Below are 72,089 nucleotides of genomic sequence, written 5' to 3' on the forward strand. Positions count from 1 at the left end.
ACTGCAGCCTACCAGGCTCCTCCGTCCATGGGATTTTCCAGGCAAGAGTACTGGAGTGGGGTGCCATTGCCTTCTCCAAACAATCAAAAGAAAACTGAAATAGTTGTATTAATTTCAAACAAAGCAGGCTACAGAACAAGAAAACATACCAGAAATAAAGAGGAGTTTGACATAAGGATCAATTTTCCAAGAAGACATCATAATCTTACAAATGTATAGACTTAACAACAGAACATCAAAATAAAGGAAAAATTGATAAAGCTGTGAGGAGAAATAGATAAATTCACTAGCATACTGGTTAAAGGGTACAAACTTCCAGCTGTAAGATGAATAAGTTCTGGGTATCAAATGCAGAGCATATTGACTATTAATATACTTAACAGTACTGTATTGTATACTTGAAAGCCATTAAAAGAGTAAATCTTAAATGTTATCACCACACACAAATGGGCCTTATAGGAGAAGACAGAAGTGTTAGCTAATTTTATTGTACTCATTTTGCAATAAGTGCTAAGTCGCTTTGCTGCTGCTGCTGCTGCTAAGTCACTTCAGTCGTGTCCAACTCTGTGCAGCCCCATAGATGGCAGCCCACCAGGCTCCCCCATCCCTGGGATTCTCCAGGCAAGAACACTGGAGTGGGTTGCCATTTCCTTCTCTAATGCATGAAAGTGAAAAGTGAAAGTGAAGTTGCTCAGTCGTGTCTGACTCTTCGCGACCCCATGGACTGCAGCCTACCAGGCTCCTCCGTCCATGGGATTTTCCAGGCAAGAGTACTGCCATGTCCAACTCTTTGCAACCTTATGAACCTATGGACTATAGCCTGCCAGGCTTCTCTGTCCAGGCATAAACACTAGAGTGGGTTGCCATATCCTCCTTCATTTTGCAATATATACCTTGTCAAATCAAATCATTACATTGTACACCTTAAACTTACATATGTCATATTTTTATGTCAGTTAAACTAGGAAAAATGCAAAGAGAGAGCTCAGACTCATTACCCCACCCGGTTTCCTTTGTGCCCATAATATTTTACACCCTGGGCTTCCCTGGTGGCCCAGATGGTAAAGAATGCAGTAGACCTGGGTTCTATCCTTGGGTTGGGAAGATTCCCTGGAGGAGGGGATAAAATCCACTCCAGTATTCTTGCCTAAAGAATCCCCATGGACAGCGGAGCCTGGTGGGCTACAGTCCATGGGGTTGCAAAGAGTCGGACATGACTGAGCAACTAAGCACATATATTTTCTTTACGTCTGCATCCATATAACCAAAGTACCAAGTAACATATATTTTATATACTAGATTGAAAAGAACCACAGCCCCCCCATCAAGAGGGATATAAAGTGGGGAAAATGGAAATCTAAAGCACTCTAAGATAATAATTTGGAACCATAAAGGGAACAAAAGGAAAGCTATTATATAAATACAAAGGGACTTAAATTTGAAATAAAGGGTGTTAGATATACAATTTAGATATAAAAAAAAAGGAGAGGGATCTGATTTTAAAGTATTTTGCCCATTAAGATGATTCCTTAATTCTGTCTGAATATTAGCCTTCATCTGTTAGGGCCTAATGGTGTGATAACTGACTTTACCCAATCTATACCCCTGAGTTCAGTATCAACATTGAAAAGCTCAGGGGCCAGACAGACAGAAATCAACATATCAGCCTTATTACTGACAAAGCCGATTGCAAGATGTGGCTCAGATGTGTTTTCTAATATTTGTCCTTCTAATCTGCTGAGGGAGAGTGTGGCCATAAAAGATGATGTATTCTATGTATCTGAATCAGTGCTAAAGAGGTGGATGAACCTAGAGCCTATCATACAGAGTGAAATAAGTCAGAAAGATAAAAACAAATATCATATATTAATGCATATATTTTGCATGTATATATATATATATATATCAAGGCATGCAATAATGCATTACTTTGCCAACAAAGGTCTGTCTAGTCAAAGCTATGGTTTTTCCAATAGTCATGTATGGATGTGAGAGTTGAACTATAAAGAAAGCTGAGCGGCGAAGAATTGATGCTTTGAACTGTGGTGTTGGAGAAGACTCTTGAGGGTCCCTTGGACTGCAAGGAGATCCAATCAGTCCATCCTAAGGGAAGTGAAGTCACTCAGTCATGTCCGACTCTTTGCGACCCCATGGACTATAGCCTACCAGGCTTTTCTGTCCATGGGATTTTCCAGGCAATAGTCCTGGAGTGGATTGCCACTTCCTTCTCCAGGGGATCTTCCCAAGCCAGGGATCGAACCCGGGTCTCCCACATTGTAGACAGACGCTTTACTATCTGAGCCACCAGGGAAGTCAAATCAATCCTAAATATTCATTGGAAGGACTGCTGCTGAAGTTGAAATTCCAATACTTTGGCTACCTGATGCGACGAACTGATTCATTTGAAAAGACCCTGATGCTGGGAAAGATTGAAGCCAGGAGGAGAAAGGGACGACAGAGGATGAGATGGTTGGATGGCATCACCAACTCAATGGACATGAGTTTGAGTAAGCTTGGGGAGTTAGTGATGGACAGGGAGGCCTGGTGTGCTGCAGTCCATGGGGTTGCAAAGACTGAGCGACTGAACTGAACTGAACTGAATGCATATATATGAAATCTAGAAATATGGTATTGATGAACCTATTTTCAGGGCAGCAGTGGAGACGCAGACAAAGAGAACAGACTTATGGGCATAAGGGGTGGGTAGGAAGGAGAGGATGGGACAGATGGAGAGAGTAGCATGGAAACATGTACACTAATATATTTAAAATTCTCCTGCATCGACAGCTGGGTTCTTTACCACCAGCACCACCTGGGAAGCCCATTCCCTTCTCCAGGTGATCTTCCTGAACCAGGGATCAAACTCTGGTCTCCTGCATTGCAGATTTTTTACTCAGAGCCACTAGGGAGAAAGCCAAACCTGCAGCCCTAATCAGTCCCTTGGATGCTCTACTTCTTGATTTGCTCACAGCTTCCCTAGGCCAACAGCCTCGAGTCAGGGCACACCTGAAGTCTTCTCTTATTTCTACTTCACACCTCTGCCAAAACACCAACTGATGGGGGCTGACTTCCTTTCTGTGGCAAGTTGTGAATAAGTAGCCTTTATTATTCTCATTTAGTCAGTCTTTGTTTATTTCCACAGGAGAGAGAAAAGGAGAAAGGTCATAGGATCTCTCTGTCAAGGGCAGCCTAGACCCTGACTTGGCCTTGGTGCAGAGAAGTTAGGAGCAAAGTTAGATGCAAAGTCTCCCAATAGTCAGCTCTGAAAAAGAGAATCGTTTCTGCTGGGCTGCTCAATCCTGCTTCCCAGTTTTACTAATTGAATGCACCCCTTCCAATACCTTGGAAGTGAATAGTGAGTCAGGAGTGGAGAAGAAGAGGTGGAGGTGACATTTTTTCCCCTGTAGGATGTGTGAACAGTAGGAAATAAGTCTAATCTTAATGTCTAGTATTCGGTCCCTGCAACTTTAATTCTTTCATGTCTCAACACGATGTATGATGGTATTATCAACATCATCACCATCATCATGATCAAAGGGAATATACTGGAATCAAATAAAAGCCAAGAAACTAGTAGTTCTGACAAGCTGTTCTGTGTTATCCCAGAGTTATTCTACCCAGAATTTTCCCCCTGCTTAAAATCTACATAATCAGGAAATGATTACTAAGTTCAATTGGACTTCAAACCCCTCTAAAAGTCAATACTGGGGCCCATACATAAAGTTACTTTTTCTTAATGCTCCCTGATTTGTGGAGACAGAAAAGAACAGAGCAAGTATCCATTACCCCATTGGGTGAATTAGTGGGATCCACAGTCCAAGAATGGAGAGGGGAGTAGACAAGAATTTCCCTAGTATCAATCTCTTTTGCAATAAAACAGGTGAGACAAGATGATTCATTATATAACAACAGCCTGCCAACAGCTTCCCTGGGTGAACAATATAGACACAGCTTGGGCTCCATTTTCCATCTAGGGTGAGCTCAAAAGACAAGAAAGGAATTCATATACAATCCTGGCTGTCAAAACTAAGAAACTTCTCAAAGGCTCAAGAAAGCCATTGTGAGACTAAGTAGGACTCATTTTGATGCTCTCAGTTCAGAACAACAACAAAAAAAAGTGTACTTGTAGCAATGTCTTGATTGGATAAATAATAGCATCTCTTCATTGTCAAAATAATTTGTATTAAAACTCAGTTTGGACAATGCAATAAATAAAGTGCCTTTCTTAGCACATTGTGTCCTGATCATGATGAAAAGTGATTAAACCTTGTCTGTCTTCTAACATGATTAAGAAGGATCAGTTATTAGATAAAGGTGTAGAACAAAGACAAATGCATCTCCATCAGAAGCAGAAAGTCACTGCCTACGCACATGCTCCCAAGTTGTGGGTACAAATAACACCACAGCACGTTCCTGAGGTGGCCACAGCTTAGAGAACAGTTTGAGTCTTTGTGTAAACATCAGAGGGACACTGGCCGGAGAGAGAGTAAATGAGTGGGTAAATGTTAGAATAAACTTGTGCAGAGTAAGAGACAGCTGCTACTGAGAATCAACTCCAAAATGCAAGGATATTTCACATGTGATCTAAAGCTTTTCAACTCTATTCATCTCATAATAGAGAGTTTCATATCCTGTGGAGTTAGCCCTGGGGCGGTGGGGGGGGTGGAGGGTGGCGGTGAAAATCAAGTTTTCCCCAAGGAATTCAAATCATGGTCTTCTATGGATGGATCAAGCAAAAATATTTATTCAGTATTTATAAATAGTAAAAGCTTTTGCTAAATATAATAAGTGATATGTGTAGTAATATGTTTAAGCCCTTGTCTTTTTTTTTTTATTATTTTCTAGTAATGTCCAGAACATATCTGTGACATAATCAGTATCTTAGCGTTTTTCTCACTTTAAAAATTGAATTACAGTCGGTTTACAACATTATTTTCAACTGTATAGCAAAGTGATTCAGTTATGCATACATGTATATGTGTATATATATAAATCCTTTCATATATATCCATATATATATATATAAGTCCTTTTTCAGATTTTTCCCTTATAGATTATTACAAGATACTAAACATAGTTCCTTGTGCTACAGAATATATAAGCTCCGGGAGATGGTGAAGAACAGGGAGGACTGATGTGCTGCAGTTGACAGGATCACAAAGAGTCAGACACGACTTAGTGACTGAACAACAACATATGTGTTAATCCTAAACTCCCAATTTATTGCACACTGCCTTCTCATGTGGTAATTAGTTTGTTTTCTCTGTGAGTCTGTTTCTGTTTTGTAAATAAATCCATTTGTTTCATTTTTAAAAATTCCACATACAAGCAATATCATATTTGTCTTTCTCTGTCCGCCCTTGTCTTTAAAAGGCTTCTATTTTTGCTGGGAGGTAATCCTCAAAGTGATCTTCCTGACTAAGATGACTAACCTCACAAGGAAGCAAAGTGTCACAAGAGAATCAATGTCCTGAGACCAGAAGTCATCCCATCAGCAACTCAACATACAGTTTAAAAATGAGATTTTCAGGACTTCCTTTATGGTCCAGCAGTTAAGAATTCTTTAGCCAATGCAGGGGACATGGGTTCGATCCCCGGTCCAGGAAGATTCCGCACTCTGTGGAGCAGCTAAGCCTGTACACCGTAACTACAGAGCCCACAAGCTGCAAGTGCTGAAGCCCAAACCCTAGAGCCTGCGCTCTGCATCAGGAGAAGCAACCGCAATGAGTAGCCCAAGCACTGCCACGAAGACTAGCTTCCCACTTGCCACAGGTGAAGAAGGCCCATGCACAGCAAGGAAGACCCAGTGCAGCCAAAAATAAATGCTAAAATAAATGAATAAATAATTAAAATTTCTTTTTAAAAAGTGAAGTGTCCAGGTCTGACAGATTTAGACTCAGTTTCGACCTCTAATACTCACTGTGTGATGTTGAGTACTTAGCTCAACTTCCTTTTGCCTCAGTTTCCAAATCTATAAAACAGGATGAATAATACATATGTGCCTGTGAGGCTTTAGCAGAGCCTGTCCAGGAGTAGGAACACCATAAATGGAAGCTACTCCCTTTTCCAATTTAAATCAGCACTAGAAAAATGAAATAGGCATCTTCAAATTTGTTTTTTACTACTATTTTTATATTTTGTTGTATTTGCCCTCCTTCATCATGAAGGAATATTCATAGTGAAAATGTGTCTCCTACCTCGGGTGAATTCATGAGCAAATGTAGCTGTGGAAGGGAGCTCTTATGAATGAGCCAAGAAGCAGCACAGATGGAGAGTGTGGACACCTGAATTCATGTCCATTTTGCTCACCATTGTAAGTGGTACTTTAAAAGTTACTTCATTTGGCTAAGTCTCAGTTTTGCCATTTATCAAATGGGAAAGATGGGAAGAAATTTCCACTTACTGAATGTGAGGCACAGTGGTAAACACATTCTGTATATACCATCTCATTTAATCTTTACCCCAGATCTCTGAAGAACCTAGTTTTATCTTCATTTACAGGTCATGGAACTGAATATAATGGAATCTGGTACCCAGAGTTTTGTAGCAAGGCAGAGTCACTTGGTAGTAAGAACACAGGCTTGAATTCAGATCAACTCAACTGATATGTGTCCTGGCCAGGGCTGCCTTAAATAAGCTGCTCAGCACCTATCAATCTCAGTGTTCTCATCTGTAAAAGGGGGATAACAACACATACCTTTCAGTCCTAAAATAAAAGAACTACTGTGTGTTAAGTGTCCACGTTAGATCCTGGCACTTAGCGGACTGTGTAAATGGCACCTATGAGGACACAGACCACAATCTGATGTCAAAATGGGTCAGATGACAAGGGTCCACTGAAAACACCAGGGTCTAGACACAGACTCAGGGAAACAATATTGGCCTGGATGGGCTTCTGTGAAAATTCTGATATCATCTCCTGCTCCCCTGCCTTTAATCCTCTTAAAGCAGATAAATTGCAGAGTTATTCCTGAAAGAAAAAGAGCCTTCAGTTCAATTCTCCTGCCTTCCTAGGTAATGACTGCTGTTCATGTCCAACTCACAGCTGTTCTTGCAGGTATTGAAAGGAAAAAAGAAGTCATGATATAAAGCCTCTAAGTTTACATCAGGGCCATGAGATTCATTACAAAGCGTTTTTAGGGAGCACCAACTATGTGCCAGGCACTCTTTTAAGTGTGAGTTCACATCAGTAAATGAGACAGATAAAGATCTCTGCACAGGAAGCTTATTTAGCAGGGTGAAAGATAAGAAATAGAATAAATTAATAAATTATATGGTATGTGAGAAAATAATCAAAGTGCTGTACAAAAAAAAAAAAGAGAGAAAGAAAAGCAAAATCTGATTGGGAACGTGGGGGATGGGATAGATTGTGACAGCTTTTAAACTGGTTTCCAGAAAGCCTCACCCATCTGGCATTTAATAAATATCACCTCAGAGAAAATAGCTTTGAGCTGAATCTGCAGATGATTAGTGCTGTTTTGTGTGAAAAGTGGATTAAAATGATAATTCATGAATAATTATTTTAATTGATGTTTTAGTATCAGAGAGGCAATGAACTTACTAGGGGGATAGGAAGGTGTGTCTGTGCTCAGGGATGTTCACTTTCATTTATTGAAATGGGTTTTCCATTATTCATGTCTCTTATCTGGATGCAAGGTAACTCCTCCATGTAATCATGAGCCAATCTCTTTACTTAGAAATATCTTCCCACTTATTCTCTCCTGGTGAGACGAACGGGTTGAAAATAACTGTGAGAAACCTCAAAATTATCAACCAAGAATTAGAGGAGAGAGCGCAGCCAGATGGCTAAAGTAGCACTATGGTATGTATTAACACTGACCTGCGCATATGTAGGTGGCAGAACTCATGGGAAATTTTCCTCCACCCAGTACTTAATGGGGACACCTCATCCAGTGAAAAGATGACACGATGCATAATGCTTATAATGAACTCATGCCCTAATGATGCCATGAAATTCTCCAGGCAAGAATATTGGAGTGGGCAGCCATTCCCTTCTCCAGGAGATCTTCCCAACCCAGGGATCGAACTCAGGTCTCCTGCATTGCAGGCAGATTCTTTACCACCTGAGCAACCAGTGAAGCCCCTTTCAGAAAAAACTAATGATGCCAAACAACCACTAAAAATAGTGTTATAGAAGAATATGTAATTATTGAAAAATGATTAAAGTATGTGTTATGATACTATTTTATAGTTTACATATAAATAAAAGAAATCAAAATATTGACAGAGGTTATCTCTGGGTGGTAGACTTATGGTGATTCTTATTTTCTTCTTTTAATACAATAAAGATGGAGTATTTTGTACAAAAGAAGATATAAACAATAAAATTTACAGTTCACATATAGTAAAAAATAACTAATTATCCATAGATATATCAGCCTTGTTCTCACCAAAAATTATGAAATCCCTTTGACTATTGGGCAGTATCCTCATTACATGTGTACAGTTTTCATAGAACATTAATTGCATGGGTTATATGTTAATTAATAAGTGGCCTTCTAACCTGCTTCCCTATCCCCACCCCACCACAAAGCCCAAATGTTTAGTGTTTGCTGGTTACCGGGAGAAATGTCACTAACCTCAGATATGCAGATAACACCACCCTTATGGCAGGAAGCAAAGAGGAATTAAAGAGCCTCTTGATGATAGTGAAAGAGGAGAGTGAAAAAGCTGCTTTAAAACTCAACATTCAGAAAATTAAGATCATGGCATCCAGTCCCATCACTGCATGGCAAATAGTGGGGGAAACAATGGAAACAGTGACAGAATTTATTTTGGGGGGGGGCTCCAAAATCACTGCAGATGGTGACTACTGCCATGAAATTAAAAGACGGTGCTCCTATGAAGAAAAGTGATGACCACCTCAGACAGCATATCAAAAGGCAGAGATATTACTTTGCTGACAAAGTCTGTCTAGTCAGTTCAGTCCAGTTCAGTCCCTCAGTCATGTCTGACTCTTTGAGACTCCATGAACCACAGCATGCCAGGCCTCCCTGTCCATCACCAGCTCCCGGAGTCCACTCAAACCCATGTCCATTGAGTCGATGATGCCATCTAACCATCATATCCTCTGTTGTCCCCTTCTCCTCCTGCCCTCAATCTTTCCCAGCATCAGAGTCTTTTCAAATGAGTCAGCTCTTTGCATCAGGTGGTCGAAGTATCAGAGCATCAGCTTCAGCATCAGCCCTTCCAGTGAATATTCAGGACTGATTTCCTCTAAGATGGACTGGTTGGATCTCCTTGCTGTGTTAGTGTTATTTCTAAAAGATCTTGTAGGTCTTCATAAAACCGTTCAACTTCAGTTTCTTCAGCATTGCTGGTTGGGGCATAGACTTGGATAACTGTGATATTGAATGGTTTGCCTTGGAGACGAACAGAGATCATTCTGTCGTTTTTGAGATTGCATCCAAGTACTGCATTTCAGACTCTTTGGTGGACCATGATGGCTACTCCATTTCTTCTGAGGGATTTCTGCCTGCAGTAGTAGATGTAATGGTCATTTGAGTTAAATTCACCCATTCCAGTCCAGTTAAGTTCGCTGATTCCTAGATTCTCAAGAGTCTTCTCCAACACCACAGTTCAAAAGCATCAATTCTGCAGCACTCAGCTTTCTTCACAGTCCAACTCTTACATCCATATATGACCACTGGAAAAACCATAGCCTTGGCCAAAAGGAACTCTCTTGCTTTTTCCATGATCCAGCAGATGTTGGCAATTTGATCTCTGGTACCTCTGCCTTTTCTAAAACCAGCTTGAATATCAGGGAGTTCACGGTTCACGTGTTGCTGAAGTCTGGCTTGGAGAATTTTGAGCATTACTTTACTAGCATGTGAGATGAGTGCAATTGTGCGGTAGCTTGAGACTTCTTTGGCATTGCCTTTCATTGGGATTGGAATGAAAACTGACCTTTTCCAGTCTTGTGGCCACTGCTGAGTTTTCCAAATTTGCTGGCATATTGAGTGCAGCACTTTCACAGCATCGTCTTTCAGGATTTGAAACAGCTCAACTGGAATTCCATCACCTCCACTAGGTTTGTTCTTAGTGATGCTTTCTAAGGCCCACTTGACTTTACATTCCAAGATGTCTGCTCTAGATTAGTGACCACATCATCATGATTATCTGGGTTGTGAAGATCTTTTTTGTACAGTTCTTCCGTTTATTCTTGCCACCTCTTCTTAATATCTTCTGCTTCTGTTAGGTCTAGACCATTTCTGTCCTTTATTGAGCCCATCTTTGCATGAAATGTTCCCTTGGTATCTCTAATTTTCTTGAAGAGATCTCTAGTCTTTCCTATTCTGTTCTTTTCCTCTATTTCTTTGCATTGATCACTGAAGAAGGCTTTCTTATCTCTTCTTGCTATTCTTTGGAACTCTGCATTCAGATGCTTATATCTTTCCTTTTCTCCTTTGCTTTTTGCCTGTCTTCTTTTCACAGCTATTTGTAAGGCCTCCCCACCAGCCATTTTGCTCTTTTGCATTTCTTTTCCATGGGGATGGTCTTGATCCCTGTCTCCTGTACAATGTCATGAACCTCATTCCATAGTTCATCAGACACTCTGTCTTTCAGATCTAGGCCCTTAAATCTATTTCTCACTTCCACTGTATAATCATAAGGGATTTGATTTAGGTCATACCTGAATGGTCTAGTGATTTTCCCTACTTTCTTCAATTTAAGTCTGAATTTGGCAATAAGGAGTTCATGATCTGAGCCACAGTCAGCTCCCGATCTTGTTTTTGTTGACTGTATAGAGCTTCTCATTCTTTGTCAGCAAAGAATATAATCAATCTGATTTTGGTGTTGACCATCTGGTGATGTCCATGTGTAGAGTCTTCTCTTGTGTTGTTGGAAAGGGGTGTTTGCTATGACTGGTGCATTTTCTTGGCAAAAGTCTATTAGTCTTTGCCCTGCTTCATTCTGCATTCCAAGGCCAAATTTGCCTGTTACTCCAGGTGTTTCTTGACTTCCTACTTTTGCATTCCAGTCCCCTATAATGAGAAGGACAACTTTTTTGGGTGTTAGTTCTAAAAGATCTTGTAGGTCTTCATAAAACCGTTCAACTTCAGTTTCTTCAGCATTGCTGGTTGGGGCATAGACTTGGATAACTGTGATATTGAATGGTTTGCCTTGGACATGAACAGAGATCATTCTGTCGTTTTTGAGATTGCATCCAAGTATTGCATTTCGGACTCTTTTGTGGACCATGATGGCTACTCCATTTCTTCTGAGGGATTCCTTCTCGCAGTAGTAGATGTAATGGTCATCTGAGTTAAATTTACCCATTCCAGTCCATTTTAGTTCGCTGATTCCTAGAATATCGACGTTCACCCTTGCCATCTCTTGTTTGACCACTTCCAATTTGCCTTGATTCATGGACCTGACATTCCAGGTTCCTATGCAATATTACTCTTTACAGCATTGGATCTTGCTTCTATCACCAGTCACATCCACAAATGGGTAATGTTTTTGCTTTGGCTCCATCCCTTCATTCTTTCTGGAGTTATTTCTCCACTGATCTCTAGTAGCATATGGGCACCTAATACCTGGGGAGTTCCTCTTTCTGTATCCTATCATTTTGCCTTTTCATACTGTTCATGGGGTTCTGAAAGAGATGGGAATACCAGACCACCTAACCTGCCTCTTGAGAAATCTGTATGCAGGCCAGGAAGCAACAGTTACAACTGGACATGGAACAACAGACTGGTTCCAAATAGGAAAAGGAGTACGTCAAGGCTGTATATTGTCACCCTGCTTATTTAACTTCTATGCAGAGTACATCATGAGAAGCGCTGGACTGGAAGAAACATAAGCTGGAATCAAGATTGCCGGGAGAAATATCAATAACCTCAGATATGCAGATGACACCACCCTTATGGCAGAAAGTGAAGAGGAGCTAAAAAGCCTCTTGATGAAAGTGAAAGAGGAGAGTGAAAAAATTGGCTTAAAGCTCAACATTCAGAAAATGAAGATCATGGCATCTGGTCCCATCACTTCATGGGAAATAGATGGGGAAACAGTGGAAACAGTGTCAGACTTTATTTTTGGGGGCTCCAAAATCACTGCAGATGGTGATTGCAGCCATGAAATTAAAAGACACTTACTCCTTGGAAGAAAAGTTATGACCAACCTAGATAGTATATTCAAAAGCAGAGACATTACTTTGCCGACTAAGGTCCATCTAGTCAAGGCTATGGTTTTTCCTGTGGTCATGTATGGATGTGAGAGTTGGATTGTGAAGAAGGCTGAGTGCCCAAGTATTGATGCTTTTGAACTGTGGTGTTGGAGAAGACTCTTGAGAGTCCCTTGGACTGCAAGGAGATCCAACCAGTCCATTCTGAAAGAGATCAGCCCTGGGTGTTCTTTGGAAGGAATGATGATAAAGCTGAAGCTCCAGTATTTTGGCCACCTCATGCAAAGAGTTGACTCATTGGAAAACACTCTGATGCTGGTAGGGATTGGGGGCAGGAGGAGAAGGGGACGACCGAGGATGAGATGGTTGGATGGCATCACGGACTAGATGGACGCGAGTCTGAGTGAACTCCGGGAGATGGTTATGGACAGGGAGACCTGGTGTGCTGTGATTCATGGGGTCGCAAAGAGTCAGACACGACTGAGCGACTGAACTGAACTGAACTGACCAAACGGACCTTTGTTGACAAAGTAATGTCTCTGCTTTATAATATGTTGTCTAGGTTGGTCATAACTCTCCTTACAAGGAGTAAGTGTCTTTTAATTTCATGGCTGCAATCACCATCTGCAGTGATTTTGGAGCCCAGAAAAACAGTCAGCCAGTTTCCACTGTTTCCCATCTATTTCCCATGAAGTGATGGGACCAGATGCCATGATCTTCGTTTTCTGAATGTTGAGATTTAAGCCAACTTTTTCACTCTCCACTTTCATTTTCATCAAGAGGCTCTTTAATTCTTCTCTTTCTGCCATAAGGGTGGTGTCATCTGCATATCTAAGGTTATTGATATTTTTCCCAGCAATATTGATTCCAGCTTGTGCTTCCTCCAGCCCAGCGTTTCTCATTATGTACTCTGCATATAAGTTAAATAAGCAGGGTGACAATATACAGCTTGATGTACTCCATCTAATCAAAGCTATGGTTTTTCCAGTAGTCATATGTGGATGTGAGAGTTGGACCATAAAGAAGGCTGAGCCTTGAAGAATTGATGCTTTTGAACTGTGGTGTTGGAGAAGACTCTTGAGAGTCCCTTGGACTAAAAGGAGATCCAACCAGTCAATCCTAAAGGAAATCAGTCCTGAATATTCATTGGAAGGACTGATGCTGAAGCTGAACCTCTGATACTTTGGTCACCTGATGTGAAGAACTGACTCACTGGAAAAAACCCTGATGCTGGGAAAGATTGAAGGCAGGAGAAGGGGACGAGAAAGGATGAGATGTTTGAATGGCATCACTGACTTGATGCACATGAGTTTGAGTAAGCTCTGGGAGTTGGTGATGGACAGGGAAGCCTGGAGTGTTGCAGTCCATGGGGTCACAAAGAGTCAGACATGACTGAACTGACTGACTGATGATGTAGACACTCTCTCGATGGCCAATTTCAAGCTATTGATGTCATGTCACAGAACATGATACCTCATGTATTGGAAAAAAATAGAATTTGTAATCTCCATTTTGCTAAATGAGTAAAGAAATCCTATAAGAACTTTTATTTGAAACATAGAAGGACAAATGTCACTCTATCAAAAGACCCTGCACTGTGTCATTGAACAAAAATTTGGGAAGATTTACAGTTTGCTTCTGTGAGCCTTTATGAGATACCCACCTACACCGCTGGGTTATGTTCCCATCTGCTGAACGTAGTTAGGCTTGGAGCAAAACTGCTTTTATGCACTGTTGGCTCACTGATGCTTCTCTTTTCTCTGGGAGAGGAAGAGGCAAAAGCACTACTATTGTCTACCATGTTAATATCTCTAGAGAGCCATGGGATCTTTTGCTAGAAGAAAATTTGCTGCTCTATTTCCTGTTTTTACAGGATGTTGTGTTTCATGTAATAGTATGGAGATTTAGATTCTGAATGTTTCAATATATGAAGCTTTTGATCCACTCTTTCAGGAACTTTGCAGAGATTCTACAGGAAGGATGGTAATAGTTCATTTAAGCACAGTCCTTGATGTATCTGGGAGGGAGTAGAAGTTTAGTTTATGAGGAAGGCAACAGGCATTCACCTTGAAGCCTGATTTTTATATAAAGATTGCTGGGCAATGATATTTGATGTAGACGAATCCACACTGATGATTATCAGTTGTCAAACATGTACTACATGGCAGGAACAATCTGAGTTAAATCATTGTGACAACATTATGAACTAGGCATTATTATTAACCTCCACATTACAGACAAGGCAACTTCTAGGATTTACAAAGATGGTAAAAGGCTATTCAACCCTAAATCAGATTTATGTAAATCTTTCCAACAGAACCAGAGGAAAAACACTTAAATTTATATGGAGAAATCAAAGACCTTGAATAGCCAAGCTATCCTGTTAAAGAAAAACAGAGCTGGAGGAATCAGACACCCTGACTTCAGACTACAAAGCTACACTAATTAAAACAGCATGGTGCTGGCACAAACACAGAAATGTAGATCAATGGAATAGGATAGAAGGCCCAGAAATAAACCCATGTACTTGTGGTCAATTAATCTGTAACAAAGGAGTCAAGGCTATACAATGGAGAAAAGACAGTTTCTTCCAGAAGTGGTGCTGGAACGGGCAGCTACATGTAAAATAAATAAATAAATAAATTATAACATTCTCTAACATCATACATGAAAATAAACTCAAAATAGACCAAAGACCTTAATGTAAGGCCTGACACTGTAAAACTCTTAGAGGAAAACATAGGCAGAACACTCTTTGACTTACTGCAGCAATATCTTTTTTGATCCATGTTCTAGCATAATGAAAACAAAAAACTGGGACCTAATGAAACTTAAAAACTTCTGCCCAGCAAACAAAACTATAAACAAAATGAAAAGACAACCCATATAATGGGGGGAAATATTTGCAAATGAAGAAACTAACAAGGGATTAATCTCAAAACTATACAATCTCATGCAGCTTTATGTCAAAAAAATAAAACAACCCAATCAAAAAATGGACAGAAGATCTAAATAGATATTTTTCCAAAGAAATGTCTGAATAAATTCTATAGATGGTCAAAAAACACATGAAAAGATATTCAACATCACTAATTATCAGAGAAATGCAAATCAAAACTAAGTCTACAAACGATAAATGCTGGAGAGAGTGTGGAGAAAAGGGAACTCTCCTACGCTGCTGTTGTGGATATATACTGCTACAACGACTATGCAGAACAGTATGGAGCTTCTTTTTTAAAAACTAGGAAATTTAGTTCTTTTCACATGTCTCCCCACATTCTCAGCCTGTCTGGTGTAGTTAGAATACAATCAGGAGTAAAGGGGTTCGAAGTGTAGCCTTACTTGAGATGCTGGTCCATGAGCCTTCTGGAGGCCCCTGATCCTCACATGTTGAGATGCCCTAGATGGCTCTTGATTTGGTGGTGGAAAGATGTGTACACTCTCAACAGCATCCTTTCAGTTTGGTTGCTGAAAGTAGGCCCTGAGTGAATAAGAAAGCATGACGACACTTTTGAGTGTGCCAAGAGAATGAGATACCCTGAAACTGATGAGAAATTTGTCATTTTTATCTATCACAACTCTCTCAGTTCTCTTTCTTTCCCTCTCTCTCCCATCTCATTTATCATGTATATTTCTGACCTTCTTCCATGTGTGTTATGACACTCCCACTCCACTAATCTTGTCCCACTAATTGGACCAAGTCTAATGTACACAGGGCATTCTTTTAGACCACAAGCCTTCTTCTTTGTCTGATCTGCAAACAGCTACCTTGCAAAATGCAGGCTTGGTTTATTTCTCAGCTAATTATGAGTAACCTCTTTGAGCATTAGGCTGATCTGCCTTATATATATTAGCCTGGCTATCAGAATACACAAAAGATATCTCTAGTGTATATTCAAAATCTATATTTTGTAGATTCAGATAATAATCATAAGACAATATTGGAGTTGTATAAATAATCTGCTCTTTGGCATCCCTCCCCTCAAAAGATATCTAGAAACAATAGAATTGTGCCCACTCTGAGGACAAATTTCCCTTCAATGTTTAATGCTACTACCTTTACTTATTTGGTTTGGCTTCCAGTGGGTATTTGGAAGGTAATATTTTATTTTCTGCTGTCCCATTGCTCTGAACATTTGATTTCAAGGGATCCTATGTTTCTGTATTGAAAGAAATAGTGGATAGCTAAGGGTCTGCTGGAGAATCTTCACTCAACTTAAGATAGAGTCCCATTTCACCCTGTATCATTTAGAAGAAACAAACAACAACAACAAAAAAAAACTCTATAAGTCAATAACGCACGAATGCTATGGACTCACTCATATTCTCTCAGGGAAGTTTAAAAACAAAAACAACTTGGCCCTCTTTCCAGCTCATTTCAAAGTGAGAAGTCAGTGAAATGAAGCTGTTTATGCCAAGCAATAATAGTGATAAATAATGAGTGGGTATTTATTAATTTCCACAGTTCCTCCCCTTCCACTTGATCAAGATCCTGAACAAACTTTCTCTTCCTTAGCCTCATTCTCAGCTGGTTGAAGGGCCCAGAAAGAAATGACTGGTAGTTCACGCCTCACCTCATCCAGAACAGAACCTAGGAGTCACGAGTGCTCTGCAGGACGCCTAGAAGGATGATGCACCCTGCCAGGATCTGCCCCAAATCTCCACTTCACCGAGAAAGCTCCTCTTAATAGCATCTTCCTGCATGCTTGTTTCAGGGAATTTTCCTGACAGGGAGATGATCAAGTTTTTGCAGAATGGCAGGGATATGGCCATTGGAAAAGAGGGGAAGGTAAATGTTTTGTACAGAAGAAAGGGCAGTCAGACTGAATGGTACCCAGTCCACAGTTCCATGGTCCACTGTGGCTGAGGCCTTTGTGGAAGAGCAAACTCCAGCCTCTTTCCTGAAGCACTGGAAGGACTGCCTTGGGCAATGTGGTCCAGATATTCTCACACAGGGGGGCAAGGAAGTAGTCTCTTCCTATTCCGGAAGAAAAGACAAAGACTTCCATGGGAAAACATGTTTAGGAAATTATTGGGTTTCATTAATACAATGTGCCTGAGAGCCCCAAATAGGAAATTTAAATTGGGGCTCTCTGAAAGAGGGGATACAATACACAGCAACTCTCAAACATAGTTGACCATCTTTCTCTTTCAGAAGAGTCATTTACTAGCTGTGTGACCTTAAGGCAAGCTACTTAATGGTATTCTCTATTTTCAAACTGGAAAAGTTAAACTGATTGAATAAGTTAATATACATAAAGAACTAAGAATAATGCAAACACTGAGGCTGTTCAGTTGCCAAGTCGTGTCCGACTCTTTGTGATCTTATGGACTGAAGCACACTAGGCTTCCCTGTTCTTCCCGCCATAGTATAGTAAGTACTATATGAGCAATAAGTTATTATTGCTGTTGTTATGATCTTTGTTGCAGCATCCTGGATTGCCGTGGATTAAGAGTTTATGAAGTATGTTTGGGAATGCATGTAAGAATTAAAGATTTTAAAATTTAAAAAATAAAAAACTAAAAAAAAATTTAAAAAAAAATAAAATAAAACAGGTTTGGTGGTATGCTTTGACATACATCCTTGTGAATATCTGAAATATTAAATGTTTGAAGTGCCAAAAAAAAAAAAGAGTTTATGAAGTATATTTTAAACATAGTGGAAAGAGAATAAGCTTTAAAGTCAGACAGCCATGGTTCCCAATATTAGCTCTCATTTTACAGCTGTGTACTCTTGAGAAAGCTTACTTCTGTACCTCATTTTCTCCTCTGTAAAATGGGAATATCTTAGTACCTTGTAGAAATATTTGGAGAACCGAACAAGGTAAGGTTATGTTTGTAAGGCTCTTAGCACTGTGTTTGCCCGCATGTTGTAAGCACTCTTAAACATCAACTGCTATCATCATCGTCATTTTTATCACCACAGCCATCATCTCAATGAATATTCAAAACAATCCTGCAAGTTGAGAATTATTATGGATGGAAAATTAAGGCTCAGAGGGATTAGCCAGTTTGTCTGAGACCACACAGAACTCAATTCTATCTGACTTCATCTCCAGATAACTGAGACATTAAGTTTTCTTAAAAATCCATAGGATCCCTATGTTACCCAACATCCCTGCCATTGGGTTGGGTGAAATGAAGGAGTCTGGTAAATTGAAAACAATGAGTCATTTCTGGACCAGAACACGTATGCTTTGGTGAGATTCTCTCATTCCTTTCTTCCCTACCATGGCATGACTGGAAAGTGTGTATGCCAGTATGATGTGTCATAGATTGAGGGAGGCTGAATCCCTGAGTCACTAAGTGGAATAATACCCTCACTTGAATCATTAAGTAAAGTAGTAGCTTTTATTGCATTAAGTCACTAGGATTTTGTGACTTGTCATGACATCTTGCAATGATTATCAGAAAACATCATGGTCTTCCCATTATACTTAAGATACTGGACCTGATCTCAAAGAATTTACCAAGTGTTTTGGGATATAAACCAGAACCCATGAAGATATACCTTTAACTCTGAAAAATATCCTGGGAGTGAGTATATATTATTCAGAATCCAGTTGGAAAAAATTTACCACTCTAGGTATATTAAACAGGGGATATTTAATACAGGAATTGGTTATAAGAGTATTGAAAGGGCTGAAGTTATTAACAGAGAGGAAAACAGAGTTAAAGTAGTGTAGCAAACCAGTACTGTTTCTGGATCTCAGAGCAAAAATCTACCTGTAAGCCAGTGTGCTGTGCTGCTAAAGATCCTGTTGCCGAAGCCCAGCCGCCTAAGCATGACCCAGAAGTCTGTACTCCCAGGCTCCTACTGCTTCTGCTATAGCCGCCAGTGCCAAAACCACTGCTATTACTATCACTGCCATCAACACACCTTCTGTTACCACTGTGATTCCTGAAGCTGCTTCAAGACACTGCCAAATGCCCCTTCCAACCTCCCACCTATTGCCCCCACTGGCAGAAACAAAGGAGTCACGGATAGGAACAGTTGTTTGCTCTTCATAAAGGTCCAGCATGGAGGGTAGGAGAAGGGTTAAAGGCAAATGGCTGGCATGGATTCCATAGTGCAGTTAGGACAGGACTTGCCAAGGGAACTTAGAGAAGCAATTAAGACAGACTGTACGGTCAAGGAGAGATGTACTAGTTTCCTGTTGCTGCTGCAACAAATAATCATAAACAGTGGCTGAAAACAAAACAATGCATTTTCTTACAGTTCTGGAGGTGGATGGTATAAAATGTATCCATTCTACCATGTATGGTAACATATTTACAGGTTTCAGGAATGAGGGTGTACACATATAGAAGGGCCATTATTCCACATATAACAAGAGATTTGTACCAGATTCTCAAAGGATGCATAGGATTGAGATGAGTAGAGAAGAGTATGAATAGCAGAGTATTCTAGGCTTGGGAACTGACAAGTGCAAAGGCACAGTGACTGGGAAGCACACAGTCTGGTGGAGGACAGTGTACGAATGGTTGTGACTGGCAAATGGCTCATTAGGGCCATTGTAAAACATCAGTCTAGAAAGGCAGGTGTGGCCCAGATGCTGGAAAGCATTGATTTTGTAGTTAATGTTATAGTTAATGGGAAAACATGAAAGGTTATTGAAGAAGGGAATGACGTAAAAAAAAAGACTTCTGTTTAACCATGTAAATAATGACAATAGCTGAGATTGACTTTCAACTGCTATGCATTGGGTTAAATATTTCATGTTCTATAGCTCATTAACTTACATGACAATCCTGTGAGATGGGACCCACTAAGATTTCCATTTTGCAGTGAGGAAAGTGAGGCCAAGAGCTTAGAACCTTTCCCAAGGCCATTTGTTTGCTAAGTCAGGAACCTGCCAACTAATCTGACTCTGGAGTCTGAGTTCTTCACCCTGTCTTAATCTGTGTGGGTTGCCATAACCAATACCACAGCTTGGGTGACTTAAACAAGAGAAATGGATTCATCCTCATCGTTCTGGAGGATGGAAAGTCCAAGATTAAGGTTCTGGCTGATTTGGCTTCTGGTGAAAGCTCTCTTCCTGGTTTGCAGATGGGTCTTTTCACTGCATCCTCATATGGCAGGAGAGAGCTCTCTGGCATCTCTTATAAGGGCACTAATTCCATCATGAGGGTCCCATCCTCATGTCCTCATCTAAAACTTATTGTCTTCCAGAGGCCTTGTCTCCAAATACCATCAAACTAGAGATCCATACATGAATCCGTGGAGCAACACTATTCAGTCCATAGTACCCCCTCTAAGTGAGTGCCCAATTCATAGGAGAACCTAGATGAGGCCAGAACTGGCCTCCTCAAATGCTTCCATATATTAAAATCCCCACAGACAAACTTTGGAAATGTTAACTTTGCATTTTCAAGAACAGAAAAAGAATGGAAGTGTCATTTTATTATCATCAGATGACTGCACATATAAAACTCTGATCGGGACTTTCCTGGTGGTCCAGCGGTTAAGACTCCACACGCCCAGTGTAGGCAGACTGGGTTTGATTCCTGGCTGGGAAACAAAGATCCCACACACCATGAATACATGCTAATTAGGAATTATGAGTGGAAACAGACTCCATGGAAACCAAAGTCCAGTCCCTCTCCTCTAATCGTCCAGCCTTGGATCTTGTAATATTGGTGTGGGTCAGAGTTTCTCAAAGCTGGAGGAACCCATGAGCCAAACATAAGCCATAATTGGGGAATTCCAAAGGTCAAGAGCCCAAAGACAAAAGTGGAAACCAAAGAAGCAGGGCAATATTGGGCAAAGCAAAAACAAACCAGGAATGCCTGTGTGTTTAGCCTCTCCACCATGTCTAAGTCTTTGTGATCTCATGGACTATAGCCTGTCAGGCTCCTCTGTCCATGGGATTCTCCAGGCAAGAATACTGGAGTGGGTTGCCACTTCCTCTTCCAGGAGATCTTCCTGACCCAGGGATCAAACCCATGTCTCCTGCATCTCCTGCATTGCAGGTGGATTCTTTACCTCTGCACCATGCGGGAAGCCCTCCACATCCCAAGAGGCATGGCCAAAAAGTAAATGAAAAATCAGTCAGTACAGTATACCAGATTTAATAGTAGTAATAATAACAATAAACCTCTGATAACACCAACTGTGGGGCAGATAGGATACCTGCAGCCATTCTGACCTCACATAACTACCCATGGTCAACTGCATAATTCTGTCTGCCCACAAAGGTGGAATAGATGCTGTGATTTATATCCCCAAACTGGCAGTTCCACTTCGTAATACATTAACAGAAGAACTCAGTTCCAATTGTATAGGAAGACACTTATGAATGTGTTTATTGTAAATATATTTTGCTGAGGAAACAGTGATGGCTGCCAATATAGAATGGCAGATGCAAATAATTGATGGTAATTTTGGAGTCCAACACTAGAATAGCATTCAACAGAACTAAAATAGAATAAACTTGGAACTCATCTTGTCAGACACCTAGAAAGGATCAATGGAGATAATCCACCAGATATTCCTTGCCTGGGTCATGGATGATCCAATGGACAGAGGGCATGGCCTAAATGCAGTCAGTACAGTATACAGATCCTCTGATAGTGGGGTCACGTAACTGGAGAACATGACTGAAGATGATATAAACAATACATTAACAGTTCAATTGTATAGGAAGACACTTAGATAAAAATATATCTGAAAACCATAATAAATAATTGATCAACACTAGAATAGCATTCAACAGCTAAAAAGAATAAACTGGAACTCATCTGTCAACACCTAGAAAGGGAAATGGCAATCCACTCCAGTATTCTTGCCTGGAGGATCCCATGGACATATACATCTGTCAACACAGCTCTATATTGGCTAAAATGCATGTAAATTTTATTTATTTATTTCCAGTTTTTTTTTTAATTTTTAAATCTTTAATTCTTACATGCATTCCCAAACATGAACCCCCTCCCACCTCCCTCCCCATAACATCTCTCTGGGTCATCCCCATGCACTAGCCCCAAGCATGCTGTATCCTGTGTCAGACATAGACTGGCGATTTGATTCTTACATGATAGTATACATGTTAGAATGCCATTCTCCCAAATCATCCCACCCTCTCCCTCACCCTCTGAGTCCAAAAGTCCGTTATACACATCTGTGTCTTTTTTGCTCTCTTGCATACATGGTCGTCATTGCCATCTTTCTAAACTCCATAAATATGTGTTAGTATACTGTATTGGCGTTTTTCTTTCTGGCTTACTTCACTCTGTATAATCGGCTCCAGTTTCATCCATCTCATCAGAACTGATTCAAATGAATTCTTTTTAATGGCTGAGTAATACTCCATTGTGTATATGTACCACAGCTTTCTTATCCATTCATCTGCTGATGGACATCTAGGTTGTTTCCATGTCCTGGCTATTATAAACAGTGCTGCGATGAACATTGGGGTACATGTGTCTCTTTCAATTCTGGTTTCCTCGGTGTGTATGCCCAGCAGTGGGATTGCTGGGTCATAAGGTAGTTCTATTTGCAATTTTTTAAGGAATCTCCACACTGTTCTCCATAGTGGCTGTACTAGTTTGCATTCCCACCAACAGTATAGGAGGGTTCCCTTTTCTCCACACCCTCTCCAGCATTTATTGCTTGCAGATTTTTGGATTGCAGCCATTCTGACTGGTGTGAAGTAGTACTAGAAAACTATAAAACACTGATGAAAGAAATCAAAGAGGACACTAATAGATGGAGAAATATACCATGTTCATGGATCGGAAGAATCAATATAGTGAAAATGAGTATACTACCCAAAGCAATTTACAAATTCAATGCAATCCCTATCAAGCTACCAGCCATATTTTTCACAGAACTAGAACAAATAATTGCAAGATTTGTATGGAAATACAAAAAACCTCCAATTGCCAAAGCAATCTTGAGAAATAAGAATGGTACTGGAGGAATCAACTTGCCTGACTTCAGGCTGTACTACAAAGCCACAGTCATCAAAACAGTATGGTACTGGCACAAAGACAGACATATAGATCAATGGAACAAAATAGAAAGCCCAGAGATAAATCCACACACATATGGACACCTTATCTTTGACAAAGGAGGCATGCAAATTTTAAAAACACCAAAAATCAGTATGTATTTTCTATGGATGGCGAGAGTGAACATCGACATTTTAGGAATCAGCAAACTAAAATGGACTGGAATGGGTGAGTTTAACTCAGATGACTATTATATCTACTACTTATGGCAAGATTCCTTAGAAAAGAATGGAGTGGCTCTCATAGGCAGCAAAGGAGTCTGCAGTGCAGTACTTGGGTGCAATCTACAGAATAATCTCTGTTCATTTCCAAGACAAACCATTCACTATCACAGTAATCCAAGTCTATGCCCCAACCACTAATGCATAAGAAGCTGACATTGACTGGTTCTATGAACACTTACAATACCTTCTAAACAAACAGCAAAAAAAAAAAAAAAAAAATGTCCTTTTCATCATAGGGGACTGGAATACAAAAGTAGAAAGTCAACAGTTACCTCAAATAACAGGCAAGTTTGGCCTTGGGGTACAAAATGAAGCAGGGCAAAGGCTAACAGAGTTTTGCCAAGAGAATGCACTGGTCATAGCAAACACCCTCTTCCAACAGCACAACAAACAGCTCTACACGTGGACATGACCAAACGGTCAATACCAATATCAGATTGATTATATTCTTTGCAGCCAAAGATGGAGAAGCTCTATACAGTCAGCAAAAACAAAAAACAAGACCAGGACCTGACTGTGGCTCAGATCATGAACTACTTATTGCCAAATTTAGACTTAAATTGAAGAAAGTAGGGAAAACCACTGACCATTCAAGTATGACCTAAATCAAATCCCTTCCGATTATATGGTGGAAGTGACAAATAGAGTCAAGGGATTAGATCTGATAGACAAAGTGCCTGAAGAACTATGGACAGAGGTTCATGACATTGTATAGGAGGCAGTGGTCAAGACCATCTCCAAGAAAAAGAAATGCAAAAAGACAAAATGGTTGTCTGAGGAGGCCTTACAAATATATGAGAAAAGAAGAGAAGCAAAAGGCAAAGGAGAAAAGGAAAGATATATCCATCTGAATGCAAAGTTCCAAGAATGGCAAGGAGAAACAAGAAAGCCTTCCTCAGTGATTAATGGAAAGAAATAGAGGGAAAAAATAGAATGGGAAAGACTTGAGATCTCTTCAAGAAAATTAGGGATACCATGGGAACATTTCATGCAAAAGTGGGTACAATAAAGGACAGAAACAGCATAGACCTAACAGAAGCAGAAGATATTAAGAAGGGAAGGCAAGAATACACAGAGTAACTATACAAAAAAGATCTTCATGACCCAGATAACTGTAACGGTGTGATCACTCACCTAGAGCCAGAAATCTTAGAGCCTGAAGTCGAGTGGGCCTTAGGAAGCATCACTGCCAACCAAGCTAGTAGATTTCCAGCTGAACTATTTCAAGACCTAAAAGATGATGCTGCTAAAGGGCTGCACTCAATATGCCAGCAAATTTGGAAAATGCAGCAGTGGCCACAGGACTGGAAAAAGTCAGTTTTCATTCAAATCCCAATGAAATGCAATGCCAAAGTTTGTTCAAACTACTGCACAATTGCATTCATCTCACACGCTAGCAAAGTAATGCTCAAAATTCTCCAAGCGAGGTTTCAACAGTACATGAACCAGCACCTTCCAGATGTTTAGGTTGGATTTATAAAAAGCAGATGAACCAGAGAACAAATTGCCAACATCTGTTGCATCATAGAAAAAGCAAGAGAGTTCCAGAAAAACATCTACTTCTGCTTTATTGACTACACCAAGTCTTTGTGTGGATCACAACAAACTGTGGAAAATTCTTCAACAGACGGGAATACCAGACCACCTGCCCTGCCTCTTGAGAAATCTGTATGCAGGTTAAAGAAACAACAGTTAGAACTGGACATGGAACAAAGGACTGGTTCCAAGTTGGGAAAGGAGTACATCAAGGCTGTATATTGTCACCCTGCTTATTTAACTTATATGCAGAGTACATCACGTGAAATGCTGGCTGCATAAAGCCCGAGCTGGAATCAAGATTGCCAGGAGAAATATCAATAACCTCAGATGTGCAGATGACACCATCCTTATGGCAGAAAGTGAAGAGGAACAAAGAGCCTCTAAATGAAAGTGAAAGAGGAGAATGGAAAAGTTGGCTTAAAACTCAACATTCAAAAAAACTAGGATCATGGCATCTGGTCCATTACTTCACGGCAAATAGATGGGGAAAGAATGCAAACAGTGACAGACTTTATATTCATGGGCTCCAAAACAGTGCAGATGATGACTGAAGCCAGGAAATTAAAAGACGCTTGTTCCTTGGAAGAAAAGCTATGAGAAAACTAGATAGCATATTAAAAAGCAGATACACCATTTTGGTGAAAAAGGTCTGTCTAGTCAGTTCAGTTCAGTGCAGTCACTCAATTGTGACTGACTGTTTGAAACCCCATGAACCACAGCACGCCAGGCCTCCCTGTCCATCATCAACTCCCAGAGCCTGCCAAAACGCATGTTCATCAAGTCAATGATGCCATCCAGCCATCTAATCCTCTGTTGTCCCCTTCTCCTCCTGCCCTCAATCTTTCCCAGCATCAGGGAAAGATTGAGTCACCTCTTCACATGAGGTGGCCAAAGTATTGGAGTTTCAGCTTCAACATCTGTCCTTCCTATGAACACCCAGAACTGATCTCCTTTAGAATGGACTGGTTGGATCTCCTTGCAGTCCAAGGGACTCACAAGAGTCTTCTCCAACACCACAGTTTAAAAGCATCAATTCTTTGCTGCTCAGCTTTCTTTATAGTCCAACTCTCACATCCATACATGACCACTGGAAAAACCATAGCCTTGACTAGACAGACCTTTGTTGACAAAGTAATGTCTCTGCTTTTAAATATGCTGTGCAGGTTGGTTATAACTTTCCTTCCAAGGAGTAATCCTCTTTTAATTCCATGGTTGCAATTACCATCTGCAGTGATTTTGGAGCCCAGAAAAATAAAGTCTGACAATGTTTCCACTGTTTCCCCATCTATTTCCCATGAAGTGATGGGACCAGATGCCATGATCTTCGTTTTCTGAATGTTGAGCTTTAAGCCAACTCTTTCGCTCTCCTCTTTCACTTTCATCAAGAGGCTCTTTAGTTCTTCTTCACTTTCTGCCATAAGGGTGGTGTCATCTGCATATCTGAGGTTATTGATATTTCTCCCAGAAATCTTGATTCCAGCTTGCTTCCTCCAGCCCAGTGTTTCTCATGATGTACTCTGCATATAAGTTAAATAAGCAGAGTAGCAATATAGAGCCTTGACATAATCCTTTTCCTATTTGGAACAAGTCTGTTTTTCCATGTCCAGTTCTAACTGTTGCTTCCTGACCTGCATATAGGTTTCTCAAGAGGCAGGTCAGGTGGTCTGGTATGCCCATCTCTCTCAGAATTTTCCACAGTTTGTTGTGATCTACACAGTCAAAGGCTTTGGCATAGTCAATAAAGCAGAAATAGATGTTTTTCTGGAACTCTCTTGCTTTCTCGATGATCCAACGGATGTTGGCAATTTGATCTCTGGTTCCTCTGCCTTTTCTAAAACCACCATGAACATCTGGAAGTTCGCAGTTCATGTATTGCTGAATCCTGGCTTGGAGCATTTTGAGCATTACTTTACTAGCATGTGAGATGAGTGCAATTGTGCGGTAGTTTGAGCATTCTTTGGCATTGCCTTTCTTTGGGATTGGAATGAAAACTGACCTTTTCTAGTCCTATGGCCACTGCTGAGTTTTCCAAATTTGCTGGCATATTGAGTGCAGCACTTTCACAGCATCATCTTTCAAGATTTGAAACAGCTCAACTGGAATTCTATCACCTCCACTAGCTTTCTTCATAGTGATGCTTTCTAAGGCCCGCTTGACTTCACATTCAGGATGTCTGGCTCCAGGTGAGTGATCACACCATTGTGATTATCTGGGTCATGAAGATCTTTTTGTACAGTTCTTCTGTGTATTCTTGCCACCTCTTCTTAATATCTTCTGCTTCTGTTAGGTCCATACCATTTCTGTCCTTTATTGAGCCCATCTTTGCATGAAATGTTCCCTTGATATCTCTAATTTTCTTGACGAGATCTCTAGTCTTTCCCATTCTATTGTTTCCCTCTATTTCTTTGCATTGATTGCTGAGGAAGTCTTTCTTATCTCTCCTAGCTATTCTTTGGAACTCTGCATCAAATGGGTATATCTTTCCTTTTCTCCTTCCACAGGTATTTGTAAGGCCTCCTCAGACAGCCATTTTGCTTTCTTGCATTTTTTTCCCTTGGGGATGGTCTTGATTCCTATCTCCTGTACAATGCCAAGAACCTCCATCCATAGTTCATCAGGCACTACCAGGGTCCAGCCCCGGTTGGATCCAGGGTATCCGAAGTGTGGACGGCGAGGCAAGAGTGGTATATAGATATGGATTTATAGACTTAGAGATAAGAAAACAGTTAAGAAAATAGAAGAGAGATAGAGGCTGATATTCCTTGGTTTACACAAAAAGCCAATTAAGTCTCAAGACAAGAGACTTGCTCTGTTCACGTAGGCCACAGGTGCCTGCTTGAATAGCAGAGCGTGCCCCGCCTTGGGCTCCCTCTCGCGTGGGTCTTAGAAGCCTGGGCAGAAAAGTGAACACAGAGAGCCTCTGTGTTCCAAGGGATCAGCCTGAAAAAGAGAGGGAGAGAGAGGGAGAAAGAGAGAGAGAAAGAATTGACATGAGGGAGGCCAAGCTTGTGTAAAAACCCCATAACTTTATTTTCAAAAGGTGTTTATATACCCTAAGTTTTATATAATGGAAGATGCAGAGTCACACACGGGTAGCAGTCCTGACCCTTATCTATACCAGGCTTTCTTTCTGCATACTTTTCTGTATGTAAAAGGTCTCAGGTGATATACATTATCTTCTAGCCAAGAGGCCTGTTAACATTTTATGGCTCTTTTCCTTGATGAATGTTAATCAACCAAAAACTCATTTTCCCTTGAAGTGTTTTTCTTTAATCTGCATCACCCTCAAAGTACTAAATAAAGTTACATCCTTATAGAACAAAGGTGCAGTGGGTTACAACAAAGAAAGTACTTAACTCAAAGATCTATGTTGCTACTTGTTTTTTCTATATACCAACTATATTAATTAAAGCATTCCCAGGTACACAACAAATAAAGGATATGAAAACTTGGCAGCAAGTATTGGCTCAGCAATGAAACCCTTAACCAGTTCTATTCTAATGATTTTTAACTCCTCAAAAGCCTCTACATTCCTAGAATGTTTTAAGCTTCCTGTGCCTCTCACAGTTGGGAGGCTGTAAACAACCCTATGCGTAGCTGTAAAATCCAGATAAACCTGTCAGGCAAGGTTAGAAAGCTATCAGAGGGGTTTGAATTGAAACACTCTTATTATGCCCAGGAGACTTATTAACCAAAGCTCTAAGTTGATTTTCTTCAGAGAAAGGTGGTTGGGGACAGCCCCCCGTTAATGTCAGAGGTGTTGGTAAGAGACGTGAAATAATAAAACAGACAGATTCTGGTTATGGGGTAGATGCTCGGGCAGAGGACCCCTTGAGACCTGATCCGCCTTGCCCACCAGGTCTCTCCACATGAACTTGTCATGGGTGGGATCTCCCATGCTGGCTCCCAGCAAGGTACTCTATCAGATCTAGTCCCTTAAATCTATTTCTCACTTCTACTTTATAGTCATAAGGGATTTGATTTAGCTCATACTTGAATGGTCTAATGGTTTTCTCCACTTTCTTCAATTTCAGTCTGAATTTGGCAATAAGGAGTTCATGATCTGAGCCACAGTTAGCTCCTGGTCTTGTTTTTGCTGACTGTATAGAGTTTCTTCATCTTTGGTTGCAAACAATATAATCAATCTGACTTCAGTGTCGACCATTGGTGATGTCCATCTGTAGAGTCTTCGCTTGTGTTTTTGGAAGAGGGTGTTTGCTATGACCAGTGCATTCTCTTGGCAGAGCTCTATTAGCCTTTGCCCTGCTTCATTCCGTATTCCAAGGCCAAAGTTGCCTGTCACTCCAGGTGTTTCTTGTCTTCCAACTTTTGCATTCCAGTTCCCTATAGTGAAAAGGACATCTTTTTTCTTTTTATCTGTCTAGCCAAAGATATGGTTTTTCCAGTAGTCATGTATGGATATGAGAGTTGGATCATGAAGAAAGCTAAGCCTTGAAGAATTGATGCTTTTGAACTGTGATATTGGAGAAGACTCTTGAGAGCCCCTTGGACTACAAGGAGATTAAACCAGTCCATCCTAAAGGAGATCAGTCCTTAATATTCATTGGAAGGACTGATGCTGAAGCTGAACCTTCAATACTTTGGCCACGTGATGCACAGAACTGACTCACTGGAAAAGACCCTGATGCTGGGAAAGATTGAAGGCAGGAGAAGAAGGGGATGAGAGAGGATGCGATGGCTGGATGGCATCACTGACTTGATGGACATGAGTTGAGCAAGATCTGGGAGTTGGTGATGGACAAGGAAGCCTGGTGTGCTGCAGTCCATGGAGTCTCAAAGATTAGACATGACTGAGCAACTGAACTGACTTCTATGAATGTCCATAGACATAATAAAATTATAAACACATCCTTTGGAGGAATGCACATGAAGTGCAGGGAAATGAGAAAGGTGGGGTGAAGTCAGTGTAGGGCTTTGGCTTAAGTGTGACATTTTATTTCTTGGGGGAAAAAGAGACTTCTGCAGAATATTTAGTGATGAAAGATGCTTGTGTTTTATAATTTTCTGTATTAGTGTGTTTCCTGCTATAAAATATTCAACTTAGTTTATCACTTATAATAATTGGAAAAAACCAAGGGGGTCTAATAATAGTAATATTCAGCTCCCTGGGCTGATTTGAGAATTAAATGAAATAGTATGTCTAATCCATCTTGCCCAGTGCCTAGTTCCAGAGGCTAGACTCAGGCCTCAAAGAAGCTCCTTTGCTTTCAGATTTCTTATCACACCTTGACATTTATGGAGTGATTATATTCCAAAAACATAGTCTTATATTCATTATTTAATTTTATCATCATCACAAGCCAGTGAATACAGTGGATGTCTTTTTTCCCATTTTAAGACACTGGGGTCTAAGAAATGAATGTAGGTAGTTCTGGGCAGCATGACGGAGGAACCAGATCTGCTGAAATCCTGCCATTGACTCTTCCCACCATCTCTCCAAGATGGAGCAGTAGTGGCTTTTCAAGGGGCAGAGAAGGTTCTTCTTCCCACAGTGGAACAATAACTCTAATAAGCCCTATTTGCAGATTGAGCAGGAGAGAGAACTGGTTTAGAGCAAGCAGGCTGCCCCAGTATTTCCTTAATTAGCAGCCAGCAAATTCCCTTGCCTCCCCAGGCTTTCTTGAAGGCCTCTGCTCACAAAATAGAAATAAAATTACCAATTTCTCCCTATCAAACAGACTTGTTCCCCGTAAATGCTTTAGAAATCTATGTGAATCAAATGAAATCACATGTATAGTCATACTCTGGAAATAATGATGTGATAATAAATGAAAAACACTAGTGTTACTGCATAAATGGGCTGCTGGACTGAAAGTTTTGATATTTTAGCAGTTCCATATAGTTTAGATCCTTTTCCAAAGTCCAAGAAAAATGGAAGGAATAGAGTAAACCCTTGTCCTTCTAGAGAAACCCATCTAAAGGAAAGCCAAAGAGTGGATTTCTGATTGCAAAGAACCCATTCAACTGAGCTTAACAACCACAAAGCTGTGTTTCAATGTGTATGACATGTGGGTACCACAATGTCTTCTTCAATAAGTAGCTTCCATTTATTTGCATTGTTCCCATTCTCTAAAAGTAATTTTTAATTTACAATATCCGATATGATTCATTAATCTAGAAAATTAGACTTCTGGGCAAACATGGTCTGTGTGTCCAAAAATTGAAATCCAACTCTTTGTGCTCTTTCGTTTTCCTTCAGAGAAACTTTTAGGTTTGCAAATGCAGAGCAAATTAATTTAGCAAAATGAGTGCTCCTGTATTTACAACACTTCATGTTTGACTTAATTGTCCTAGAGCTATAAGAAGTGCAGGACCCCAAGGACAAGATGCTGGATTAAAATGGAAGTGACTGTCAGTTAACAGTGAGGGCAAGCGGGGGCATCTCCACCCTGGAGACAGTACTCGAGACACAGGTAAAAGGGCTGTGACACATTGACCAAAGGGCTTGAAAGGTGACATCTGGGATGAGTAATTTCTAGTAGTACTACAGGGTTTGTGCCTGAGCTTTTCAAACTAATGCTTTAGTGAAGAATCAAGAAGTAGCAGGAGAGTATTTCTCTGGTGGTCCAGTGGTTAAGAATCCACCTGTCAGTGCACAAGTTTGATCCCTGGTCTAGGAAGATGCCATAGGTGACTAAGCCCATGCACCACAACTACTGAAGCCCACTTGCCCTAAGGTCCATGCTTTGCAACAGGAGAAGTCACCGCAATGAGAAGACCTTGCACCACCCCTAGAGAGTACCCACTGCTCATTGCAACTAGAGAAAGCCTGTACACAGCAACGAAGATGCAGCATAGCCACAAATAAATAAAATTTTTAAAAAAGTAGTAGAGAGACTTTTCTAGCCATTTAGGAGTACAAGGTAATTGGCTGTAGAATCTAAACTACTAATACCTAGGAGACAAGAGCCTGGCTGCTGTTCAACTTGCCTTATCTAAACTATCTTATCTGCACAAAGGGGATAACACTGAATTTCCAAGGACAGTGATGAGATTTCAAGAGAAATCTCACTTGAAGGCACTTTGTAATACCTAACAATCCCTGTACAGTGGCATTGTCCCTGAGAAATACCACAGGAACAGAATACAACTCCCCATACACCACGTGTTGGACACCATTCTTTCAACTAAAGTTCACATTTTTCTCAGTTGACCCTAAAGCACTTAATAAGGCTTGCTGAAGTGATCCTTTGGGAACAAGATGAGGAGTTGGGCAAAGAAGTAAATTATTTCTCATTGATGATAGTAATGGAAAACAAAGCTCAGGACAAGTTCATAATTTCTATGAATTTTACTAGGCAGTGGGTTTTATTTGAATTAATCTACATTGACCATAATTATCAGTGCTTTACTGTTTTTCCCATATCTAAAACAACAATTCTTCTCAAGCTATACATCATAGGCACTAGTTCAAACTAACTAGATATTTCTTTTTCTTTTTTAACAAAGAATGATTCAGTTCTCTGAGTCTCCTGTTTTTATATTTAGTGTACCATGTGTCTTTAGAATTACTTTAATTTAATATTAGAGGAATTAGATATGCTTATAATCAAACTGCATTATTCATACGATTTAAGCATTCACACTTTTCAATGCTTTTATTTCATACTTCAGTTTGTTTTCTTTTAAAGGCTGAATCAACTTGATTAGGTATTCTCATTGCCTTTCTTTTCAATGCTTGTCCTCATATAACACATCTCTATTCATATGCATTTTTATAAATTGACAGTTAACTATATTCATATAAGCTCCCTGCTTTAAAGCATGAATGTTCAAAAGATTCTAAAGTTTTATGACATTTTGGTCCCCTGGTCTTTTAGTAGTATAGCAGCTTTAGCTGTGTAAGAAACCATCCCAAAATTTTGAATCTTAAAGTAATAGGCATATCAGTAGCTCAAGATTTAGTGAATTGACATTTTGGGCTGGGTGGTTTTGATCACCTCAGCTGGGCTCACTCAGGCATCTTCCATCGGCTAGTGGTTGATGGCCTCGTTCATATGTTCGGCAGTTAGTTGGCTGGCTGATAGGATAACTGGGCCAAATAAGACTCATCATCCAGTAGGCTAGATCAAGCTTGTTCACACTGTGATAATCTCCAGGTTCCCAATGGTACCAAGAGAAAGCAAGTTCAGATGTGTATGCATTTTTCAAGTCTCTCCTTACTTGACAAAAATAAGCCTCATGAGCAAACTCAGATTCAGTGTGGGAGAAGACTGCCTAGGGGAGATGTGTATAAATTGTGGGCTATCATTTTAACCACCTGGCCCAAGCAACATTCCTACATCGTTCTTTCCTCTTGAATGCACCCCTTTGTCGCACCTTTCTTGGAGAGATTTCAGAAGAAAGTTCTTACACACACCCTTCCATTCTGCCCCAAACCGAATAAAGCCTCTTTCTCTCATTATTTGAGCCTAAGTGTCTCAGATAGTAAAGAATCTGACTGAAAGGCAGGAGACTCAGGTTTTATCGCTGGGTCAGGAAGATCCCCTGCAGAAGGGAATAGTAACCCACTCCAGTATTCTTGCCTGGAGAATTCCATGGTCAGAAGAGCCTGGAAGGCTACAGTCCAAGGAGTTGCAAAGAGTCAGACATGACTGAGTGACTAACACTTTCTTTCAGATACCTTGACATTAAGTCAAACATGGAAGTTCTTCCTAAATTATTCTTAACTGAGCATCAACCACTGAAACCATAGAGACATTCTGCTTTTGATATTTCAAAGTCAAATCAGGGTAGCACTGATGAGCTACAGATCTTTTACTTTTTATTCTTGAAGAATATCATAGATTGCAAGTCTACTTTGTTTTCATGATGGATTGAACGACTTATAGCCTGAGACGTGGTTTGCTTATTTCTTTGAGATTGCTGGGTCAAATGGTATGGTTTTAAATACATATTTCCAGATTGCTTTCTCCAAAACACATAACAATTCAGATTTCTACTAGCAATGTGTGAATGTATACTTAAATTCTCCACCAGGAATAAGTAATAGAAGCTTTTATAATTTTTGTTAGTTTGATAGGCATGTGATATTTCATTGTTACCTTAATTTGTATTTCCCTGACCACTAGTGAGTTGGAGAAGTTTTAAATATGTATGCTCGCCATTTGTTTTTTTTTTTTTTAGCTGCTTATTCATATTTGGGGGGGGGGCTCATTTTTCTGTTCAGTTGTTACTCTTGTCAATTTATAAGACCTCGTTGCATATAATTAAAATTGTTAATTTTTTGTTGGCTGTACTGCAATTTTCTCCCAATATCTAGCTTATTGATTTACTTTTTACTATTCAGGAAATATTTTAAAAATTACTTTTGTATAACCAAGTGTGCTGTTTTTGAAATGGTTTCTGGTCTCCCTGTCTTAGTTAATAAGGTTTCTCTTGGCTTTAGATTGTATGTGTAATCTTGATTTTTGCCAAGATTACTTTACATTTTTGTTATTTGTATTTAAGTCTTTCATCCATTTGGCATGTATTTTTGTAGGTGATGTAATATAAAGGTCCAATGTTAACTTTCTCCACCATGGATAAGCATGATAGTACTATCACCATTTGTTTAATAACTTACCCTTTTCTGACTGAATTAAAATAGCATTTTTAATCTTTTAAATTTTAATGTATGCTGGCATTTTTTTTATTCTCTATTTTTTTTATGTTTCCATTTAATTTGGTTGTAACATATGCCAATATCCAGTAGGGCAATCCCCCTAATATTGTGTTTTTACAGATGAATGTTGGACAGCTTAAAAAGACATCTCACATAACTGTCAAATTCTAAAAAATGAACTCTTTCAGGTTACTAATTTTTGAAGAATCCAACACTTTTATGCTTTAAGTTTTATCCAAGAATAAGCAGTGCTTTTTCATTTGTGAATATTTATTTTTATGTCCTTCAAGATTTCTTCACATAGGATCTATATCTTTCTCATTCATCTACACCTAATAAATTTATAGTCAAGGCTACGGTTTTCCAGTGGTCATGTATGGATGTGAGAGTTGGACTATAAAGAAAGCTAAGTGCCGAAGAATTGATGCTTTTGAACTGTGGTGTTGGAGAAGACTCTTGAGAGTCCCTTGGACTGCAAGGAGATCCAACCAGTCCATCCTAAAGGAGATCAGTCCTGGGTGTTCATTGGAAGGACTGATGCTGAAGCTGAAACTCCAATACTTTGGCCACTTCATGTGAAGAGCTGACTCATTGGAAAAGACCCTGATGCTGGGAGGGATTGAGGGCAGGAGGAGAAGGGGATGACAGAGGATGAGACGGTTGGATGGCATCACTGACTCAATGGACATGGGTCTGGGTGGACTCTGGGAGTTGGTGATGGACAGGGAGGCCTGGTGCGCTGCAGTTCACGGGGTCGCAAAGAGTCAGACACGACCGAGTGACTGAACTGAATTGAATATTGCAGATGATTTTTTATTTTTTTGCTATCTCCATTTTTTGGTGATTGTTTCTAGAAGAGACAAAAGACATTTGATATGGTGTAGTGTAGCACAATGGTTAAAACCATGGATTCTGGAACAAGATTCAAATCTTGGTTTGGTTCAAATCTTGGATCTACTACTATTATGTGGGTAACCTTGGATATGCCATTTAAACTTCTTTGCCTCAGTTTTGTCACCTGTAAAATGGTGGTAATAATGCCCAGCTACAACATAGAGACAAGTCATCCACCAAAAATTTATTTTCTGGCTTCATAGTGAAGTGTTACTCCTGAGAAATGGCTGTCCAGTATCCTCAAAACTGTATTTCCCAGGTTCCCTTTTATCTACAAGGTTCTCAGTGTCTGAATTTAGAGCAACAGAATGTGGCAGAAGTGCTGTTTACTAGCTTTAGGTCTGAATTAAAAATATGTAAGTCTTTCTCTAATTATCAGTTGGCTATTAATACTTAGGGCAACCTTAGGAGCCTTGAGATAAAGACGACAGAGCCTCTGTCAGCTGCATTCCTTGGATGACTCTGGAATAAACTGCTTTTTCACCCCACAACACCCACCGCCTCAATTCATGAAGGGAAACGTTAACTTCAGCTACAATGGGCCACTTAGTTCCTAAGTTTATCTGTTACATCAGCTAGTGTTGCTCTGTAAAATATTTCATGAGGGTTATAAGTATATATGTATATATATGAATATATAAAAATATATACATATTCACATATCAGTGTGTAAGTTTGAGTGTATTATTATAAATATAATTATCTTGTATCCAGGAATCTACCATATGATTTGTTAATTTGAGTTTGAGTATTTTAGTCTCTGGGGTTTTCTGGGTATGCAAACCATGTTATCAGTAAAAAGTATAGCTATACCTCCTTCCACTGTTTATAGTAATTACCTTATTTTCTTATCTTACTTGTGTGTATGCTCAGTTGTGTCCAACTCTTTGCGACCTCATGGACTGTAGCCCATCAGGCTCCTCTGTCCTGGCAAGAATATTGGAGTGGGTTGCCATTTCCTGCTCCAGGGGATCTTCAAGACCCAGAGATTGAAACGGTGTCTCTGTAGCTCTTGTATTGGAAAGTGGATTCTTTACCACTGAGCCACCTGGGAAGTCCTTTCTTATTTCACTACATTGCCAAGACAACGTTGATTAATAATCTTAATAGCAGGCATTCTATTATTTTTCTGTTATTATTATAAATGTTCTATTGTTTTACTCTTTAAACTTTTATATGTGATCAGACTTTGGGAAATATTATATTTAAGTAACTTTATTAAGTAGTTTCTATTTTACTTGGCAATTTTTTTAAATGACTATGTATTTTACCAAATATGTTGTCTGCATCTGATGTTGGTAGGTTCATATGTATTTTCTCCTTTATTAATTGATTTTCTGGAATATATTGAGAGACTTTTCTGGCTTGAACTATTCACACATTTCTCCAAATAAACCTTCTTAGTCATATCATAGTATTCTTTTGATATATTTTTGGATTCCAATTGCTAATAGCTTATTTAGAATTGTTACATTTTAAATCATGGTCGAGATTGGTCTGTAGTTTTCTTTTGTACTAACATCCAACAGGTTGAATATGTCAGTTATATGAAATAGAATGGGAAACTTTATACATTTTAATAAAAGAATAGCTTAAATAACGTTGGAATTACTTCTTTTTTAAATTAGAGAATGCTCACTTTTGAATGTGCTGGTCTTGGTACCTTTTAAATGGTAGATCTTTGCATACCTTAGCAATCTCAGTGATGACTGATCCACAAGTTTTCTACTTCTTTTGTTATTGTCAGTAATTCAGTTCATATTTTGAAAGTTTTAGTTTCAGTTCAGTTCAGTCGCTCAGTCATGTCCGACTCTTTGTGACCCCATGAATCGTAGCACGCCAGGCCTCCCTGTTCATCACCAACTCCTGGAGTTCTCTTAGACTCATGTCCATTGAGTCTGTGATGCCATCCAGCCATCTCATCCTCTCTCGTCCCCTTCTCCTCCTGCCCCCAATCTCTCCCAGCATCAGAGTCTTTTCCAATGAGTCAACTCTTCGCATGAAGTGGCCAAAGTACTGGAGTTTCAGCTTTAGCATCATTCCTTCCAAAGAAATCCCAGGGCTGATCTCCTTCAGAATGGACTGGTTGGATCTCCTTGCAGTCCAAGGGACTCTCAAGAGTCTTCTGCAACACTACACTTCAAAAGGATCAATTCTTCAGCGCTCAGCCTTCTTCACAGTCCAACTCTCACATCCATACATGACCACTGGAAAAACCATAGCCTTGACCAGACGGACCTTAGTTGGCAAAGTAATGTCTCTGCTTTTGAATATACTATCTAGGTTGGTCATAACTTTTCTTCCAAGGAGTAAGCATCTTTTAATTTCATGGCTGCAATCACCATCTGCGGTGATTTTTGGAGCCCCCTCAAAATAAAGTCTGACACTGTTTCTACTGTTTTCCCATCTATTTTCCATGAAGTGATGGGACCAGATGCCATGATCTTTGTTTTCTGAATGTTGAGCTTTAAGCCAACTTTTTCACTCTCCTCTTTCACTTTCACCAAGAGGCTTTTTAGCTCCTCTTCACTTTCTGCCATAAGGGTGGTGTCATCTGCATATGTGAGGTGATTGATATTTCTCCTGGCAATGATTTAGTTTAATAATCATGAATCCACTTTATTTTGCTGTACCTGACACTTCTTAAATATTCTAATTCTGGTTTTGTTCTTATTGTTCAATAGTTCTATATTGCTGGACACCTCTTTGCTTGATCTTCCTTTCTTTGACTCCTGAGTCCTCATAGCTGGGGTACTATTTTTACTGTTGGGTCTCAAGTTGTGGTAGCAATCTAGAAAGGGATGGGATGTAAAATATTTTGTGCTCTGTGGACTGTTATGTCTTCCATCTCCTTGACCTATCCCAGCCTCAGGAGTACAGATGGCTCACCCAGTTCCTCAACTTCCCTTTAGCTTCTTGACAACTAAGAACACTGGGGATATCTCTCTGTCAACCCCAGATTCACATTTTGTTGGGCCAAAGTTTTCCCAGAATCCAAAGCATTTCAGTTCCTGGGATCACTGAAGCTGCTGTGCAGACTCTCACTTGGTCACCTGAATTCACCTTGCTGAGACGAGAATGCAGAGCCCAGAATTTCACAGCAGGTTGGACCAGGGGAGACCCATAGACTGGAAATGGGAATGGAGGGAAAGTTAAATGGATTTTTTTCTTTCCACAATAATAAACTAATGCATGAGATGAAACAAAGGTGATTTATTGATATTTCTAATTAAAATCTAAAACAAAAATGGACAGTTCTCACTTCACATTGCTTTTGATTTAGTAACTGTGCTGATTTGACATTCAGCTTTCAAAGTGTAGGGCTTCCGTGGGCTCAACTGGTAAAGAATCTGCCTGCAATGCAGGAGACCTGGGTTCAGTCTCTGGGTTGGGAAGATCCCCTGGAGAAGGAAATGGCAACCCACTCCAGTACTCTTGCCTGGGAAATCCCACAGAGAGAAAAGCCTGGCTACGGTCCATGGGCTTGCAAAATAGTTGGTCGTGACTTAGCAACTAAACCATCATACATCTCAAGTGGTAGGTCTATAGGCAATACCCAGATCTACAGAACTTTGAGGTCTGTGCTTTTTTAAATTTTATTACTTCCTTCTTTACGTAAGCCTTGTATTATTTCTATTTATTTCTAAATGGAGCTAGGCAAAAATGAATGTATAAAGTTCTCATTTGTACAGATTATTATTAAGATATAGCCCACAGGAACATCTTAAAATATTAAACATCTTAAAGCAAGGATAAGGTTAAGCGAAGTGATAAAGCAATTTATCAGATTAAGATTGTTTCTCTTAAACGAAAGCAGACGTTAGAGTCTGATGTCCTACTTAATGATGAGTACTTTTACAAAGGCTTATTTCCCTCTTTTTATTAGATGATTTCTTCCCAGGTTGACTTCTTTGATCCATCACCTTAATAACTCATGCCCATTGACAAGCAGTTCTAGATTCATCAGTAATATAGAGAGAACTCATTCTCTCATAATCCCAATAACATTCAGCAAATCTTACATAGAGGCCCACATTTGTCTTTTCCATATGTCGAGCTTTCACATTTTGTATTATTTTAATAAAGTGTTCCATAAATTTAAAGATGAGCCCTGAAAACCATTTTCTGAATATGGAGGATTCATATAATTCTTGCATCTGTCTGATTTTTTTATTGACATTGGATATGAGAGAGGTCTAAGCAACACCTTGATACCACGATGGAAGTTTTATCATATCATACCTTCTTTGCTGGCTTCTGGAGACTACCTTAGACTGTTGAGAGCTCTGTGACCACAGCATGAAAACTAGAGATCCAAGAAAAAGGTGAAGGCAAAAGAACTAACCTGTTTAATATATAAGAACAGTGGGAACTGAAATAGTGGAAGATTTCTTCAGACTCATTTGATTTCAGACTATTGTATTTAAGCAAAGTGATCCACAGAGGCAGCCTGATTCTGACTAGACCTCTCTCTCTCTACCTTGAGTGGCTATTGCACTCAACATACATGCCTGGCCTTGTAGGGAACATGAAATCAAGCTTAGCTTTCCTTAAAGGAGCCAGGAGATAAGGGGGAAAAAACAGGAGAGTACAGACATACAAAAGGGAAAGATAAATTCCAGAATGCTCCATGGGGAGAAGACCTTCCCAAAGAGAAAGCATAAACAAAAATATGGGCAAGTATATGTAACTTGTGTGTATGGCTTCACATGCATAGGTGATGGACTGAAGAAATCAGTAATAAACCAAGAAAGGCAGCTTGGAGTCAGATCATAAATGGTCCTGAATGCCATGGAAAATGAGGTACAATACAAGGATGAGAAGAAGATACAGTCAAAAGGACAACTCAAAATTGGCTAAGTCCTTGTACCATTTTCTATTGTGAAAATGTTCCATGAATCTCACTGCTGCTGAGTCGCTAAATTGTGTCTGACTCTTTGTGACCCCATGGACAGCAGCATGCCTGGCTTCCCTCTCCTTCACTATCTCCCAGAGTTTGCTCAAATTCATGTCCACTGAGGCAGTGATGCTATCTAACTCATCCACTGGTCCCTAGGAAATGCCTGCCTGCTTTCTGGGGCACTGTTTCCTCAGGGTCCCACCTCCCAATACAGGAGATTTTAACGAAGAAGACTATACTGTCCAGGCCTGTAATCATGAGACCCTCCTGGTTTATTCATAAAGTATAGTCACTCTAAGCCAAAGCTGGGCTCTTGGCCCTGTGTTTCATGACTATCTCATTCCTAGCCAGGTCTGGGACTGTACAGCTGGTCTGTCCCCTCTTACCTCTGACTCTGAACACTGAGGATGACCTAAGGTTAGCCCCTTAGTTCCCTACTCTATTGGGATCTCAGAATTGAGCTGCAAAAGCTGAATCTAAAACATTCCTGCAAGAGGGAGGGGAGACCTTAAACACTTCTACCCAGAAGATACACTGGATTTTTAATTCCAGTATTTTTACAACTACAGTATATTATGAAGAAGGGAAGGTTTATAAAGTTTTTTGAAAGATAGAAAAACAAATTATATTTTCTGTATGTTGCAGGGAGGGAAAGAAAAACAGAATGTAGACAAGTGGAAAGATTCCTTTACTGGGTTGGTTTCTTTCTTTCTTTCTTTTTCTAGTGATATCACTCCTTAGTGTTCTGTCATTCAAAGCTTTTGTCTCTTTTACAATCCCCATGGGCTGCCAGTCTACAGAAATATCCACAACTGCTCCCCATAGTTGGCTATGGTTGGAGAAGGTACCTTTCATATGGCAGCATCTGGACATACTAAAGGAGAAGGCAATGGCACCCACTCCAGTACTCTTGCCTGGAAAATCCTATGGATGGAGAAGCCTGGTAGGCTGCAGTCCATGGGGTTGCTAAGAGTCGGACATGACTTCACTTTCACTTTTCACTTTCATGCATTGGAGAAGGAAATGGCAACCCACTCCAGTGTTCTTGCCTGGAGAATCCCAGGGATGGGGGAGCCTGGTGGGCTGCATACTAAAGCTACATTTCATTTTCTTGCAAGGTGACTTATTTTGAAAGATTGGGAACCTGTGCTTTGAAAACACGTTTTCTCTCAACAGAAAAGATAGTGTGAGTAATAACACCCCACAGAAACTGATTATTTCAGCTGTAAAATACAAGTTCCATGCAGAGTGATGATTTTGAGAATAAGATGGTGTTTTCAAAGATAAAAAGTCTATATTTTTGGTCTAACTTTTTCCACTGTGCAACAAAGGAAAAACTCATTATCTAAGTCATGTTTTTAGCAAGTTACTTTTCCTGGTAGCACACATGACAGTTCATTTTGCCTGAACGTTTGGAAGTCTTCTTAAATCAACTAATACTGTAACCACAAGCTAAAATAACAACTACAGGCTCACCTTGGAGATATGGCAGGGTTGTTTAAAGACCCCTAGATAAAGAAAATATTCCCCAAAAAGTGAGTTGCATAAATTTTTTTGGTTTCCCAGTGCATGTTAAAGTTATGCTTATACTATGTTGTAGTCTATGAAATGTGCAATAGCATTATGTATAAGAAAACAATGCACATACCTTAATTTAAAAGCACTCCATTGCTAAAAAATGCTAACCATCATCTTACAACAGAGGGTTGCCATACACCGTCAATTTGTAAAATATGCAGTATCCCCAAAGTTTAATAAAACAAATTGCAATAACATAGGGTATGTTATACTCTAATTTTCACTGACCTGATTAAATTTATTTATTCGATGAATTTATACAAATCTTATGCTATGGAAAATACAAAATAATAATAAGATGCAAATTCTGCTTTTTAAAAGTTTAGAGCGCAATTAAAGACACAAGACACACAGAATAAAGACAGAAAAGAGTATAAGTTAATGAATGATTTAGTATGATATAGATCAGAAATTGCAAACACAGATGCCTAGGGAATCCAACAGAAAATGAAGCCTAGGTAAAGTTGGTCTGTGAAAGAAGCAATTGGTGGGGATTATGGCAAATTAGGGAGTACTTACACTGCTTAAAGTGGGAAGTTTCTACTCATTTGAGCTGTGAAGCTTTCAGGCAAGATTAGGGGCCATCTTCTGCCAATCTTGTTATTTTTTTCAGAAAGATCCAATGATCTGGATTATTAAAATATCTGGAAAAATATAAAAATTAATAAAAGAATAAATAATCCTATCTGAGTCTATATTGTGGAAACCAAATGAAACACAGTTGCATGCCATATTGATCTCACAGGTCATCAGTTTTTAAACTCTTTAAAGTCATTTAGAAAAAGAAGTAATTACATTGTAACAGATAAGACCACAGGTTTTGGAATTGAGTAATTATCACCTGAAGTAAATTTCTTAGCTTTTTAAAGTACAATCTGTAAAATAATTCACAGAATTGTTACAAGAATTAAATAATTCTAGAAATACATAAGGTATTTATTAGACTACCTGGAAAATTACAAATTACTAATTCAGTGATAGTTTTCTGTCTCTCTATCACTCACACACCCCACTCACACATGTTTTGGCGATCTTGAAGGCAAGAAGATCTATGTTTTCTGTATTTATCCTCCAATTATATGTTAATGCCATATTCAGACTACGGGCTTCCCTGGTGGCTCAGATGGTAAAGAATCTGTCTGCAATGCAGAAGACCTGGGTTCAATCTCTGAGTCAGGAAGATCCCCCTGGAGGAGGAAATGTTAGCCCACTCCAGGATTCTTGCCTGGAGAATACCATGCACAGAGGAGCCTGGCAGGGAACAGTCCCGCGTCACAGAATCGGACAGGACCAAGCAACTAACACTTTCTGAGTTAAACTGACTACTAAACTTACTGAAATAATCATTCTATTACAGTTCTATCTTCCTGTTAATTATTAATTAGACCTAGAGGCTTGATCAGATTCAGGTTTGAGTTTTTCATGTTTGTGGCTGTTGGTCTGCAAGTGATTGTGAACTTCCACCAGGAAGCGCATAATGGACAGTTACCTTTTTTGGAGGTAGTAGTCACTGATGGTCAATGCCTGAAACCATTCATTCATTCAGTTCAGCTCAGTCACTCAGTTGTGTCCGACTTTTTGCAACCCCATGAATCGCAGCCCACCAGGCCTCCCGGTCCATCACCAACTCCTAGAGTTCACTCAAACTCATGTCCATCAAGTCGGTGATGCCATCCAGCCATCTCATCCTCTGTCGTCCCCTTCTCCTCCTGCTCCCAATCCCTCCCAGCATCAGAGTCTTTTCCAATGAGTCAACTCTTCGCATGAGGTGGCCAAAGTACTGGAGATTCAGCTTTAGCATCATTCCTTCTAAAGAACACCCAGGACTGATCTCCTTTAGAATGGACTGGTTGGATCTCCTTGCAGTCCAAGGGACTCTCAAGAGTCTTCTCCAACACCACACTTCAAAAGCATCAGTTCTTCGGCACTCAGCTTTCTTCACAGTCCAACTCTCACATCTATACATGACTACTGGAAAACCATAGCCTTGACAAGACAGACCTTAGTTGGCAAAGTAATGTCTCTGCTTTTGAATATGCTATCTAGGTTGGTCATAACTTTCCTTCCAAGGAGTAAGTGCCTTTTAATTAGGGGTTACAAAATGATGATATTATAACTTTATTATGCCTTCTTCATTAGTTAGCTGAAAATTTCAGAGAAAAATTTTCTCATTAGCGATTTTGTCATCTTGAGGTATTTGGAACTCTTACTGGAAAGACAAGACAAAGTTTCTTCTTTAATTATCAATTTTCAAAATAATGGATAGTTCTCTGCCATCTTGAAAAGATCAACTAGTTTATCGATTTTATCATTGTCATTATCATTAATATTATCATTATAAACTCATGGATTCAAATATATTTAATGTCATTTAGCCCTTCAGTTATTACTCTTTGGAAGGACACATTTTTCCTTCTTTAGACAGTAGAAGTTTATTTAGCTTGAGTTTTAAGTCCTTTTGTCATGTCCTTAACTTAACTCTGATGCTTGCTCTGTCTTCTTAATGATAAAATATTCCAAGATCATTCCGAATAATTTTTGCTGGGAACCTAGAAAACAGCTACTTCTTCAAGTATTTCTGTTACTTTTAATGGGAAATAGTACTTACAAATCACAATCTGGGCACTTGAGGTACTTATTCCTACTAAGTTGGTCAAGATTCCTAGTAACTTCATTTGACAGAACTAAGAAAAAGAAAAGCATGAATTTAAAGATAAACTATATAATAAGATGGAGAAGGCAATGGCAACCCACTCCAGTATTCTTGCCTGGAAAATCCCATGGACGGAGGAGCCTGGTGGGCTGCAGTCCATGGGGTCGCACAGAGTCGGACACAACTGAAGCGACTTAGCATGCATGCATGCACTGGAGAAGGAAATGGCAACCCACTCTAGTTTCTTGCCTGGAGAATCCCCATGGACAGAGGAGCCTGGCAGGCTCCAGTCCATGGGGTTGCAAGAGTCGGACACAATTTAGTAACTAAACCACCACCACCAAAACATCTATAAAATCTACAAATAAATATGTGAAAGAAGTCTAACTTCTTTCTATGCCTATTCTTTTCACTATACATCAAAATATTTTTTTAAAATTTCTATGAGTTAGTTTTTCATTTCTTTAATAAGTGTGTGTTCACCCTCTTCTTTCTTAGATATTCCATAGTGTATGATTTTTGTTATTGTAGCTGAAGTACAATGTAAATGGGAGTGATTACAGTGGACAGTCTTGATTTGTTTATAATCTTTGGGAAAAACTTCAATCTGTCATCATTGAGTATGATGTTAACTATAGACTTTTGAAGATGCCCTTCATCATATTAAAAGAATTCCCTTCTATTCCCATATCCCTTCTATTTCTATGTATTTATCATTTCTGGAGGCTGATTTTTAAATGCTTTTTCTGCATCTACAGAAATGATTACAGGTTTTTTTCTTTACTTTATTAGTATCATAAGCTCTATTGATTGATTTTTGAATGCTTGATCTAACATTGCATTTCCAGGTAAATTATAATTGGCATGATATATTATTATTTTCCATAGTGTTACTTTTTATTTGCAAATATTCTATTAAATCCTTTGCATCAATATTCATGAAATGTATTGCCCTGAAGCTTTCTTTTCTTCTAATTTCTCTGTTTCGATATAAGGGTAATTGTGATCTCATAAAATGAATTCAGAGGTGCTTTCTTCTATTTTCTTTTTGCCATGAGAGTTTGTGCAGAATTTGAATTATTTCTTCCCTTGAACATATTGCAGAATTTCCAATGAAGCTCTCTGGCCCTAAAGTTTTCTATTCTGGAGAGAATTTTAGCTACAAATATAATTTCTTTATTACATAAAAAACAATTCAGGTTATCTAATTCTTTTTTAATTAGGTCTTTTGTCATTTGTATGTGCCAAGAAATGTGTTTCTTTTAAGTTGTGGAGATTGTGGACCTATAATAGCTTTATTATCCCATTCTTAGCTTTTAATGCCCATAGAAATTGCAGTGCTGTCTCTTCTTTCATACCTGATACTTGTGATTTGTGTCTCATTACCATTGTGAATTTTGTTAATCTTTCCAAAGAATCAAAATTTGAATGGATATTTTTCTATTGTTTTTCTGTTCTCTGATCAAATTTTTATTATTTCTTTCCTCTGTCAGCTTTGGATTTAGCATGCTCTTACTTTTCTGGTTTCTTAAAGTAAAAAGTTATATTATTGATTTGACTCTTCCTTGCTTTTTAATGTAGGTACCTACAGCTATGCATTTTTTCCATCACACACTGCTTTTGCTGTATTCCACAAGATTTGGTAAATTGTATTTTTTCAATTATTTATTTTTACTTGGAGGATAACTGCCCCACAGTACTGTGTTGTTTCCTGCCATACATCAACACGAATCAGCCATAGGCATACGTGTGTCCCGTCCTCGTAACTCTCCTTCCAACTGCCCCATCCCTCTAGATTGTCACAGAACGTTGGATTTGATTTCCCTGCATCATTTAGCAAATTTCCAGCAGCTATCTAGTTTCACATATGGTAATGTATCTGTTTCAAACGGATAAAGAAGTTGTGGCATATATAAACAATGGAATATTACTCAGTCATAAAAAGGAACCCATGTGAGCCAGTTTTAATGAGGTGAATGAACCCAGAGCCTATTATGCAGAGTGAATTAAGTCAGAAAGAGAAAGACAAGCATCATTATTAATGCATATATATGGAATCTAGAAATACGCTACTGATAAAGCTATCTGCAGGGCAGCAATGGAGATGCAGACAGAGAATGGATTTGTAAGTATGTTAATTTTAACTTGTAGGTATTTTAATTTCCATTCATCTCTGTTTTCTCATTTCACTTGCAATTTCTTTTTTGACAACTGTTTGAGTGTATTGCTTAATTTCCACATACTTATCAGTTTTCTAGTCTTCCTTTTATTATTGCTTTTTATTTTCATCTTATTGTGCTCAGAGAAGAAACTTTGTAAGATTTTAAATTTTACTGAGACCTGTCTTTTGATCTAACAGTTATACTGTCTATCCAGGAGAATCTCTTGTGTGCGCTTTAAAAAAAGTTGTTGGGAACTGTGCTGCATATAAGTCAGGTCTAACTTTTATAATGCTATTTAAATACTTCATTTCTTTACTGATGTGCTATCTAGTTGTTCTTTCCCTTATTGAAAGTGGTGTGTTAGAGTTACCAACTATTATTACAGAACCATTTTAAGCAATTACTAGTAAGGAAGAATTTACTTCTAGCCTTGTACTGTTTATATACAGCTTTTATCATTTTTGTTTCTCAATTCCGTTACTGCCCATCTTTCCTTAGACTTCAGAATAGTTGGGTTTGTAACCTCAGATCTCTGATAAATTCAAGAAAAGTTCTGCTTCTGTGATTTTTTTAGATTATCTAGCTTCTCCTTATTGTTATTTTTTTCTTGTTGCTGACTTTATTTTCTGGGTTTTTCTTATTGTTTGGGAACGTGACTCTTTCCAGCTTTTTCTATCCAAGGTGGAATTTTTAAAATGCAGGTCTTGTTCTGTGAAAAATGTGGCTGGTAGCTTGATAGGGATTGCATTGAATTTGTAAATTGCTTTGTGTAGTATACTCATTTTCACTATATTGATTCTTCCGATCCATGAACATGGTATATTTCTCCATCTATTAGTGTCCTCTTTGATTTCTTTCATCAGTGTTTTATAGTTTTCTATATATAGGTCTTTAGTTTCTTTAGGTAGATATATTCCTAAGTATTTTATTCTTTTCGTTGCAATGGTGAATGGAATTGTTTCCTTAATTTCTTTTTCTACTTTCTCATTATTCGTGTATAGGAATGCAAGGGATTTCTGTGTGTTGATTTTATATCCTGCAACTTTACTATATTCATTGATGAGCTCTAGTAATTTTCTGGTGGAGTCTTTAGCGTTTTCCATGTAGAGGATCATGTCATCTGCAAATAGTGAGAGTTTTACTTCTTCTTTTCCAATTTGGATTCCTTTTATTTCTTTTTCTGCTCTGATTGCTGTGGCCAAAACTTCCAGAACTATGTTGAATAGTAGTGGTGAAAGTGGACACCCTTGTCTTGTTCCTGGGAGGGAGGTGGGAGGGGGGTTCATGTTTGGGAACGCATGTAAGAATTAAAGATTTTAAAATTTAAAAATAAAAAACTTAAAAAAATAAAAAAATAAAAAATAAAAAGTAGAAGAGGAAAAAAAATGCAGGTCTTTCTTTCAAAAAGAAATTTTAGTTGTTAATTCAAAGAATTTATAGTACTCAGAGTGCTCCCAAGGCCTTCAGATCTAACTGCGTTCCAATTCCTTTTCATTCACTCACAAATTATGTGTTTTAGAACATCTCCCCAGTTTCTGTTGCTGTTCTTACACTGGCTGGTAATATTTCCCAGAGTTCCAACTAAAAATGTTGAGGTTCTCTCCTCAGGGTCATGATAAGCCCAATTTCCTTGCCCCTACACGTCCTCCTTCACAGATGCTGATGCTGTGTGATTCTTTTCAGGGGTTTGTCTCCATCTGTTTATATCCAGGGCTCATGGAAGAAGCCAAATTATCCAATTTTGCTGTGGATGTCTGTAGTTCTTCAGATTGGTTCTTACAGCTATCCTGTTAATGTAATGGAGGGATTCAGGGAGAACTGAAAAGTTATATGACTGCTGCTCTTTTTCCAACAACTATAGTTACTTTTTATTGTCCCTTAATTCCAATAAAATGGCTCCCATTTTCTGACTGTCTACTCTAGACTAAGCACTTTACATATGTTATTACTAACACTTTTAAAAAACCAATTTTGTGGCAATATTAGTCCTATTTTAGAGATGAAGTAAAATAAGCCGACTCACCTAAGATTCCAGACTAGGTAGCAACAGAGTCTTTCAGACAGCAATGACTGTTTTTTCTCTTTAATACGTTGTATCTTTGCTTCACATGAGAATATCAGTGTAAGTCAAGGCAGTGGCAAAGAGTCAAGTTTAACTTCACAACTATGATTGTGCACACAATTTTTCACCGACCTTATAGGTTTACATTCACTCATTCAATCAACAAACATTCACTGACTTTATTTCATGTGCCAAGAACTGATGTAATGACATATAATGAGTATTATCAATCAGAACCTCTGCCTTCATGGTATATAATTTAGGACCTGTATTCTAGGAGTAATAGAGCCTATTAAGTAGCAATGAGATAATAAGCATGTTGACTTTAAAGGCAAGAGAGGGAACTTGGGCTGTAGTGATAGAGATACACTGAAGAGGATATAATTTACTGACTCAAAGAGCATAAGAAAGTCCACTTACTGGACTTGGTGTTCAGAGGGGACTGCGGGTAGGGGAAGATGACCAAAGTGATCCTTGAAAATACTATAGAATGGAAACTAAGGAATATGGTTGATAGACATTAAATTTAATAATACAGACTTTCCTGTAGCTCAAATGGTAAAGAATCTGCCTGCGATGCAGGAGACCAGGGTTTGATCCCTGGTTTGGGAAGTTCCTCTGGAGAAGGGAATGGCAACCCACTCCAGTATTCTTGCCAGAAGAATCCCATAGACAGAGAAGCCTGGCGGGCTACAGTCCATGGGGTTGCAAAGAGTCAGACATTACTGAGTGACTAACACACACAAATTTAATAATAGGGAACAAAATTATTTTAAATATTAAAAGTCATGTTTCTAGATTATATGAATAAATAAAATGTTTATATACACAAATAACAAGGGAAGTGGCAAACATTCTGGGTCATAATAGCAGAAGCATAGATGTAAGAATGCTGTGGCCAATTCAGGGGACATAGGAAGTGGGTATGCCCTGTTTGGGAACACATGTAAGAATTAAAGATATTAAAATTAAAAAAAAAAAAAAGAAAGTGTATGGAAGGGGGTAAAGAAGGGCAAAATTTGAGTTCCAACAAGGTTACTAGCTTCATGACCTTTGACAAGTGACTTAAACTCTCAAAGTCTGTTTTGTCATCTTTAATATAAGGATAATAATTATTTTAATAGTGTTGTAGTAAGGATGAAATAAGATAAAGTACGCTTGCCACCTGCTACATACTCAATGTGTGTTTGTGATGTTGGTGCTAGTCTTAGAGATGGGACTGATTCTCAGTTATCAATGCCCAGCCAAAGACCAAGGTATTAGAATTCTTGGGGATGAGAATCGCTAAAGGGGAGACTGTAAATGATCGAGTTGACTCTTTGTGAAAATTAATTTGGCTATATCATCAGAATGGATTAAGTATAGGTCAGAAAGGCAGGGAATAAGGCAAAAAGTTTCCATCTGCAAAAGTTCAGACATGAAAAGTAAAGAGCATGGAGGAAGGACAATAACATACTTTTTTTTTCTCTCCAGTGAGGATGCTCTGCCTTTTTTTTTTTTCCCCCCTAGGGTTTTGTTCTGGTTGAGCATATACATTGTTCTCAAGGATATTTTCTCACTGACTCAGAATCAATATCAAATTATTTTTTCTGTCAGTTTTGGAGTTCTTATCCTGTAAAGGATTCAACTCCAGGCAGTAAAATTGGAATCAAATAAATAGAGATTTAAAACTGATTATCAGATGCTTAGTGTTCTTTCTCAAACCAATCCTACTGGGACTGAAGAGAGAAGTGTGAAATAGAACTGTACTTTCCCTGATCGCGTCCTATAGCAGTGTTTGCTTAAGGAGTACAGTCTTATTGAGCTGCACTGAAAAGGAGGTGAAAAAGAGGTCACCAGTTTGGAAAGCTCAACGTTGGCCACAGGACTGGAAAAGGTCAGTTTTCATTCCAATCCCAAAGAAGGGCAATGCCAAACAATGCTCAAAGTATCATACAACTGTCTTTGACTGTAAACCACAACAAACTGTGGCAATTTTTTAAGGAGATGGGACTACCAGACCTTACCCGTTTCCTGAGACACATATGTCAGCAACAGTTAGAACCTGGCACAGAACACTTGACTGGTTCAAAATTGGTAAAGGAGTACAACAAGGCTACATATTGTCACTTTGCTTATTTAACTTCTATGCAGAGCAGATTATGCAAAATGCCAAGCTGGATGAAATCACAAGCTGGAACCAAGATTGCCAGGAGAAATATCAACAACCTGAGATATGCAGATGATACCATTCTAAGGGCAGAAAGTGAAGAGGAACCAAATAATTTCTTGATGAGGGTTAAAGATGAGAGTGAAAAAGCTGGCTTAAAACTCAACATTCAAAAAACTCAGATTATGGCATCTAGTCTCATCACTTCATGCCAAATAGAAGGGAAAAAAGTGGAAGCAGTGACAGATTTTCTTTTCTTGGGTTCCAAAATCATTACAGATGGTGATTGCAGCCATGAAATTAAAAGACACTTGCTTCTTGGAAGAAAGGTCATGACAAACTTAGACAGTGTTTTAAAAAGCAGAGACATTACTTGGCTGACAAAGGTCTGTATAGTCAAAGCTATGGTTTTTCCAGTAGTCAGGTATGGATGTGAGAGTTGGGCCATGAAGAAGGCCAAGGGCCGAAGAACAGATGCCTTTGAATTGTGGTGCAGAAGACTTGACAGTTCCTTGGACTGGAAGGAGAACAAATCAATCAATCCCAAAGGGAATCTACCCCGAATATTCACTGGAAGGACTGATGCTGAAGCTCCAATCCTTTGGCCACCGAATGAGAAGAGCTGACTCATTGGAAAGGACCTTGATCCTGGGAAAGACTGAAGGCAAAAGGAGAAGGGAGGGCAGAGGATGATATGCTTAGATAACATTACCGACTCAATGGACATGTATTTGAGCAAACTTTGGGAGATAGTGAAGGACAGAGGAGCCTGGCATGCGGCAGTTCCTGGGGTGGCAGAGTTGGACATGACTTAGCGACTAAACAACAAGTTTGCTTGAATCAAATAATAAGCACAAACTGGCAAAAGGTGTGGATAGCCCATTTCTACAGCTGAATAGGAAGAGTTAAACATATTTACCTTAGGAAGAGTGACTCAGCAACAATCTTTCTGCTGCACAGCTCGACAACAAGATGGCAGTTTTGACTTATTTTCCCATCACCAGGATGATTGCTCTGATATGTTCTCCAGTAGTAAGCATGAGCTTTCACTAAACTGCCAACAAATCATCTATTGGGTAGCACAAATCTTCTACCTTTTGACCAAAAGTGTATTTATGACCTGGAAAACTGAAAAAAAAAAAATCTGTGTATAGTCAATAGGGCTGGTTTATGTCTAAGAAACTGAATGGAAAATAAACAGTTCATTTCATACCCTGCTGTAACACTATCCTCAAAAATGGGATTTGATTTGGCTTTCTTAGGACTTGGAGTAGATCTGTGAGAGATTTTTCCAGCTTCATTCTTCGTGCTAATACAAACTTTGACTCTCACCTTAGACCATGATCAAAATAAAAAACATTTTCACTCTGAATCTCAATCAGCTTTCATCCCATCCACTCTTCCAGGGCCAAGCTAACCCTTATTCATTTAATCTATAAATATTTCTTGAGTGTTGAATCTGAACTAAGGACCTGCTTGCAGCTAGAGAAATAGCACTTAGTTTGACCCATAGGATGGATCCCTACTGTTGCAGGACTGGGGTGAAGCCTGTTATTAGGCAGTTTGTTCTTCAATCATTTATGTTTCTAATCTTCCAAAGTAGGCAGTTCTATGCTTTTTCCCCTCCTGCAATAGTAGGAGCTTGTCTTAGTTTCCAAATATTTTCATACCTTATCCCAAAGAGAAGCCACTATTGTTATTTTGAATTTCCCATTCCTAATTAACATGATGATAAAAGTCCAAACACTCTTGTAGCTCAACAAAATGTGAGTCTATAAGGACATCTTATTTACTTAGCAGCACATAGCATTTTAATTTGAAGAGCATTCTGTTAGAACAGTTATTCTTTTAGCTATTGTTTCTATTGTCAGGGGAAAAAAATCTCTAAAAACATTAGTTATTGTTGTTCAGTAAGAAGAGGAAGTTTTTGAGGTACTTCTGAATTATCAGTTATAAAAAACTATTCTCAAGTTCATACTATTGTATTGTACATAAAACAATAACAAAATTTTTAAAACGAACATTTTGTCGATACATGGAATAATAAAATCTGCCACAGTGCTCTAAATAGGCAGGGAGAAGAACAGCCCACTCTGGGAAGGAAATGACCTTGCCCTTGTGTCTTAGATTCTGCAGCTATAGTGCTGGGAGAGAAAAATGTGGAGACAAGAGAGATGTAGCAAATATCTCCACCTATGCAGAGCCCAGTTTCACAGGAGCTCTGCAACAACTTGGAACAAACAGAACATGTATTCACATTACCCAGCCTTGCTGGCCTCCCAGTTCTGTGGGAGCTGATCTGCATCCCAGGTACTTCTGTTAGAAGACTGAAGCCTGGGACAAGCTGACACAAAGGAGCGAAAAAGACAGCGAACAAAACATGGTTGCATAAAAGGGAACTCTCCATCCTGCACAGTTTCAAGCTATTGCGCTCAATGGGAAGCCCAAGAAAGCTTTGGATTCCTGCTATAGAACCTTAGCTATAGAAACACCATTTTGCAACAGAGAAAAACAAACCTGACTCCATATCGTATATTCCACCCTTATGCTCTGCCCCCTGTGCTTAGTCATGCTGGATCTGCACCTCTGTAAAAGAATCTTGCCTATAGCCTGAAATAGACATTCCAGTCCCTTCTTAGGACTCTACCTGCCAGGCTGGACCTTTAAGGGTGTCACACTTTTCATCCATATGGAGAGAAAAGATTGTGGAACAGAGAGTAACATTATCTTGTTGGAGGTTTACAGGAACATTGTGACCAGACTTAACATGCACAGCTGCAAGAACAAAGAATTTCTGCACCAAGAAGGGTTGCAACAACCACTTTCCAAAGAAGCCTGAATTCTAACTCAGGTAAGATGCTATTTTGGGGACACTCATCCACTATTTTCTCAGTCTTCTGGCTCTCTGAATAAAGTCACTACTCCTTGCCCCAGTACCTCATCTCTAGGTTTACTGATCTGTCTTGTGGTATGCAGCATAAACTTGGATCCAGTGACAGTTTTACCACACTTTGTATAGTCAGAAAAGACCAATGGCACCTCTCCTTTCTTTGCTGTCTTCTCCTACAATGTAAGAAGCTAAACAGTTTTTATCATTTTTCTGGATAAGATTTGGTCTGCTTTAAAGCTAAGAAAAGGATAGAGATGTGAGAGATGGTCATGAGGAGGAGGCAACAGGTTTTGCCTTCTCTCTGAAGACAAGAAGCTCCTATTCTTTGGGTCAAGGAGAACATCCATGATGACTTAGCAAACATTCCTAGTGATGTATCCCCTGGTTCCAAAGTCCAGGGACTCTTTTCAAGTCTTCCCTCACCTGATCTTTGCCAAATAAAAAAATTTACAATGACACAATCCACTAGGGGAAGAGCCTTTCCTTTGTAACTAGAGACCATGCAAAATTGGAGAGGCCATCAATCACCCAAAGGGTGGGGCCACCATCTTGGTTTCAAAAATCCAAACAGACTATTTCTGATACCTTAAAGGAAAGGCCTCTAGAGTCTTTCTCTACAGGAACGTTGCCAAAGAGAATTATTCTCAAGATGTAGGTATAAGAAAGTTTGCTTTGCTAAGCTTGGGACTTGTTTGGGATCTGCTACCTCTTTTTTGTTTCTCCCTTTTGCAGTGGGAATGTTTCCCTTTTAGAATGTGAATGTCTATCCTATGTCTCTTCCACCATTGTATGTTGGAAGCACAGAACTTATCTGGCTTCACAGATTCACAAATGGAGAGGAATTTTGCCCCAGCATAAATCAAGCCTCAAGTGTCACCCTGATCCAGATGACATTTACATAACATGTTGAACTTTTGAGTTTTTAATGGAATGAACTAAGACACCTGCATCTGCTGGCATTACATGAGTTTATTCTGCATAAAAGAAGGACCAGGGGTGGAATGTTATCGACTGAATGCTTGTATCACTAAAAATCATATGTGAAGCCCTAATCACTGCAGATGGTGACTGCAGCCATGAAATTAAAAGACACTTACTCCTTGGAACAAAAGTTATCACCAACCTAGATAGCATATTCAAAAGCAGAGATATTACTTTGCCTACTAAGGTCCGTCTAGTCAAGGCTATGGTTTTTCCAGTGGTCATGTATGGATGTGAGAGTTGGACTGTGAAGAAGGCTGAGAGCCAAAGAATTGATGCTTTTGAACTGTGGTGTTGGAGAAGACTCTTGAGAGTCCCTTGGACTGCAAGGAGATCCAATCAGTCCATTCTGAAGGAGATCAGCCCTGGGATTTCTTTTGGAAGGAATGATGCTAAAGCTGAAACTCCAGTACTTTGGCCACCTCATGCAAAGAGTTGACTCATTGGAAAAGACTCTGATGCTGGGAGGGATTGGGGGCAGGAGGAGAAGGGGACAACAGAGGATGAGATGGCTGGATGGCATCACCGACTCGATGGACATGAGTCTGAGTGAACTCCGGGAGTTAGTGATGAACAGGGAGGCCTGGTGTGCTGCGATTCATGAGGTCGCAAAGAGTCGGACACGACTGAGTGACTGAACTGAACTGAACTGAACTGAACGGAATCCCCAGTGTGGCTGTATTTGGACATGGGATCTCTATGGAAGTATTTAAAGTGAGGTGGTAGGGGTAGGGTCCTGATCTAATAAGTCACTGTCCTAATAAGAGACACCAGAGAAATCACTTCACTCCCTGCCCACCCTCCTCTCAGCACACTAGCCAAGGAAAGGCCACGTGATCACACAATGAGGAGGCAGCCACCTGCAACCCAAAGGAAGAGATTTCACCAGCAGTCAGACTTCCTGGCACCTTGACCATGAAAATTTAACCTCCAGAACTTGGCATTTCTATTGTTTAACACACCCAGTCTTGTATTTTGTCATGGCAGCCCAAGCAAACTGGGATAACCACAGCCACTACTGGGAGTACCATGCAGAATTATGCCTCTGAGAGGAGATAGTTGCTTTCAGCACCATCCAAAATTTTGCCTTCAATGGTTCTCAAACTAGTGTGACTTTTCATGCACCTTCATATATATGCATAAGAATGAATAAAGGTGTCTACGTTTACAAAGAAAGTCCTGATGAAAGAGCAGTTCTTTTGCCATATAAAATAGAAATGATCCCAGAAAAGTGGCTAAAACTTTCAACAATTACTAAGCTTTGTACTTGGCTGCACTACCTTCTCGGAAATCTGTTTCTACTTGAACTCTACTCTATAAATCCTTTTTCTTTACACACCTTCCAATCTATCCCTCTTCCTTCATCCAAGGTACATACTACCTTAGATGAATTCCTCATTATCTCTCACCTGGAGAATTGCTGTGGTTTACTAATTAACCTCTTAGACCTTCCTTGCTTTCAACCTCAGTCCAGCTAATCCATTGTTCATTTCAATGAATAGTTCTTTCTGATTATTTCTCTCCTTTGCACAAAGTCCTCCAATGACTCCACCCTACCAAATAGTGGGTTCCAAACTTGGTGTACTGGCCATTAAGGATGCTTATTAAAATATCCAGTATGAGGCCCTACCTCTGGAAATCCTGAGTCAGTTGGGCAATTCTATTGTAGAAACCCTGAGGTCCACACTTTGAGAAAGCAATCCTAGCAGATAATGTTTAAATTCCTTATCATGGATATTTAATGATCTGACTCCTTATCTCCCAGAAAACATTTCTTGTGCAATCCTCCTCCTCTACCCATTAGCATATCATCCAGCTATGCTGAACCACTTTCAGGTCCCCAAACCTGTCTTGCTATTTTAGAATTTATGTCTTTGCTCCATCAGCCTTGAAAGCTACCTTTCTTCCAGCTTGTCTGCTCGATGAACACCTCTACATTGTTCACTGTGTGAAAACACTTATGATGGCCACCATGTTCTGCAGGAAGAATTGATTTCTCTCTCCTGGCTTCATTCTGTCCTTGTGGACCTCTGTCAGAACTCCCCTCACACCTAATGGCACGTATGTGCTTTCTTAAGAGATTAGAAGTTCCTTGAATTCAGATTCCATGCCTTATTCTTCTTTGGAGCCACACATCTAGCACTGTTGCTGGCCCAAAGAGAGTGCTCAAGAAATGTACATGTTAAAGAAGGAACACAAAAGTGATGCGATGTAAGAAGTCTGTGTATTTTTCCAAGTCAGATGAAAACTCAGAGGGAGTCAATTTCCTCTAGCCAATGAGTAATGAAGAAAAACAAAGTCTTAGTTTCATAACACAGAAGGTCATGAGAACTCAGTTCTCAGTAGTGTGGGGTACCTCAGTTCAGTTCAGTTCAGTCGCTCAGTCGTGTCCGACTCTTTGCGACCCCATGAATCGCAGCACGCCATGCCTCCCTGTCCATCACCGACTCCTGGAGTTCACTCAAGACTCACTGAGTGATCCATCGAATCAGTGATGCCATCCAGCCATCTCATCCTCTGTTGTCCCCTTCTCCTCCTGCCCCCAATCCCTCCCAGCATCAGAGTCTTTTCCAATAAGTCAACCCTTCGCATAAGGTGGCCAAAATACTGGAGTTTCAGCTTTAGCATCATTCCTTCCAAAGAAATCCCAGGGCTGATCTCCTCAGTGACCCTCAAATTTTAGTTCTAAAGAGTTTGTCAAATGTAAATTCCTAGGCCAGTCCCTCAGAGAGTCTAATTCTGAATGTCTGCAGTGGGGGTCCAGAAAGCCACATATAAAACAAAAGCTTTGTGTGGTTCTCACACAGACAATTCCAAGAGCCTCAGACTATGACTCATAATTGTTCCTCCACTGAAAAAAGAAAAGCTTGATCCAAACCAACACCCAGGTACCTACTAGAATTACTATAAACATGCTTAGCTTTGAAGTAAACATACATTTTCTCCTTTTATGACTTAGAGAGGTCATAAACACCGTTCAGAGCTGTCAAGCCCTGTTGTAAAGATGCTGTTGACTAGGGTAGGGGAAGTTGTAAAGCTCTTGAAGAGTTAACCGCCTGAGCCAGTGAGCCAGGGCTCTGTTCAAGTTGCTTCGAGTGCAGTGGCCCCCAGACTTTTTGGTACCAGGGACTGGTTTTGGGGGAAGACAATTTTTCAGTGGACCCAGGGGTAGGAGTTGGGGGATGGTTTCAGGATGATTCAAGGCTATTACATTTATTGTGCATTTTATTTCTATTATTATGTCAGCTCCACCTCTGATGGTCAGGCCTTGGATCCTGGAGGTTGGGGACCCCTGCTCTAGTACATACACGGGTGTGAGAGATCTACAAGTTTCCCCCTGTCCTCCAGGAAACAGGAACTCCAGGAAGCATGGGGCCAAGCCAGAGACACTGTGATTTCTTCAAAGATTGGAACTTCATCAGAACCTCTTCCCCACCTCCTAACTATTCCTTGTTGACCTTTGGGAATGAGAAATCTCTCCGTTCCGCTGCTAGTCACAATAGGAAATAGCATGAGGGCTGGTCCTCCTGACACTATCCCAGCCCTTCCGCTTCTAGGCTTAACTAAAAACTAATCTTATCAAAACAGGCCAACCTTCTGGGATGCACCCTCTGTAGAAGGAGGTGAAGTAAGGTAAAGTGTCTCTGAGTTTTCCAATCTGCAGACAATATCTGGTTTGCTTTCTACACACACCAGTCCTTGCCTAGGTGAACAGTATAGAAATCAGGAGGCGGCACTAGGGATGGGAGTAAAAAATTATATTAATGAGACTCATGAGAATCTTTGGGTCCTTCACATCAAACTGAGTAATATTAGTTTAGGGGGGCTTCCCTGGTGGCTCAGAGGGAAATTTGATATGGAGGAAACTAGGTTCCACCAAAGACAAGAGAGAATGGAGGGCTGGCTTTATAAATGGAAGAACACTTACCAACATTACTCTGTATTTTCAGAACATGCTCTGCCCAGCATCTTTACTCAGATTTAGCAAACAAGTACTATTTAACAACAGTAACTACATTTTACGTGCAAAGTGCTCGATGGAACACAATGCCTTTATTGTAGGTATCACAGCAATTCAGAAATGTAGATCCTATTATTCCCATTTTACAGTTGAGGAAATGCCTTGCCATTTTACTAGAGCTGAAACTAGCGTATGCCTATCCAAGGGATACAGCAAGTTATTCTTGCTTGAAAATAAAAAATGCAAGTAGCATGGGGAATTTTATCATAAGTATGTTTTAAAACAAAGGAAAAAACCATAGGCTTGTCATCAATCAAAATGTCAAATTCAAAAGAAGAAAAAGAAAACTACAGTTAGCGTGGTCAGAGCATGTTTCATTGAGCTGAGGCAGAGTATGTTCTGACTGACAAAAAGGATAAGAACCTTAGAGTGGACGGGGGTGAAGAAGGCAGAGCAGACGGAAAGCTTAGGGGCACACTGAGTTGCTCAGTCTGGCAGACAGAGTTTGTATTAAGAATTCTGGAGAAGTTTAGAGGTGCTAGTGGGTCTAGGAAAAAAGAGACACTTTGAGAGTAAGCTAACAGAATCTATGTTTTTTCTTATAGACACCTGGAAAGCTTCAGGTTTTTTCATTTTTGTTTTTGGTTGAATTCAGACAATTGGGTACAGAATGAATTAAGTGGAAGACTTTATTTACAACGTGATTTTAGTGGCTGAAGGATGAAGCTCTTTGTGGGTGGGAGAAGGAGAGAAAATGATGTGGGCAGATGGGCAACATGAAGAAAGAACTGCCTGGACTTGCTCTCAGGATCAGCAAGACCTGGTTTTGAATCCTGCTTTTATCATTCACCTGGCCAGGTGAATACTTACTATATGTCATGCCCTGTGTTAGTCATTCATTCATTGCACAGGTACGTTCTGAGTGTTTTCTACATGTCAAGCATCATTTTAGGCATTAGAGATATAGCTACATAAGACAGAAAATAGCCTGTTCTGTTCTTGATTCTATGAGACAAAAAAATCATTATTGTCACCATTCTGCAGGTAAAGATCCAAGTTTCAGAAGGTTAAATAATCACCAAAAGTCATATAAAAGATAAGTGGCAGAGCTGTGAGTCTCTGGATTCTAAAAATCTATGTACCAGGAACTTCCTTCGGAGAAGGCAATGGCACCCCACTCCAGTACTCTTGCCCAGAAAATCCCATGGGGGGAGGAGCCTGGTGGGCTACAGTCCATGGGGTCGCTAAGAGTCGGACACAACTGAGCGACTTCACCTTCCCTTTTCACTTTCATGCATTGGAGAGGGAACTGGCAACCCACTCCAGTGTTCTTGCCTGGAGAATCCCAGGGACAGGGAAGCCTGGTGGGCTGCCGTCTATGGGGTCGCACAGAGTCAGACACGACTGAAGTGACTTAGCAGCAGCAGCAGCAGGAACTTCCTTGATGATCCAGTGGTTAAGACTCCGTGCTTTCAGCGCAGAGGTTGCAGGTCCAATCCTTGGTCAGGCAACTAAAATCCCACTTGCTACACAGCACAGCCAAAAGAGCAAAATAAAATAGAAGCAGGCACCAACCCCAGGCTACCAGAGTAGGGTGCTGGTCCCATCACTTCATGGCAAATGGATGGGGAAACAATGGAAACAGTGAAAGACTTTATTCTCTTAGGCTCCAAAATCATTGCAGATGGTGACTGCAACCATAAAACTAAAAGATGCCAGTTCCTTGGAAGGAAAACTATGACAAACTTAGACAGCTTATTAAAAAGCAGAGACATTACTTTGCCTAACAAAGGTCTGTTTAGTCAGTTATGGTTTTTCCAGTAGTCATGTATGGATGTGAAGTTGGATCATAAAGAAAGCTGAGCGCTGAAGGACTGATGTTTTCGAGCTGTGGTGTTGGCGAAGACTCTTGAGAGTCCCTTGGACTGCAAGGAGATGTAACCAGTCTATCCTAAAGGAAATCAGTCCTGAATATTCATTGGAAGAACTGATGCTGAAACTGAAACTCCAATCCTTTGGCCACCTGATGCAAAGAACTGACTCACTGGAAAAGAACCTGATGCTGGGAGAGATTGAAGGTAGGAGGAAAAGGGGACAATAGAGGATGAGATTGTTGGATGGCATCACTGACTCGATGGACATGAGTCTGAGCAAGTCTGGGAGTTGGTGATGGACAGGGAAGCTTAATGTGCTGCAGTTCATGGGGTCACAGAGAGTCGGACACAACCGAGTAGCTGAAATGAACTGAACTGAACCAACACCAGGCTACTCGAGCAGGGTGCAGGTAACTCACCTTTCCTGAGTTGCAGTGGTTTATTCTAATAAAATAAGGATATTGAATCTTCTCTTAACATAGGGTAGTTTTGTTGATTATTTTATTCATTCACTATTGGCAGCTAAACATATGGTAGTTTTGTTGACTAATTTATTCATTCACTATTGGTGGCTAATTAGACTAGAGAGTCTCAAAGAGATTCCCACTGCTCCTTTAAATAAAGTTGACGCGACTCTAGGAATATTAGAGAGAGACAGGGCCCTGCTCACATTAAGGATGAGTTCCCTCCATGTGTTTGGCAAGGGCCACACTTGAAAGAAGCAAAAAGGAACAAAGTGTGTTTATTCTTTCTCTTCAACTCAAGTTCTTAAGTCTTCTTTTTTCCCCCCAGTACTCAAGGGGAAAAGAATGATCACTGTACATATTTGTTTTATTCTGCTACCATGAAAATAGTGCCAAGGACACAAGCATATCACTATAATTATGGTTTTGAAGAGTCTGGTAAGAAGTAACTTTTTTTAGGTGAGACTCTAAGAAGACAGGTAAGAAGCTTCATGCCTTGGGGAAGTATATTGAAGTAGTCATCCTAGGTGGGTAATACTACCTTATTAGATTATATATATGAGAAGGTAGCCTGGGGAGGGGCTAGGGAATGGCGCACAATCCCTGCCACTGAGACTTGCTACTGAGCTGTCTTTTGTAGAAGGGAAACACAATAAGAAAAGAATGCCAACTTAGCCATGTTACCTTGTGGCAAACACCACCCACCAGAACAGGCACAGAGAGAGCTTGTCAACACGGAAGCCACTCTCGTTTATTTTTGAGCATAAGAAAAGGAGGAGGTCTTGGATGTGAAATGGACCTCCATTTGAGGAAGTACATCACTCAGCAAGATGCGTGGAAGACACCTGTCTGAAGGAAAGCACAAGGGTGTAGAGATCAGAAATCATTCCATGTAATTTTAAAAATTATTAAATTCACATTGCTTAAGTGATTTTTTTTTATGATTCTGGATTTTTGCTTGAGATTCAAGGACAGATTCACATATAGCAAAATTTAATGTGTTCCTTGTTTACTGATACTAGAAGAGTGGTGGCCTTGGCTTCTTATTTAACAATTCTAGCTGGACTTGGCTTCTTATTTAACAATTCTGAGCCTTACATCTCACTTATAAAATGTGGATAATAATGACACTACTTAATAGGGCTATTATGAGGATTAAACTATATATGTGTGTGTGCATATATATATATATATGTATATATATATATGGCTTCTCAGGTGGCTCAGTGGTAAAGAATGCACCTATCAATGCAGGAGACATAGAGACATGGGTTTGATCCCTGGGTCAAGAAGATACGCTGGAGTAGGAATGGCAACCCACTCCAATATTCTTGCCTGGAAAATTCTATGGACAGAGAGGCCTGGCAGGCCACAGTCCATGGGACCGCAGAGTTGGATACAACTGAGCAAGTGTGTGTGCACTCATGCATGTGCACACACACACACACACACACACATGTATCAACAAATCTAGTGGTTGGCCGACAGTGTTATGTGCTACTAGCAGTCACTGCAGATTCCAAGGGGGCTCAGTGGTAAAGAGTCCACCTGCCAAAGAAGGAGACACAGGAGATGTGTTCAATCCTTGGGTCAGAAAGATCCCCTGGAGGAGGAAATGGCAGCCCACTCCAGTATTCTTGCCTGGAGAACCCCATGGACAAAGGAGACAAGGACTATAGTCCATGGGGTTGAAAAGGATCAGACATGACCGAGATACTGAGCACATGCAGCAGCCACTGTGTGCCTGTGACAGGCTGATGGATGCTGACGGACTGATAGATGCTGTGATACACTGATGGGCTATATTGACGGGCATGCTGCCCGTTAGGGGCTTAAAGTCCACCACACTTCTGTAGCAGTACTAGCAGTGCATGCGCTAAGTCATGTCAGACTCTTTGAAACCCCATGGACTGTAGCCCACCAGGTTCCTCTGTCCATGGGCTTTCCCAGGCAGGAATACTGGAGTGGGTTGGTATTTTCTCCAAAACTATAACAGAGGAATGCTATAGGCTATGGTTTTCATCCAAGGGAACAATGGTCAACTTAAGCTGGAAGAGCCTGAAAAGCTTTATGAAGCAGGCAGATTGGGCAGTGAGAGCGAAGTACAAGAAAAGGGACTTCAGGCAGCAGATCATTGTGTTAAAGGACAGTGTCTAGACCTGTGCTGGGGTGCAGGAGTGCCAAGGCTGAAAATGAAGTTGGAGGCTCAGTCCTGGAAGCCTCTCAAGTCATCTGGTCCTTCAATAAATATTCTTAAGTTACTACTGGGTGCCAGGCACTGTGGGAAGTACATTAGCACCACAGCAGAGGAATAAACAATGTGGTGGTTACATTTCTGCCCCAGACCAATCAAAGCAAGTTACTTTGCCTCTCTGGGGCTCAGCTTCCTCATCAGTGAGCTGGGGATATTCATTTTTCCCTGCCTATCTCATCTGACAGCAGAAACGAGAGCTGAAAATATTGACAGGAGGCAAGGATGGGAAGGCCCCAGGAGAATTGTAAAGTACCAATGACACAAAAGATTGTGAGAAAATGAGGGAGATGTTGACACGCATGATGATCGAGTAGCTGGAGAAGATGGTGGTAAATAAGACGGAAACAGTGTGGATCATCATAACGATTCATCATGGTTCATTCAATCACCGAACAAATCTGTGCTGAGAGCTGACCATCTGTGAGGCACTGCTTTAGTATCACGTGTACAAAAATAGACAAAACAAAGTTGCTGCATTATTTTTTATGGGGAGGAACACTAGAAATAGATGGATAGTCATGTAAATTATTAAAGGTTAGGCTAGCAAGAAAAAAAGTAGAGTGAAGCGACAGGAGATGATGGGAGGTGGTGATGACCGTAGTGAGAGTGATATTTTACCAGCTGAAATCTCCCAGCAACATCCAAAGCCTGTGGAAGAGCCCATTCAGTTCAGGGAGATAGGTTACAGGGGCCCCTCTGCATGTTTCTTCCCTGGTCCAATCTTTGTCACTCTAGGTGGTACACAGTGGTACACGTGTGGAGCTGTGGCATTTATGTAGGCTCTGAGTTGGGTGCCTAGAGGCTGACATGCAGAAGAAAAGAGCTTGTGGTTGAGATTTCTCTAAGCCTATTCTGAGCCCAGATGATCAAACAGTCTAGGTAAAGAAATACTCTGGTGGTTTTCCTTCATATAAAACATGTTTCTGAAGCTAGTCTTCCCTGCCCCTCAAGAGTGATTTCTGTGTAAGTTTCAGGAGTCTGGCATGTATTGCAAATTGGCAACATCAATTTTCCCCGTAAGAAATAACATTGTTATAATTCTCTCTGGCTTTAAGCTTATGTTATTGTCCTGAGGGAAACAAAGTTGAAGGTGGGTAGAGAAAGGCTATTAAAACCCTGGGTTCTTTCTGCACATATGAAGAGCATACAATGACTCTATATGCCCTGCCTTTCACAGCAAGGGATCTGAATCAGTCTGGGCAAACGGTTAACACCTGAACAGCATGGGAGCAGAGAACACTGAAGTGAAGGGACTATATGAAGCCTAGATACAATGAGCACATTCTGGAACAGCATACAATTTGGTACATGTCAGAGAAAAGGCCCCATTGGACTCTGGAAGGTCACCAAAAGCACGAGCCATGTTTTATGCACATTCACATTCCTTGCCTTTTAGTCCTGTATCTGGCAAAATAAATCAGCCAACATTTAGCTGTTTGAATGCTGGACAGAATGAAAGAGAGAATGAGTAAGTAAGTAGAAGAGTAAATTAACAGAATCTAATGTGGAGCAGGAGAAGGGATAGACAAATGCGGGATCCAATCAAGGCATCATCTGTACACCTGTAAGAGCCTGAACATGGTCTTGAGCTTGAGCTTCCTTTCCCTCATCTGGGCACTGAAGATAATTACCATATCTACCTGAGAGAGCTATTGTGAAGAAATATGAAATAACATAGAAAGTTCTTAAAGCAGTGCCTGGAATGTAGATGTGCTCCACAAATGGTCAGTGTTAACAATCATATGAGTTTTCATGCTCATGGTCATTGGCAGGAAAGCAGGATTTTCTACAATCAGAAGAAGAATGCATCATGTCAATAGATTTTAGTAAAAAGGTTAATCACATCAACAACTCTTAACAAGGGCTTTGATCTGTTTACATTCTGTATCAGTCTCACCATCTCTGAGATATAAAGAAGTACACATTTATTTACTGATCAACTAACAATAAGTAATATGGGGAAACAGAAAGAATTATAAAATATGGGCTCTATCTTTAAGTTGTTTTTACAACTGAGATAGGTACAGAAATAGACATAACTCCTCACCCCAAGCCCCAAACAGGGATTTCCCTAGAGGTCTAGTGGTTAAGATACTGAACACCCAATGCAGAGGGGCACAGGTTTGATTGCTTGTCAGGGAACTAATATTCTGCATTCTGCAAGGCACAGTCAAAGAATAAATAAATGAAACAACAAAACTATGACAACAAACAAACTAAACTAAATATCATTAGGGAATTAGAGAAACCAAGGACTATTCCAAGTAATTGGAAACACTCTAGAAAGTACAGCTCAATCCTACCTTCTTAGGAAGCAAACGTTCTTAAACTGGATGATGGGTAAACGACGCAATGAAAATTAAAATTAGTAAGAAACATTTAAATCTAGGAAAAAAACCTAGAAATTCTAAAACATGCTAAAGAAGCTTTAGATCACAGAGGAAAAGAGCATTGCAGTTACAGATTTTTAGAGAATAGCTACTGTAAAAACCTCTACAAATCAAATTTATGAAATACGCTCAAAGCTGCCTTCAAAGGAAATTATATCATCATAAATGCTTTCCTTTTTAAATGCTAAAAAATAAATACAAGGACATAATCATTAAAATCAAGAAGTTAGGAAAGAGACAAAATATACTTCAGTAGGAGAGAAGAATGATAGATGAAAGCATAAATGAATGGATTAGAAGGTAAAGAAAAATGATTAACAAAGCAGAGTGGTTCTAGAAAGTAATCATGCATCTAGAAATGTGTATATCTTGGGGAAAAAAGAAAATAAGAGCATGTGTTGAGGGTGAGGGAGCTATCTTCTACTAGAAATGAATAAGAGTTTATGACAAAAGGAAAATTGAAAATTTTTATTTTTATTTATTTATTTTTTTTCTTTTTTCTTTCTTTCTTTTTTTCTTTTTTTTACTTTATTTTACTTTATAATACTGTATTGGTTTCGATATACATTGACCTGAATCCACCACGGGTGTACATGCGATCCCAACATGAACCCCCCTCCCACCTCCCTCCCCAAAACATCCCTCTGGGTCATCCCCATGCACCAGCCCCAAGCATGCTGTATCCTGCATCAGACATAGACTGGTGATTCGATTCTTACATGATAGTATACATGTTTCAATGCCATTCTCCCAAATCATCCCACCCTCTCCCTCTCCCTCTGAGTCCCAAAGTCCGCTATACACATCTGTGTCTTTTTTGCTGTCTTGCATACAGGGTCATCATTGCCATCTTTCTAAATTCCATATATATGTGTTAGTATACTGTATTGATGTTTTTCTTTCTGGCTTACTTCACTCTGTATAATCAGCTCCAGTTTCATCCATCTCAACAGAACTGATTCAAATGTATTCTTTTTAATGGCTGAGTAATACTCCATTGTGTATATGTACCACAGCTTTCTTATCCATTCATCTGCTGATGGACATCTAGGTTGTTTCCATGTCCTGGCTATTATAAACAGTCCTGCGATGAACACTGGGGTACATGTGTCTCTTTCAATTCTGGTTTCCTCGGTGTGTATGCCCAGCAGTGGGATTGCTGGGTCATATGGCAGTTCTATTTGCAATTTTTAAGGAATCTCCACACTGTTTTCCATAGTGGTTGTACTAGTTTGCATTCCCACCAACAGTGTAGGAGGGTTCCCTTTTCTCCACACCCTCTCCAGCATTTATTGCTTGCAGATTTTTGGATCGCAGACATTCTGACTGGTGTGAAGTGGTACCTCATTGTGGTTTTGATTTGCATTTCTCTAATAATGAGTGATGTTGAGCATCTTTTCATGTGTTTGTTAGCCATCCATATGTCTTCTTTGGAGAAAAAAATAAACAAATGGGATCTAATTAAAATTAAAAGCTTCTGCACAACAAAGGAAAATATAAGCAAGCTGAAAAGACAGCCTTCTGAATGGGAGAAAATAATAGCAAATGAAGCAACTAACAAACAATTAATCTCAAAAATATACAAGCAACTTATGCAACTCAATTCCAGAAAAATAAACGACCCAATCAAAAAATGGGCCAAAGAACTAAATAGACATTTCTCCAATGAAAATTTTTAAATTGAATAAAATTGATAAACTTTGTTAATAATGTAAATGATCAAAATGCACTTAAGAATTATGAAGAATATTGGATGATAATCAAGAATGCCTTTCTCCTTCCTCCATAGAAGTTGAATTTCAAAAAATAATTTTTATGATGTATAATAGACCCAGATGAATATTATATGAATCCTTCAAGGAGCAGGCAATACCCATATTGTTTTAACTCTTCCATGAAAAGAGAAAGAGTCCCATTTTTTTTTTTTTGAAGCTGGTATAGGGGGCTCAGACAGTAAAGAATCTGCCTCCTATGCAGGAGACCAGGGTTTAATCCCTGCATCAGGAAGATCCCCTGGAGAAGGGAATGGCAACCACTCCAGTATTCTTGCTTGGATAATCTCATGGACAGAGGAGCCTAGAAAGCTACAGTCCATGGAGCTGTGAAGACTGGGACATGCTGAGTGACTAACACTTTCACTTTCACAACCCCAATAACCAAAATCTTATAGAAATATAACACAAAAAAGGTAACTATTTCTATTGCTGTTGTATGAATAAAAGAGGTGTTCCCATCAACCATCCTAGATTATGATCAATCAGATTGATATAGGCTGGGATCTGAGACCCCTTGCTGTCTCCTCCAGCAATAAAATACAAAGACACTATAAGGGACTAAAAATAACTGTATGCATGCCCAGTTGGGTGACTTATGAACAATAAGATAAAAAAAGACCAAAAACCTAACTGCTACCTCTGAGGAACAGAGAGAAAAATAAAAATCTATGCACCCTGTACATAGAACCAAGTGGGTGGGCACACCACCCAAGTCACCCCTCTGGCCAGACCCTAGACCTGCCCTTACCCACATCCCATACGAGGGATCAGCTCACCCCACCTCATGAGCAAGCAAGGGAGTCAGTTACTTGTCTTTGCTCCCTCCTGCTACAATGCTAGATCCAATAAAGCCTTGCCTGAATTTCTCATCTAGTCTCATCAATTTCTATTGATCAAAGAGTCCAAGAACTCTGATTGGTAATAAGATTAGCTCACCACAACTTCTGGGGGAAGATAATGGGTGAATACAAAAGCAAGAAGAATGAAGTTTTGTGGTATGGGAAGGAGGGGTTGGAGTTTCACTTCCTTTCACCTATTTTTATCTGTTTGGAAAACTCAAGAGAACTCTGAAAAATGATCAATATTAGTAAAAGAGCTTAATAAAATGATTAGTTACAAGTGACATACAAAACTGTTATTTTTCTACATAACCAATGAAATAATGCCATTTACAGCTAAATGAATGGACATAGAGGTTATTATACCAAGCAAGTCAAAGAAAGACAAATATCATATGACATCACTTATATATAACCTAAAACATTATAAAAATGAACTTATTTACAAAATATAAACCTACCCACAGACAGAAAACAAGGCTATGGTTCCCAAAGGGGAAAGGTGGGAAGGGGAGGGAAGGGATAAATTAGGAGCTTAGGATTAACAGACACATACTACTACATATAAAATAAACAATAAAGTCCTACTGTATAGCTCAGGCATCTATATTCAATGCCTATAGTAATCTACAATGGAGAAGAATCAGAAAAAGAATATATATGGATTGCTTTGCTATACATCAGAAATTAACACTGCACAGTAAATCAGCTATGCTTCAACTGTATATATATATACATAGTTGTGTATATATATATGTATATATATGTATATAGTGTGTATATACACACACACACATAATGGAAAACAGTTCAATGAAGTATTTAGAACTGCCCTATGATCTTATAATCCTGGATTGCCTGATCACTATCAATTGGTTCACTGTCTTGTGAGACCTAAAGATTTGAACCTGGGTTAGAAACTGCAGTGTATTGATTATAGAATAATTAACAGCTATCCCTGAGGTCTTTCCTGTTAAAACTGACTCATTAACAATCCAGCCTTATGAACAGAAAATGAATAAATCAATCTCTGATTTCAGAAACTGCTTAAAGAAATCTCATAGGAAATACAGTAGTTTTGACAGGGACAAAGATATCCTACACTAGGGCTTCCCTGGTAGCTCAGAGGTTAAAGCATCTGCCTGCAATGTGGGAGACCTGGGTTTGATCCCTGGCTCGGGAAGATCCCCTGGAGAAGGAAATGGCAACCCATTCCAGTATTCTTGCCTGGAGAATCCCATGGACAGAGGAGTCTGGTGGGCTACAGTCCACGGGGTCACAAAGAGTTGGACATGACTGAGCGATTTAACTAACTAAAAGATATCCTAATTATGCCATTACTCACTGTTGATGTTCTTAAACCAGAGGTGGCACATTTAGGTAGAGGACAGAAAGACTGTCTGCCCACCTCCTAAATTAACAGGGCTTGCTGAACATTTTGATGGTATTTTGACTCAGAAAGAAAAAATTTCAGACCAAAATAATAGCTTTTTATATTAAGTGATTAGGTAAACCCAAGAACAAGGGCAACTCTACACCTGATATATACCAAGACACTGGCCAACGCAGTAAGGAAAGGAGGCTCTGGAAGAATAATTCCTTAGCTTAGCTTGAAAGGTAAAAATCTCAAAACTTTGACAGAATGACAGCCCTCTGAAAAAGTAGCCTCTCTACTGTTAACAAGGAAAGGAAAAATTTCCATGCATTTTCAAAAGCAGAGGCTTCTATTTCTAGATGATTCTAAGCTACGCTCTTTACTACAAACCTTTCTGCCATTCAATCATTTCTTACTCAGAATAACAAAGAAGTTCCAAAAGTTGAAATCTCAAATACCCCTTAGATGACCTTTGTCTCACTGACTCTTGTTCCTCTGGTTCCTTTTGCCAGTCAACATCCTTTCTGCCTAGTGAACCCACCCCAGTGAATCAGTTGGAATGAGAGTTTCTTTCTAAAAGGGATGCTACTATTAAATATGGATCACTGGCCTCTTTCTATAACACCAAGAAGAATCCCCAGTATGTAATTTATTAATTTCACAGATTGATTACTCACTATCAATACCTCTGATCTTAAATCTTTCCCTAAGAGCTTCTAGGTCTAGAACAGATAAGAAGTGTGACACATTAGGGAGGCTGAAACTTTAAACTCTCAATCCAGCAATGCTCTCATCAAAATTGTCCCAGTCCAGTTAGGTTCAGCTGCTCAGTCGTGTCCGACTCTTTGCGACCCCATGAATCACAGCACACCAGACCTCCCTGTCCATCACCAACTCCTGGAGTTCACTCAGACTCACGTCCATCGAGTCAGTGATGCCATCCAGCCATCTCATCCTCTGTCATCCCCTTCTTCTCCTGCCCCCAATCCCTCCCAGCATCAGAGTCTTTTCTAATGACTCAACTCTTCACATGAGGTGGCCAAAGTACTGGAGCTTCAGCTTTAGCATCATTGCTTCCAAAGAAATCCCAGGGCTGATCTCCTTCAGAATGGACTGGTTGGATCTCCTTGCAGTCCAAGGGACTCTCAAGAGTCTTCTCCAACACCACAGTTCAAAAGCATCAATTCTTTGGCTCTCAGCCTTCTTCACAGTCCAACTCTCACATCCATACATGACTACAGGAAAAACCATAGCCTTGATTAGACGGACCTTAGTCGGCAAAGCAATGTCTCTGCTTTTGAATATACTATCTAGGTTGGTGATAACTTTTCTTCCAAGGAGTAAGTGTCTTTTAATTTCATGGCTGCAGTCACCATCTGCAGTGATTTTGGAGCCCAAAAAAATAAAGTCTGCCACTGTTTCCACTGTTTCCCCATCTATTTCCCATGAAGTGATGGGACCGGATGCCATGATCTTCATTTTCTGAATGTTGAGCTTTAAGCCAACTTTTTCACTCTCCACTTTCACTTTCATCAAGAGGCTTTTAGTTCCTCTTCACTTTCTGCCATAAGGGTGGTATCATCTGCATATCTGAGGTGATTGATATTTCTCCCAGCAATCTTGATTCCAGCTTGTGTTTCTTCCGGTCCAGCATTTCTCATGATGTACTCTGCATAGAAGTTAAATAAGCAGGGTGACAATCTATAGCCTTGAAGTATCCTTTTCCTATTTGGAAGCAGTCTGTTGTTCCATGTCCAGCTCTTACTGTTGCTTCCTGACCTGCATACAGATTTCTCAAGAGGCAGGTCAGGTGGTCTGGTATTCCCATCTCTTTCAGAATTTTCACAGTTTATTGAGATCCATACAGTCAAAGGCTTTGGCATATTCAATAAAGCAGAAATGGATGTTTTTCTGGAACTCTCTTGCTTCCTCAATGATCCAAGGGATGTTGGCAATTTGATCTCTGGTTCCTCTGCTTTTTCTAAAACAAGCTTGAACATCAGGAAGTTCACGGTTCACGTATTGCTGAAGCCTGGCTTGGAGAATTTTGAGCATTACTTTACTAGCATGTGAGATGAGTGCAATTGTGCGGTAGTTTGAGCATTCTTTGGCATTGCCTTTCTTTGGAATTGGAATGAAAACTGGCCTTTTCCAGTCCTGTGGCCACTGCTGAGTTTTCCAAACTTGCTGGCATATTGAGTGCAGCACTTTCACAGCATCATCTTTCAGGATTTAAAATAGCTCAACTGGAATTCCATCACCTCCACTAGCTTGTTTGTAGTGATGCTTTCTAAGGCCCACTTCACTTCACATTCCAGGATGTCTGGCTCTAGATTAGT

Source organism: Ovis aries, chromosome 22, assembly GCF_016772045.2.
Source record: "Ovis aries strain OAR_USU_Benz2616 breed Rambouillet chromosome 22, ARS-UI_Ramb_v3.0, whole genome shotgun sequence".
NCBI classification, from domain to species: domain Eukaryota; kingdom Metazoa; phylum Chordata; class Mammalia; order Artiodactyla; family Bovidae; genus Ovis; species Ovis aries.